Source organism: Kogia breviceps, chromosome 6 (assembly GCF_026419965.1).
Source record: "Kogia breviceps isolate mKogBre1 chromosome 6, mKogBre1 haplotype 1, whole genome shotgun sequence".
In the NCBI taxonomy this organism is placed as follows: Eukaryota; Metazoa; Chordata; class Mammalia; order Artiodactyla; family Physeteridae; genus Kogia; species Kogia breviceps.
Genome location: NC_081315.1, coordinates 31479456 through 31551544, shown reverse-complemented (window position 1 = coordinate 31551544; position 72089 = coordinate 31479456). Strand labels below are relative to the sequence as shown.

Below are 72089 nucleotides of genomic sequence, written 5' to 3'. Positions count from 1 at the left end.
TCAGATACCAGATCTGCTGGCACCTTGATCCTTGGACATCCCAGCTTCTAGAACTGTGAGGAATAAACGTTTGTTATTTATAAACCAATCCATTTATGGCATTCTGTTACAGCGGTCTGAATGGACTAAGACAATGTCTTTTGACAGGTCTCCCTGACACCGCTCCTACCCCTCTTTTGGTCCACTCCCGACAATAGCTACTCAAGTCATCTTTTAACAGTGCAGTTTGTCCATGGCCTTTCACATGTCCCCTGTAATGCCTGTCAATGGTCCCCCATCATCTTAAGAATAAAATCCCAAGTCCTCTGTGTGGTTTCATGGTTCTGCTTATTCCTCCAGCTTTAGCCCTTTAGCACTCCACATCCACACTCGGCTGGAGTCATTCTGAAAATTCGCTCTCACACCTCCTTGCCTTTGAACATTGAGGTCCTTTGCCCTTCTGGGTGCCTCGCCTTCCATCTCCTTGGCCACCTGCCACTCATCTTCTCCCAAACAGCACAAGGCTCATCGTGAAAGTACTCCCTGATCACCTGGGACTTAGTGAGGGGCTCTTCTCCTATCAGACTCTATTTGATCCTTCTCTTGTCCATTTCCCGTGCCAGATGGGGCATCGCTGAAGACAGGAGCTGCCTTGTTCATCTCTGTGGCACATAGTAGGTACTCAGTAAAGGTGTGTTGAGTGACTGGATGGAGTGATCAGGTGAAAGACAGAGGTGGCAGCAGGACTGTTGGATTCACATCAACGATGCAGGTGTGACCAACACAGCATCCAAAATAGGAAAATCCGTATTTCCACAGAAGATAAACCAGAGGGTTCTTTGATTTACAAAAAGGATTCACCACAGGGGGCCTCTAAATAGTGGGTGCTTTAGCCATTCTCTGTTAAGTGTTTGTTTACAGATCATTAATCATTTTACAAAAAAGGCCAAAAGCTAAAGTGCAGCCAATTGGAGCCTTTAGAACTGAATCATGGGGCTTTTGTAAGTTAACAGGAAGAAGGATTTGATGTTAAGCTATTCAATTAACAGGTAATTTTTCAGGAATGAGCCAGAGAGAGAAAGAACGGGAGAGAGGGAGGGAGGGAAGGAGGGGAAGAAAGGAGGGCCACAGGAACAGGAGCAACAGTCTACATTTCAACAAGGACATCTCCACTCTTTTGCAGAGTGGGGTCGGGGGATATTAGGGGGCGGTGGGGGGGGCGGATCCAAAACGATTAGAGACCTGCAAGTAGGCCGTCACGGTAGTTGGTAAAGACAGCTCTGAATTTATAGTGAAGACAAGGAGGTTGAGAGAGCTGGTCTTGGCCATCATTGTGCACACAACACGTTAAATGGATTTACTTTGGCACCACCACTAAAGGTCATTCATCGCTTCATGAAATATCCATTGAGCACCTGGGACACACCAGACCATGTGCTAGGTCTGGGCAATCCTTTGCTCTGATGGATCTTGCATTTTAGAGGGAGGAGTAAACAATCAACCAACCAACAAACAAGATAATTCCCTACAGTGAGATTGGGGAGCACAGCAGTAAGGGGGTCATGTGCTGACAGGAAGGAGGTGGACAGCAGGCGAGGCAAAGGAGGCCTCTCTGCTAGGGTCTCATCTGAGCTGAATCCAATGGAGAGGGAAGCAGCCATGGAAAGACCTGCAGGAAGTCACTGCTGGAGGAGGGACCATCAGAGTCCAAGGCCCTCAGATTATTATAAATGCACTGGGAGGCCACTGAAGGGATTTCATCAGGAGATGACAAGATAGATTCACTTATTAAAAAACTAATCATTCTGGAGACTAGAGAATAGGGTCTAGAGGAAAAAGAAATTCTAACTCTCATTAGGAAGCCACTGCACCCTCCAGGTGGGAGATGACGGTGGCTTGGACTGGGGTGGTGCTAGCTGATTTTAAATTCTTCAAAATTTCAGGGGATAAAGTGATTACAAATGAGATGCTGTGGTTTTCAAATCTCAGTGGACTTAAGAATCATACTGAGGACTTGTTTCAAATGCAGGTTCTCAGGCCCCAGATACCCAGGTCGTTTTTAGAAATTAATTTTTAAAAACTGAGAAATAATTCGCATGTTGTAAAATTCACCCTTTTAAGCTGTACAATTCAGTGTGGGGTTTTTTGTTTGTTTTGTTTTAATTTTTTTTTTAGTACTTTCACAAAATTGTACAATCAACACCACTATCTAATTCCAGGACATTTTTATCTCCCCCCAAAGAAATCTATATTCATTAGCAGTCACTCTCCATGTGCCCAGCCCTTGTCAATCACTAAACTACTTTCTGGTCTCTATGACTTTGCCTATTCTGAATATTTCCTATTAATAGAATCATACAATATGTAGTCTTTTGTGACTGGCTTCTTTCACTTAGCATAAGGTTCATCCATATTGTAGCATGTATCAGTACTTCGTTCCTTTTTATGGCTGAATAAAATTTCATTGTGTGAACATGCCACATTTCATTTATCCACTCGTCAGTTGATGGTCATTTGGATTGTTTCTACTTTTTGGCTATTATGAATAATGCTGATATGAACATTTGTGTACAGGTTTTTGTGTGGAAGTATGTTTCCAATTCTTATGGGTCTATGCCTAAGAAAGTGGAATTTCTAGATCATGAGGAACTGCCAAATTTGTTTTCTGCAGTGGCTGAATCACTTTACATTTCCACCAGCAACATTTGAGGGTTCCAATTTCTCCATATCCTCAGCAACACTTGTTATTGTCCTTCTTTTTTTAAGATAGCTATCCTAGTGGGTGTGAAGTGATACCTTTTTGTGGTTTTGATTTCCATTTCCCTAATGATTAGGGATATTGAGCATCTTTTCATGTGTTTATTGACCATTTGTAGATCTTTGGAGAAAAGTCTATTCCAGTGCTTTGCCTATTTTTTTAATTGGGCTATTTGGGTTTTGGGTTTTTTTTTTAATTTAAAGATCTAATTGGCTTTGCTTAATGGTTCATGAATTGGGCAGTATTCCATCTTAGCAGACAGAAGTGCCTAAGAGCTGTACAAATGGAAGATTTTGTAGGCAAAAGGATGTGGGGCAAGGAAATTATTCCAGCAAAGAATGAATTGTTTAGGCAAGGTCACCTTCCCTTGGGGGATGGCAGGGGTCTATCAGGCAGGTTATGTCACTAGTGCTGACTAGGTACTGTTTGGATATATTTGTTGTTGTTGTTGAGTTGTAGTAGTTATTGATGTAGTCTGGATATTAATTCCTTATCAGATATACGATTTGCAAATATTTTCTTCCATTCTGTGAGTTATCTGTTCATTCTTTTGATAGTCTTTTGATGCACAATAATTTTTAATTTTGATGAAATTGAATGTATCTGTTTTTAAAAACTTCTTGATCATTTGTGTCATATCGAAGAAACTACTGCCTAATCTAAGGTCATGAAAATTTATGCCTCTTTTCTTCTATGAGTTTTATAGTTTTAGCTCTTACAATTAGGTCATTGATCCATTTTGAATTAACTTTTGTGTATGACATGAGGTAAGAGTCCAACCTAATTCTTATGCATGTGGATATCCAGTTTTCCCAGAACCATTTGCTGAAAGGTCTATTTTTTCCCCGCATCGAATGGTCTTGATGCCCTTGAAGAAAATCAATTGCCCATAAATATAAAGGTTTATTTCTGGACTCTCAATTATATCCCATTGATCTACATGTCTATCCTAATGCCAATGCAACACACTCAGACGGCCGAAGAGCTACATTTGGAAAAAATTTTGTCCAAATTTCAGTTGCTGTAAATAAGAGTTAATCTAGAACAATGGTTCCCAAACAGACTGAACATGAGAATCCTTACAAGCGTTTCAAAAAGAAAAAATCCTGATCTCTAGGTCTCCCTTTCCCCCGTCCCCTTGGCCTCTCCAAAGGTTTTAATCCAGCAGATGGCTATACGGCTCAGGAACCTGTTTTTACAGAGCCACTCTCCCGATCACCCAGTATTGGCAATTCCTGGTCCAGGTGATCATTTAAAGTCATTGCCAACACAAGGGACCTATAATGTTAGGAAAAGAGAAAATATGAGATGGAAGTTTGACCCTGAAACATGTTAAATAATGATCTTATGTGTATTTGGCTGTCAGAAGGCATTTAACTGATGAAAAAAATCTGAAGCTGATTCTATGAAAAACAACTAAAGTTGAAGGACCAGTGTTGCTCTAGGATGTCTCAACTGGGAGGGGATAATCCACATTTCAGTGTTAGTGAAGATGCGGGACTGAGCCCAAGGCCAGGCACTGTGCCCTCCTTGGTGTCTGTCTCTCCCACTAACTCTGGGTCTTCTCAAGCAGAAACAGGATCTATTCCTCTTTGGATCTCCAATGCCCATCACTGTGCCTGCAAATTTCAGGTGTTCAATAAAATGTCGAATTGAACTGAACACTTTCTATGTTTAGTCAAATGCATAGATAAGGTCAAATAGCAGGCTTTACATAAAAATGCTGGGTATGTGTTGCTTTGAAAACAGAACTGGGAGGGAATTAAACAGTGGGATTTAAAAGATTATTTTTAAAAAAACACATGCAATTATTTTTGTACCATGTTTATCATCTCAGTCCCTACCCACCTGCCTACTGACTGTATTCCTCAGGGTCCCAGCAGGAAACAGATGGCTCGCCAGAGTCGAATGGAGAAACTATTTCCAGAGGAGTGGGTAGAATGAAGAGGACACCAAGGAATGAAGCCCTGGGACTAGCAGAAATGGGATGTCCTAGCCATCCCCTGTGCCCAAAGGGACCAGAGCACGGAGCACGGTGGCCAGAACCTAGCAAGAGCTGGAGCCTAGCAGGGGCTGCACAGCAGGGCCTGTAGCCACAGGATGCAACGGGCAGAAAAGGGCAGAACGTTCCTCCAAAGGCCAACTAGAACCAGCAGCACACCCACCCAAAGGAACAGGAAGACATGGACAGATTCCACAACAAGCCATGGCAAAAAAGAACCTGAGGGAGTTATGCTGCAGCAAATCAGTGAAGCTTCTTAGTCTGTGGCTTGTCTGACTTTTTTAGAAGGTTGAGCTTTCATTAGTTCATTCACCAAATACTTAAACCTTTTTATGTTGGAAGCCACTGGTTTTGGCTCTGGGGATACAAGGATACAGTGGGGAGTGGGGGACACAGGCAGGGAATAACAGCACAGTACAATAGCGCGATGGTGGGGGTATTCGTTTCCTAGGGCTGCATAGCAACGTACCACAAACTGGGTGCCTTAGACAGCAGAAATTTGTAGTCTCAAAGTTCTGGAGGCTAGTTCTGGTGTGAGATCCAGGGGTTGGAAGGGTTGATTCCTTCTGAGGCTAAGAGAGAGAATCTGCTCTAGGCCTTTCCTTTAGCTTCTGGTGGTTTGCTGGCCATCTGTGTCTTTCCTTGGCTTGTAGAAGGATCATCACAATCCCTGCCTTCATGTTCATCTAGCATCCTCCCTGTGTGTGTGTGTGTGTCCAGATTTCCCCTTTTTATAAGACACTAGTTATGTTGGATTAGTATGCCTTTACCTTAACGAATTATATTTGTAATGATCTAAATAAGATCCCATTCCGAGGTACTGGGGGATAGGACTTCAGTTGTCAATTTGGGGGACAGAATTCAACCCATGGCACTAGGGACAGGCTCAGGGTATCATGGGAACACACACAAGGTGGTCGTGGAGGATGAGTGAAGGGAGAGCAAAGTATCTGGTCTTAAAGGATGAGTAAGCGTCACCCAAGTGAAGAGATGAGTGGCAGTGAGGAGGAAGATGGGACAGGAGGGGAAAGCAAGAGACAGCTCTGGAGACTTGGAGCCGCAGGAGAGCAAAAGCTCAAGGTGCAGGGAAGGATCAGCAGCTCTGGCCGCAGAGGGCCTTGTACAACCTGCAGAGAGTCCAGACGAGAGAAACGATGGGAGGGTTTAAAGCAGGGACTTGACAAGTCCAATTTTGCCTTTCAGAGGGCTCACTCCGGCAGCTAGGTGGGTGCTGGTAAGGGCTGTTAGCAAACATCCAGGAAGCTGTTGTACTGGGTTGGGAGAGAAGTGGTGAGAGGGATAGAGGGGAGAGAAGGGTGAGTCTGAGAGACACTTGGGAGGACTTGGTGGCGATGGGAGCACACGCGCGTGGAGAGGGGGAAGGAGTGGAGTAATAGCATCCCTACCCCTGCAGGGGGGCCACGGTGCCTCCAGCTAGGTGGGCAAGAGGTGGCTTAACAGGAGAAGTGTCCCCGATTGCTGTTCTGGAAATGCTGGATTAGTGGTGCCTATGGGAGAAGCTAGGGGTAAAGATCTGGGTTAGAGAGAGGGACTTGGGAGTTATCTGCATATCCCCCGAGAGATGATGTGCTTCGCCAGGGAGTGTGTGTGGAGAGCAAGATAGCGGTGAGTCAGAGCGCAATCCCGGAGAACAGCCACGTGCCTGGGACAGGGAGCCGGAGAGGAGCCCCTTTCAGAGGGAGGGTGGAGAGTGGCTGTAAGGGATCAGGAAGCTTCAGAGAAGGATAATCCGTATCCTCAAATGCCTCAGAAAATTCTAGTAAGGGAAGGAATGCGCCTAGTCCATTCAATTTGTTATCTACCAAAGTCGTTGGTCACCTTGGTGACATTGGTTTCGGTAGTGGGGTGGGGACAGAAGCAGAGTACAAAGAGCTGGGAATGAATGGATGTGTAGACAGCAAGTCATCTGGAGGGGAAGGGGAGAGGGAAGCTGAGAAGTAACTAGAGGAAGACATGGGCCACGAGACTCGAGTACTGAGAATGAAAATGTTTGAAATATTTCAAGAATTGCCAACACGTGACCCAGAGAGAGGAAGTGAGCCAATGCTGTTGGAAAAATGGTGCCCATAGACTTGCTGGATGGAGGGTTGTCACAGACCTTCAGTGTGTAAAGACGCAATTATCTGCAAAGTGAAGCGCAATAAAATGAGGTCTGTTTGCCTGTTCATTTAGAGGCTTCAAGGGAGGTGGAAGAGATTTGATAAAAATGAAACAGAGGGGCTTCCCTGGTGGCGCAGTGGTTGAGAATCCGCCTGCCGATGCAAGGGACACGGGTTCGTGCCCCGGTCCGGGAAGATTCCACGTGCCGCGGAGCGGCTGGGCCCGTTAGCCATGGCCGCTAGGCCTGCGCGTCCGGAGCCTGTGCTCCGCAACGGGAGAGGCCACAACAGTGAGAGGCCCGCATACCGAAAAAAAAAAAAAAAGAAACAGAGGGGATAACTATCAAAGTCTGTCGGTAGTCATCAAGAGAGAGAATAAAGGCACAGAAAGAGGACCCCGCCTTGGCGAATGAAGGTGAGGATAAGTGTGCAGGTGGAGGTGTTTGTAGAAGGGGGGTGGGAAGTTGAAGGAGAATGAGGCTGGTGACCTTGAAGTTGGAATCAAGGTTATCTGCTGAGTGTAAGAGACTAAAGATTGAGCCGGAGGAGCCTTGGTGAGAGAGTGAGGAGCTCGGAGTGGTCACCTGGGGCACAGAGGAAGGAGCTCTCCAAGGACAGCTAAAGGCGACATGGGCTGCACTGAGGACACAGTGGAGGTTGGGGGCTATGAACTTGGGGTGGCCCAGCCTATCTGGGAATGTCCATTTCCCCAGGGGTGCTCAGTCTCAGAGCTAGAACAAAGGCAAAGGCTGTGAGGGCTTCTGTGCACCCAGGTTAGGATCTTGCTTGGTGAGAGCTGAGGGATGCTGAGGCATCTGGCCCAGGAAGGAGGGTGAAGGCTAAGGGGGCAGGAGGAGCCTGATGAATGGGGAGAAGACGGAGGCGTCAGCAGAATAAGGACGTAAAAGAGCTGGAAGTCTACACAGATGGAATCGAGGAAGGGATGCACTTAGGCTGCTTATGATTTTACTGAGTGGGATACAAGTGAACAGCGACCTTTGCACTGAGTCCATGTTCCTCTTGCAAATTACTTACACAAAAGCACTGGAGCTGGATTAAAGGGGAAAAATATATAAGATGCATCTCAGCTGTGCTCTTTACAGTGGGTCTCACAACGATGTCACTAATTATTATTATTATTATTATTATTATTATTTTTTTTTTTTTTTTTGCGGTAGGCATGTCTCTCACTGTTGTGGCCTCTCCCGTTGCGGAGCACAGGCTCCGGACGCGCAGGCTCAGCGGCCATGGCTCACGGGCCCAGCCGCTCCGCAGCATGTGGGATCCTCCCGGACCGGGGCACGAACCCGCGTCCCCTGCATCAGCAGGCAAACTCTCAACCACTGTGCCACCAGGGACGCCCGATGTCACTAATTATTATTGGGGGGTGTGATTGTTGAGAAAATAGAGAAATCTATTTTCTAAGATCGATCATTTTTCTTATCTTTATCAGAGTCTGGTGAAGTGTTTCAGCTCTTTTCCAAGACAGTATCTCGGAACAGCTCACTGTGTCTTTCGGTGAGTAATGGAGCCCCTGGGTACAGAGAGGCTCTGAGGGTGGAGGCCAGGAAGCAGAGGCCTCTCACGGACCTTCCGGCTGCATCTCCCAAGCTCGGCCAGCTTCTGATCCTCGGCAGGGAACATCTCAGCCGTGCAGATGCAGCCATCCCACACTGGCTGCACAGAGCCCCGAGTTCTGATGTGCCAAGAGAGCTTGGGACTCCTGTCAAATCACCAAACAGGAAGTTGGCCGTGCTGCAAACAGGCCTGCAAGCTGTTGACAGCCGGATATCGGGCAGTGGAACCAGGCCCCGCCACTTGACAGGCAAGGCCCCCAAGACTCGAGGGCAATCTGTATTCCAACTCACGCCCCTGGCCACGCTGTGAGCCCTCCAGCCCGACGCCGAGCACTGCCCGGGCTCTGGACCCACAGATGCTGTGGCGGCAGCTCACACAGGCCCCTTTGTTCAGAGACTCTGTACACATCAGCCAAGGCAGTTTTCCCCTGGCCATTTGCTCAGGGCCTGGGAAAGAAAGGTCTCGCGGTCAAGCTGCCTGACCGGCCAGCTTTGGAGATGGAAGGGGCTGCTCGCTGAAAGCTAGTTGGCTGTACCACGTCCACAAGCGGAGCTTGAAGGACTCGGCCAGAATTATGGCAACGCCTCACTCGGGTGCCATCCGGGCCTGCTTGAGGCTGGCGGGGGGCCCTCGGCAGCCCCTGCTTGTTAACCGGATTGAGAAAGTGACTCCGACAGAGAAGCCTCAGTCAACACTGGCGCTGTGGGCCATCTCTGCAAATGACAAAGGGCCTCTTGCTTTGTGTGTGAAGAAGAGCAGGCGAGATTCAACACGGAGCACAGGACCTGTCGAGTAAGTACGATTTTCTTCTTCTGGGGCTGCTCCATTTGCCCTGAAGTGGTCTTCTATCAGCTGAAGGGCACTTAGCCATCCAGTTCATGGCCATTGTCTCTCCACCTCAAACCGCACCACCCAAAAGAGGCAGCCAGTGGAGAAGGCGGGTCCTCAGACCATTCTTCCCTGACCCTGGAAACATCTAGACCAGCATCTGCCATCTCCCTTGATCATCAAGGAGCACCGACAAACGTGCTCCATTCTGAGGGGAGACCTACTTTCTGTCCACAATAGAAAACCAGTTCTCTTTAAAATATATATATTTTTGATCCTAAAGGAATAATCATTCCTTATTTGTCAGCTCCAGAAACAATTTGGTGCAGAAAGCTTTTGAGTGATTCCCATAGTTTGGCCAACATCCTGTTTGGTGATTTGCAAATTTCCCAGCAAGGTGGAGGGTTCCAGGGAAGCCAAGGGTGACGCAAGCGCAGTGGAGAGAGAGATGGCGGCGTCAGGCTTGCCGGGTGCACGGGCTGTGTTCCTGCCCCTCCGGGACCTGGGCTGTTACTCCCTCCCCACTGGGTTTTCCCCCGTGGAAAAGAAGTTATGTTCCCCCTGCTTGAGACCAGGGTGCGATTCATTTTATGTCATTCCAGCACCCAGCACAACACACAGCAGGGGCTTCGGAGCTATTTAATGGACGGACGGATGTTTAGCTGGTTTCTGGGGACTGGGAAGAAACGTTTCTTTGTATTTGGCTCTGTCTGCTTTGTTTGAGGGTGAGACCAGGGTGTGCATCTCTTGCAAGGCTCCCAAATCTGGAAATCTGGGTATTCTTCTTATACCACTGCTCTGGCAGCTCAGCAGGGCCCCCCAGGGAGAGGCCGCAGCTGAATTAAGCCTAGACAAAAGAATTCCCACCCCATCCCATCCCTGAAGCTGGCCCCAGGCCAGGAGAGCTAGGAGCTGCGGTATGAGCCAAAGGAATTAGGAGGGCACCCCCCCAGTTAATTCGGTGCCTTTAGTTGCTCTCCTTGACTTCTAAGAAAATATAAACCTCTCCAGGGACACTCAGGATCATGTACATGGGGCTACATAGGTGGGGACAGCTCACGGTAAAGAAATGTCAGACCTTACTTTTGTGTTTGAGATATTTGGTTTAGCTGTATCATCATATGCCGTGTAATTTACATTTACAACTTAACAATGTGTTTTCTGAAACATTATCTCCTTTAATCCTCACAGCAATCCTGAGATCAGGGATTTGATCTCTGCTTTACAAATGAAGACACTGAGGTACCAACTAAGTGGCTGTTCAAAGAGGCTTTGAAGTCAAGGTGTCAGGGTAGCCCTGGCGCTGCCTACTCCCTGGGCTTCATCCTGGTAAAGGGGGTGGGAGGAGAATTTTAAAGCCTGAGCGGAGCCCTCCACCCCACTTTCTTTCTTCGGCCTCAGCTGCCTGTCTTTCTTTTTCAGTTTCCAAACTATAAAAAAGAAATTAAAATAGCATGAGAATGTTCTGTTTCTTCCTTAATGAACCCACCTGCTGGCTATGGCCAGAAGTCTCTTTAAAGAAGCACAAATCCCTTCATTCTGCAAGTAGAAATAAAAAGCTTAAGATGCAAATGCCTGGAAGCCTTAACACAGAGTTATACATAAGTTCCACTCAAGATCAAATGATAATAGAATATTCTATCCTGCTTGTTCTGAGCTAGAAAGCAGAAATAAAAATCAACAGTCTTATACAGACTTTACAGTTCTAAAGCAGGTTTACTAAAATCTCCTCAATTTTATGCATATATATATAATATTATATATATGTGTGTATATATATATATATAAGAAATACATATAATATATATATAAAAGTTTTTGAGCATCTACTAGGTGTCAGGCACTGTGTTGGGTGCTAAGGACCGTGGGAAGTAAAACAGATATAGTGCCTTCTCCCGTGGAGCTGAGTACAAAATTCGAAAAATGAATAACACAAAGCTTGAGGAGAGCTATGCAAGGGAATGGTGTGAGGAAGGGCTTCTGGGGCGAGGGAACAGCATATTCAAAGGCTCCAAGGCAAGCGTGGAGCATGTGGAAAGCTGAAAGGACACGGGAGTGGTGGGTGGGACGGGCGGGTTAGCAGGGGGCAAGGAACAGACTGAGAAAGGAAGGCCCGAGAAACTTTGGTTAAGGACCTTGGGACTGGAACACGAACTTGCAGGTGCTGAAAGGGAACTTAAAGGGCAATGGGGAGACATTTGAGGGCTTTACAGCAGGAGGGATAATAATATGATTTGTATTTGTATTTATTTTGATAATAATATGATTTCTATTCTGTTAATTTTGCTGTGGGGTCAGGAATGGGTATGAATATTGCAAGAAGGATGCCATCATGACCCTCCAGGTGAGGGGTGACGGGGGCTGGAAAAGTGGGGACGGGAGGGTGGATAATTCCAGAGACTTTAAAACCTTAGAAAATAAAATCGATGTGATTTGGTGATGAGACATAGGGGTAAAGCAGAGGGGAGTCAGGGAGGACCCAAGCTCCTGGCACTCTGTTGAGATGGGGTGGGTGACAGTGCCGTGGGCTGAGAGAAGGGCCACCAGGAGAGGAAAGGTGACGGGCTCAGTTTGGGGGACGCTGAGGTTTAGGTCTGCAACAGCGTGGAGGTGCCTAGAGGCCGTGTGACATTTCTGCCTTTTAGTGGCTGAAATTGCCTTCCCTGGCCCATGGGGCTGAACCAAGCCGACGCCCTGCCTATGCAGTACGGTCTCACCCGCATCCACAAAACACAACGCCTAGAGACACTGAAACAGAAACATCATCCGTCATACATCCAGAGTTCTTCCTCTGCGTGGTCTTCATCTCCTGGCAGAAGAGTAGAGGGAGAAGCCAGTTTCTGCAGTTTGTACTTGGAGATGTCCCTCTTGACCAGCTACTATAGCCCCAGAGCTAGCAGACCTGCCTCCTCGGTCTACCTCTGTGAGCTCCGCCCCTCAGCCCATCTTTCAAAAGGAAATAAAAGTAAACTTCTCTGAGAGAAGAAATGCAGATAAGAAGCCCATCTCCAGACTCCTTATGCCCTCTGCAGTTCATGTCTTTCTAAATCTTTGCTTTGATTCTATTGTCTTGAGAAAGTGAGAGAACAGAAATCCTCACAGAGGCTGAACTGTGCCTGCTCCGATTTCTTCTTTCTGAGCAAGTTTTTAGTCAGTGAACAGAAGAGAGCCTTTTCTAAGCTCCTCCCAGCCTGGAAAAGCCACACTGTTCTCCCTGATTCCCACCCCACCAAGGTTTCTGTGCTGCAGACCTGCTGGTCTCTAAAAAGCTTGGCACTTCGTACACAGAAGAATAGCCGATTTCCCCTCGGCATAAAAGAGGGTCTGCAGTGGGCTTTTAGGAGCAAGGGAGGGACCTCGCCTCAGAGCTCTCATCCTCCTCACGTCCCTTCTTTAATGAACAATAAATACAGAGGCCGCAATTTGAGGCGTCTCGAAACCCTCTGAGGAGAAGTAAACGAGCGCCTTAACTCAAGCAAAATAAAAGGTGTGTCTTGGTCCTCGTCTCTAGAGAAGCAAAGATTGGGGTATAAAAGTGAGAGGTGCAAGCGGGGTGGTGAAGGTCAAAGGGAGGTGAGGTAGGTCAAGGTGAGACGAGAGTGCCCAAGATGTGCTTCCACTCTGGCCAGGGCTGGCCGGGCGCAGACAGGGTCCTCCTGACCCGGGGCCTCTCTGGAGAGACTGCAAGGGCAAACACACCTCGGGCCTCAGAAGGGTGCATAAGAGGGAGAGAGCCTAGGGATTTGTCCACAGGGCTCCCTCCCATCCCTCACCTCCCATCTGTCAAGTTCCACCCCAGGGAGAGTCACCCCTGCACCCCATCCCCTGACGTCCAGGTTATATCGCTCACACCCTTGTCTCAGAAACCAAATCCCACACCTTGTACAGTGGTGTTTCCTTCGACTCCAAAGTGGAATAGGTGGGAAGGAGAGAGAGAGAGAGAGAGAAGGAGGAGAAGAAAGGGGGAAGGAGGGGGGGAGGAAGGGAAGCGGGGAGAGAAGGAGGGGAGGGAGCCCCTTCAGCTAAGGACGTAAGAGAAGGAACACAGTTTACCTGCCAGTACAATAGGTTCAGCGTACACCACCTTTTCTTTTCCTGGGACAGGTTTCAGCAGAAGAGGAAGGAAAACCTCCAAGGGGGGTGGGGTGGGGGAATAACCAAGGTCTAAGGGGCATCCTGAGGGTTCCCAGAAGGAAAGTATAACCGATCAGGACCCTATGGGGCCTTCCTGGGACAGACCCCTTTTCTATAGCCTCTGCCGTAGCTCCTCTCTGAAGTACCCAGATAACACTTCCTGAGTTGTTTTACAGATGCAAAAACCCCCATGTAACCCCCAGGCCCACTGGAGCCTAAGGATTGAATGTTAACTCCTGTGATACGGCCCTGACACCTCATCAACAACCACAGAGAATTGGGCACGAGCTGATCACAGACCTTGTGACCCCCCTCCTTCACTTGGCCTTTAAAACTGCTTTCCTGAAACCCATATGGGAGTTCAGACATTTTGAGCACTAGCTGCCCTGGACTCCTTGCTGGGCGCCCTGCAATAAACGCTGCACTTTCCTTCACCACAACCTGGTGTTAGTGGGTTGGCTTTCCTGCATGCAGACAAGAGGACCCAAGTTTCGTTCGGTACCCAAAGGACTGAAGGGGTCAGGCTGGTTACGCCTGTGTATTTTGTGCATCAGGAACCTGGAGCAGAGAGCAGTGAGGGAGGCTGAGGAGGGAACCAGCGGGCCAGAATCTCCATCATGGGGAATGAAGTACCCAGAGAGGCACACAGACGCTTGCTCACAGAAAACAGTGCGTATAAGAGCAGTCACAGAGATTCGTCATGAGAAATGCTGGTCTACACCCCAACCTACCTGCCAAAAAAGGCCCAAGGAGATCTAGACGTGGCACGTGATGCTGCACTGTCTGTCCAGCTAGTCCTAAGGATAGACCACTGTGCATCCTTCGTGAGCAGGTTGGAAGATGTCAAGACGGGTCCCCCTATTTCCTGGGGCAAGGGCAGGACCAGGCCCCTCCTTGGCAGAGAGGAAACCAGGGTCCCCTTCAAAGATGTTCCCCGGTCCATTCCATTTGCCCAGACAGAAGAAAAACAACACACACATCAATTTCTCTTCAGGCCTCATCCCTGCATGAGACTTGCCGACAAAGCATTCATTTAGGGGACAGAGTTTTGGGGGTCCCTCTGTTGGTGTCTTGGGAGTAAGTTCATTGGCTTTTCCCTGGCAGAGTCCCGTGAAAGCTGCTGATGGCATTTGAGAACTCCTGGACCATGTGCCGGACGGACCCCCATGAAGTCAGTTCCAAGGGAGCCACAGCAGCTGGCAAGATCGCAGGGTATCTATAGAAAATGGCCCGTGGCTTGGGCCTCTCAAGACTAAACCTGGCTTGTGATAAATACACATTATTCACAGTGCACTCCAGAGAGTGCAAAGTGCCTTCGCCTCACTATCTATTGTTTTAATAGCAAGACTGAAGTTGATGATGAGCAATCTAGATGAAAGAGGTTGTTAAGAGGAGTTCCCAAGGTCACACAGCTGATAGACTTGAGCTCAGATCTTTTATTCCTCAATTTGGCTCCAATTCTGGCTTGGCAACCTAAAGAGGAGCCCGAGGGATGAGACTTTTACATTTAATCCGATTATTCTAATTTAGAGATGTGGTTCACAATTCTTGCATCTACGTTACCAAGTAAGAGCCTTTCAGGCCTTGGTCTTTGGACAGCACCTACCCCGCACTATCGCGGGCACCAGCCATGAAATCCTCTGTATCATGCATTTTCATTCCTGGGTTATCACCCCTCCCACCTGGACTAGTTCGAGAAGGGAATCTATAAGCAGTTCCCAGGCTGCTTCCTCTCTCTCTCTCTCTCTCTCTCTCTCTCTCTCTCTCTCTCTCTCTCTCTCTCCACTTCCCCAACTCCGACACAACAGGGAGTGCTGATAGGGAGACTCCCTGGGAATTTTAATAGCATCAATCAGCCTCACAGCTGGGGGCAGAGATAAGCCTTTGGCAGCTCCTCCCCCAAAAGCCCTTTCCCTGTTTTTGTGGGTGTAGCTCTCACTTCTTCAGTTTGGGAGCTCTTCACACAAAGACAAACAGGAACAATTACAATTATCTAGGGTTTACAGGGGACACAGGGAAACCCTGTTTGAGGATCTGGGTCGTTTCTAGACTTAAGACTGTATTGGGCCCTGGAACAGTGAACAGGGCCTGCTTCCCAATCTTCTTCTTCCCTAGAAACATCAGAGGTGTGCCATCTTCCCAAAGACACTTGTGTTGTCCCTTCTTGTCCCTTCTTTATGCAATAGGCCTTCCTGGACTTTCTTCCTTCACCTCCCAAATTTTACATGGCTTGAGGGAGAAGACACTGGCTTATTCATGATTTTATCATTTTTAATGGGCTAAGTGGCCCCATGATGTAATGTAAAGAGATGATCGGAGGACCCAAACCGAAATACTAATTTTTGCCCCTGCTGGCGCACGTTCTGGGGCCCATTACTTAATTCATTTCCACCTCAGTTTCTCCATCTATAACATGGGAACAATTCCTGTCAGGAAGGGTCGCTGTAAGGACTGAGTGAGATGCATGGGAAGCCGCTGACCCTGTGAAAGACTCAGTGAAGCTTAGACCCTCCCTGACACAAGGTCTTCCTGAGCAGAGCCTTGGTGCTTTTGTACTGAATTGAAAACCTCACCCTTTCCCTTTGGAAATCCCTTTGTCCATCTGCTTCTGTATTTCTCCTCCTACAAACACATTGTCATCTACATGGAAGATGGTACATTTATTCTCTCACTGTTGTCCATCTCATTTCACTTCAACTCCAGGTATACAAAGTTCACCTCATTTCTACCCCAAGTCACCAAGGCAACCCTACTTTTGCTATCTTTCCCCGTCTTCCCAAGCCCCCCAGCCCTATACACACCTGCACATACAATCAGGGGAGAAAGAAGTCAAGGGATTCTCCACTTATGTATTCATGTGTTTGAATCCACCTTACCCTCAATAGGATTTCAAGTAATTCAAAATGTACCACTACAGTGAGATATAAATTTAAATTAAATTAAGGGTAAGCAGGTGAGGACACTGGGAGATGAGTTGTTGGCGGGCTAACAGGAAGCCAGCAGTGGAATCGGCACACAAAACCGTGTCAGTTATGTGAGCAGATCTGAGAAGAACCGGACAGTGGATAAAAATCACCAACGTGCACTCCCTGCCCCAACTGGCATTTGGGGGGAAAGATTAGAAGAGAGAGCCACTGAAAATGACAATCTTGGCAACATCCTCATACGTTTCTTCCATGGGCAGAAAAGCTCTGGGGCCACTGAAGTCTCCATGTGGACTCAGGAGGAGGTGGAACCATGGGTGCTTTCTGGATCATCGCCCGTCGAAGGTGGGTCAAGTGTTTCGCATCCAGGGAGTAAGTACTCCTGGTTTAAATTAACAAATTGAAATTGCTTGGAAAACGCAATTTTGAAACAGGAGGGAAGGGGACAGGGCACAACCTTTAAAAGAATGACATAGCCTGAGGACACGACATAAACTGGTTAGAACCAACTAGGTCCAAGATGGCAGACCATTGACTTCCACTAGACCTTGAGCACACGAAATGACACACCCACAGGTGCCATGACAGATCAAAGACGGACACCCCTACTCTCTCCCCCCAGCCCTCTTTCGCACGCGCGCTTTCTCGTCCACTGTGTAGGCTTACCTGGAGACCATGGACTCAAAGAGCTGGAGGGAAACTCTGAGAGCATCCTTTACAGTGAGGAAAATGTTTCTTGACTCTTAGGGTCCAAGGCTGGGTCTGAAAATGAAACCGACAGACCAGATTAACAGGAGAAAAACATACACATTTTATTGAATTTGTACATGTACATGAGAGGCTTCACAAGAAAATGAACTCCCGAAAATGTGACCAGAGCAGGAAGCTTTTATACCTTTTAGACCAAGAAACAGTACATTTGCGAGCAATTGACAAGACAAAGGGGTTTGGGCTGGGGGTGGACCAGCTAAGGCTAGGAAGTCCTTATCTTACTTAACTAAGAAGATAAGGGTTAGTTTATCAAGGTCTGTCTGCAGATTCCTCTGGTGACTTCCCTGGACTGATAAGAGTCTGTCTCCAAGAGGAGAATTTATTTCCTGCCTTTAAGCAGAAAAGGGGATGCTTTTTCTGCATTTACTGCTTTTTTGAATTGCCTGCAGCTTAAAATAATTTTTATGTCCAAGAGACATATTTTGGGGTGACATATTCTGCTTTCCTTCTCAAACAGATGAAGATCCCAAGGTTACCGGCTTGAGCCATCAGTGGCTGGTGGCGGCATGGAGGTTGGCAAAGCTCCTGATGCACATTCCAATATGTGTGTCTCTCCCACTGAAACAGGAGGGAAGGGGGCAGGGCACAACCTCTGAAAGAATGACATAGCCCTTGAGGATATGACATAAACTGGATAGAACCAACTAGGTCCAAGATGGTGGAAGATTTGACTTCCAGTAGACCTTGAGACTCATTATATGCTCATTATAATACATTAGCATATGCTAAATGACACACCCACAGGCACCATGACAGTTCCGAGGCCGACCATAAAAGGCCCCAAAGTGGGCCAACTCCTGGAAATCTCCACCCCTTCTCCAAAATAGTTGGAATAATCCTCCCATTTGTTAGCCTTTGAAATTACCCAACCCATAAAAACTAACCACCCCATAGTTCAAGGCCTATTGCCTTCTGAGATGGCCCACACTGTCTGTGGAGTGTGCTTCTCTCGCCTTTTGAGACAGACCACATTCTGTCTATGGAATGTGTATCGCTCTAAATAAATCCACTTCTTACCTATCACTTTGTCCCTCACTGAATTCTTCCTACGATGAGACCTCAAGAACCTGAGCTTCATTAAGTCCTGAGACCAGGTGTGTGATCTCAATTCAAAGACACTGGGTTCAGGAAAAAAAAAAAAAAAAAAAAAGGACACTGGGTTCAAGTCCCAATCTGGGTTTTGGCCAGATTTGAGTCTCAGCCGGGGGGTTCGAGTCCCATCTGAGTCGTGTGGTTTCACCACATCTCTCCACTGTATTTCTCTCCCCAGGCCTTTGGCTCTGGCCATCCCACTCTCAATCCACATTCTCATCTCTCCATCTACCCTCACTTTCCCAACTCTGCAGCAAAGCCGCTGCTGGTCTTCTGACTGTTCACGTGTGGGCACGCCTCTGTGGGGCTCCTCAGAAGCTGCAGCACCGGGTGTTTGATTCTCTCCTGTTTCTTAGGTGATATTTGGGTTATTTGCAATACAGGTGTTTACACCACACATCCAGCATCCACGTTGCTTCCTTTCTGTGAAACTATTGATTCCTCCTCTTGGCAGCTGAAGGGAGGCTTTGATGTGGGGATGTGTTGTGGTTTCTGAGGAAGAGAGTTGTTTGGAGGAGGATTTACAGCTGTTTGAAGAATTCCTCCACCCTGGCAATTGTTCTGGAGGCAGGAGCCACTGGTGCATTTTCCGGACTGGGGGCGGCTTTCCTGAACCCTGTTTCTCTCTGAGAAGGAGAGAAAGGAAACTGAAGTGCTTCCAAATAAAGATCTGAGCAATGAGATTTGATCTGAAGGGATTTGGTAGTAAACTCCAAGAATTTCCAGACGCCATCCAGAGTACCGGCAGATTTTGTTCCTTCCAGGCAGGCAAAGGGGCGGTTCTGCGGGGGGCAGGGGCGGAGGGGAGGTGTTTATTGATCCCTTCTCCACGCCTTTTCCCCTTTAAATTTTTCTGCCCCAAGAGACTTCCTCGGTTCTGTTGTTGCAGCAGCTCTCAGCAAGTGAATAGTGCTTTCTGGGGACCTCACCTTTGTTCAGTAGGTCCGTAGTGATACAGTAGAGATTTGAATGCACAATGCTGAGTTTTAATAGACTATTAAGCTACAGCATTACACATTAGCTAGCTATGCCACAATTGCAGAAATATCGAAAATGTGCTCTCGGGAAAGCACTATTTACTTTAATGGGGAGATGCTGCAATAGACTGAAAAATCTCTGCAAAGGGAACTGAGGGAGGATGGGAAGGATCCAGGGACTGTGACCTGGACTGAAGCAAACCCTTTTCTCCTTCCCAGTCCCTGAGCCTGGGACAGCAAGACCTGGCCGGCTGGCAACCATCCCCAGCCCTGGATGGCTTGTGGCTCCTTGTACCAGAAGATTTTGGCCAAGCTGTGAGTGTCATGGTCACCTAGCACTCCAGGCCCATTCTGTTTGGCCTCAAGGTCTAAGGGACTTTGAGGTCTCTGGTCATTTGTCTTAGTTTATCGGGGGGCTGGAACTTTCCTTTTTAGGGTTTGCTCTGCTCTCACTGGTGTGAACGACGGGAGCACAGGCAGATGATATTCTACTTTGGAAAAGTCATTTTGCTCCAGGACTTTCTCCTGCCAAGTGCCTCTACCCCAGCACACACTCCAAAGTATGCGCACACGCACACCAGCTTTTTGTAAGGAACTCAGACTCCCAGAGTCTGTTCCCCTCTCATCATTTCAGAGGAGGCTGGGCCTGGTCTCCCCCCAGCAGAAAGCCAGCAGCTTTCAGATCAGCTGTGATGTCAGAGCTGAACTCAGTAGCTGAAGGACCCTACCCAGCCATTATGCAAAGTATGTAAAACTCTGAGCGGGTTGTGGCCCACTGTCTCAAACTCTGCAGCAGAAATAAACCTCGAGAACAGAGCCATCCAAGCCTTACCCAGATGAGAGCCGTGAACAGCATTTTCCCAAAAAATCTATCTTATCTCCCATGCCTTTTCCTACTGTGCCTTTCTGCTGTACTGCAACATTGAAAAACCAAACTGCAAATTCTAAAAAGAGGCCGGTGTCTTCCCAGGATATGTTCTCCCAAACACACTCTTTATGCAAACCCCGGGCCCACAGGAAGCCTGAAGGAAGAAGTGGAAAGACAAGAGAAATAGCCCCCAAATCAGTAGTACAACAAGGCTTCCCCATCTGCCTAACTAGTTTGCTCATTCAGCCTTGGAAATCATCACTTTCCTACTCACTTGGTGACATTTCATTCTAGGTGAGCAGACGAGAATGTTAATTTTGTTCATGCTCTCTCCCATGTATGATTACAGGGTAGGGTGAACGGCTCTCTTTTTCTTTTTTTAAAATGGAAGGCTTGTAAGGAGGGGAGACGAGCCTGCATCCAAGGGCAGGATTTGCTTCCTACAGCCCTTGTTTCATCCCTCTGTGGCTTGAAAGCACAAAAACAAGAAGGGAGTTTCACAGACTTCTTCTTTAAACCTTTCAAAAAATATATTATAAAAATAACACGCATATGGTTAAACATTTTTCCCCCCAAGAGCTCAGGAAGGTATAAAATACAAAGGGATTATCTTCTTCATCTACCTTACCCCTTATCTAACTCCTCCAGGGAACCACCATGAATGGCTTCAGTTTTTTGGTTTTTGTCAATAATTATTATGAGTTTAAATGATATATCTTCTTTGTTTCAACTTAAGAAGCTATCTAAGGACTGCCTGTGGCGGAAAGAGACAGAAATGTACTTCTCCACCTTGGTTGTCCCTCTACTTCTTACATTGGCTCAACATCTCTCAGTAACACTCAAAGTGAATTGCAATCTTAGCAACAATTAGTTAAGGGTGGGCTGGAAACACTTAGGCTAGGTGCTGGGAGGGCTGAACAGGAAAGGCTAGAGAGGAAGGAGGGAATTCCAAGAGGGGAGAGTTGTAGTGAATTTCTTTTTCTGCATGGCTTTGTCAGGTCATGTAGCTGCTTTTTCCGCCATTAGTTAAAGGGTTACGATAGCCAAGATACAGAAACAACCTACATGTGCATTGACAGAGGAATGGATAAAGAAGATATGGTACATACATATACACAATAGAATATTACTCAGCTATAAAAAAAGAATGAAATAATGCCATTTGTAGCAACATGGATGGACCCAGAGATTGTCATAATGAGTAAAGTAAGTCAGACAGAGAAAGAGAAATATTGTTATGATATCCCTTATATGCAGAATCTAAAAAGAAATGATACAAATGAACTTATTTACAAAGCCAAAACAGACTCACAGACTTAGAGAAGGAAATTATGGTTACCGGGGGAAAGAGTGGTGGGGGGAGGGATATTTAGGGAGTTTGGAACTGACATGTACACACAGCTATATTTAAGATGGGTAACCAACAAGGACCTACTGTATAGCACAGGGAACTCTGCTCAATGTTATGTGGCAGCCTGGATGGGAGGGGAGTTTGGGGGAGAATGGATACATGTATATGTATGGCTGAGTCACTTTGCTGTGCACCTGAAACTAACACAACATTGTTAATCGGCTACACTCCGATATAGACTAAAAAGTTAAGGGCTTCCCTTGTGGCGCAGTGGTTGCGAGTCCGCCTGCCGATGCAGGGGACACGGGTTCGTGCCCCGGTTCGGGAAGATCCCACATGCCGCGGAGCGGCTGGGCCCGTGAGCCATGGCCGCTGAGCCTGCGCGTCCGGAGCCTGTGCTCCGCAACGGGGGAGACCACAACAGTGAGAGGCCCGTGTACTGCAAAAAAAAAAAAAAAAGTTAAAAAAAAAAACGGGTTGTGAACATGGGAGAAGGAAAGTCTTGATGGGTAAGGTGAGGGCTTGCTTTAAGAACCTCAACTATCTCGCTATGAATGAAGATATGTCTTCATTCATTCAAAAACCATATATAGGGCTTCCCTGGTGGCGCAGTGGTTGAGAATCCGCCTGACGATGCAGGGGACACGGGCTCGTGCCCCGGTCCGGGAAGATCCCACATGCCGCAGAGCGGCTGGGCCCGTGAGCCATGGCCCCTGAGCCTGCGCGTCCGGAGCCTGCACTCCGCAATGGGAGAGGCCACAACAGTGAGAGGCTCGCGTACCACACACACACAAAAAACCCCATATATATTCATGCCAGCAGTAAATAGTTCATTGCATCTATGGTAGATTACATCAATGGCCCAATTCTTCACCCCTCCCTTCATCCATGCCCTTTGCCATGTAACTCTGAAGTCCCTTCCTGTTCTGTGGGCAGAGTGAAATTCCCATCCCTGGGCTTACGCCTTGCGTCTTTCTCCATTGACCAATGGGACATTGGCAGACGAGGCGCAGGCGTCCTCTTGTGCTTCTGCCATCACCATGAGAAGGACTGGCCCTTAGTCCCCAGAGGTGCATGAGAAACCATGGAGCAGAGGTGCCCCAGATGAGTGCAGAGGCACAAGCCAGCCCAGTGGAGATCAGCCAGGCCCAGCCCAGATCAGCTAGACCCCGCAGAACTGTGAAAAGCCAATGTTGATGGTGGTAAGCCATTGCCACTGTATAAGTTTTGTTACGACACAATTTTGTGGCAATACTAAATGATACACACCCCTACGATCTTCCAGGAACTGTTCAGAACACTGGGGAAAGCAGCAGGGAATAAAACTGAGTCACAACTCTCATGGAACCTCTGTTCTGATAGAGCACTTTACACGCATATATCAGCTACTTAATGCTCCTAAGCCCAGGTGGCAGTCCCATTTTGGGGATGAGGAAACTGAGACTCAAGAAGGCTAATTTGCTTGCTAATGATAACAACCTAGTACGTGCCAGAGGTGGAATCTGAACTCGTATCTTCTGACTTCACCGGCTCTGCTCTTTCCTGCTGCTCCACAGTAACCTCTACCTTCTGCTAGAGTCAGCACCTCTCACGGGAGCTACAGAGAGACCTGACTTGGGTGGGAAGACAGATGGGAGCTGCAAGTTGTACCCAAAGAGGACTGATCCGTTATCGACAAAATGAGAAACAACTCTCATTTTTATCCCCTGAAACTGTTCCTCCTTGCAATTAAACCAGTCTCTGTTTACAAGTATTTAGCATGATTCTAGAAATTACATTTTGAAATTATGTGAACAGAGAGAGAAGGCAGCCCACACAGTGAGCGATTTCTTGTGGGTAATTGGCTGCTGGTTCTGGCTCCGTGATGCCTTCTCTTTTAGAGCATAATTAGTGATTTCAAAGGAAACTGTTAGAAATGGCCCAGGTCTCTAAAGAAAGGCTTTTCTAGCTTTTAACATTAGGAGATCTGCTCAAATGCATGCTGACATATTTCCCTTTTTGTTTTTTCTCCTTTTTATAATGACCTCTCAAGCTATTTTCCAAAGATTAGAAAGGATGTGGATCTATAGAACTCTTCCAGATATGGAAGATATCCCAGGTTCTCATCAGAACACTTAGAATCCCTTTCCCTTTTTCTTTCTTTCTTTTCTTTCTTTCTTTCTTTCATTCTTTCTTTCTTTCTTCCTTTCTTTCTTTCCTTCTTTCTTTCTTCTTCCTGAGAAAGACATAGAGTATTTCGATTTTAACAAGGCATATTTCTTAGGATTAGATTAAAAAGTTTAAACAAAAAGTTATTTCCCCCTCCTATTAGAAAATCTTTAGGCAGTCATGGGCTGCTATGGTGGTTCCAAGTTCAGCAGAGACCACACTCCCTCTATCTTTCATCCTCAAGGTCACCTCACAACCCAAGATGGCTGCTGGAGATTCAGCCATTACATCCACACTCAAGCACCAGGAAGAAGGGCTAGCTCCTTCCAGCTGAGTCAATTACTTTTAAGGAGATTTGCCTGAAGTCCCACAAAACAATTCTACTTAAACTCATTGGCCAGAACAGAGGCCCATGGCCATATCTAGCTGCAAGAGAGGCTGGGATCAATGCAACTATATACAGTGTTCTGTTGCTAAGGAGGAAGAAAAGCATGGATATTGGGGCAAGAAACTAGTTTCTGCCACAAATGCAACAGTGGAGAAATGTGGGCATGTAAACTGAATGAACGAACAGTTCGGTTGGTTTGAAACTAACATTAAAACTGAAGAGATCAGGTCAGTTTGCAGCACCAGGCTAGGAGCTTGAGGTGTAAAAGGGCTTTATCTTTTGTCCCATTGTGTTCAGTAATGTTATCCATGATTCGGTGAAGACTTTGAGAGCCATCTGTCCATCTCTGCTGATGACACAGATCAGGAAGTTTAGCTGCCATGAATCAGGATCCAGAAGCTCTGGAAAGGCTAAGTTACTGGACAGGAAATAACAAGAGAAAATTTGACAGGAAAAAATATAAAATTCAATATTTAGATCTAAAAAACAAACTGCACAAGTGCAGGATGAAAGAGCCCTAGTTTAGCTGCAGATTTAATCTCCATGTGTTAAAAGTGAGAAGTGGCTCAGAAAAGACGTACTTGGATCTGGCCTTTGACAGGAAGGAAAAGGAAGCTAATATTTATGGAACATCTACAACATGCCACACCTTTTCATGGGCCCTTACAGTGATTTGAGAAGATAAGTGTTACTATTCCTTGAATCACAGAAAGCCCCAGTCACGGCCCAGTTTCACACAGCTTGTTCTTTTCTCTATGCACAGATATGGCCCCTCTAGGGTAGGAATGGAGGCACCAAGAGGCCCCATCATTTACTGCTGGCCTTGCCTGGAAATTCCCTTTGTAGGGACGGCTCCCCAGAGGAATGAATTCTAACTGGCTTGGAGAGCACTTTAGCCAGGTAGTGTTAACAGCCATTAGTTCATCTGATTAAGCAATTAGCACTCTTTGTCACTTAGCAGAGATCAGGGGCCCAGAGGAAACACAGCAGAACAGATAAGATAGGAAGGGGGAAAGATGAGAGGAAGACACCCCTGGGAGAAACAGAGAGTGGTGGAGAGAACCAGATGCTTGTGACAAGAGAAGTGACAGCAGAGGCGGAGCAACTCTGAAGACCAGCAGCACCTTGGCATGTCCTTCAGGACAGATGCAGAAACTGAGGCACCGGGTCAAACAAGAATTTCCCAATAACCGGTGGTTTCCAACTGGCCAGCTCAGTGGTTCTCAGCTCTGGCAGCACGTTAGAATCCCCTGGGGACTCTTACAAATTCTTACGCTGAGGCCCCACTCCAGACCAATTATATTAGGCTACGGGGTAAGGGGTCAGGCACTGGTATTTGTAAAATCTCCCAGGTAATTGCAGCAAGGGTTGGGTGGGCTTGCAGACCCAGGTGGTGGGATGCTCCGGCTAGAGGTGCAGGGGCTTCCCTTGGTGGTGGGGGAGGTGTTGGCATGGGAATTTCATCACTATCAACACAGCCTTCTGCCCAGTTTCATGGCTTTGGGGATGAAAACACTTCTTTATCAAAGACGGAAGGGCTTCCCTGGTGGCGCAGTGGTTGAGAGTCCGCCTACCAATGCAGGGGACACGGGTTCGTGCCCCGGTCCGGGAGGATGCCGCGTGCCGTGGAGCGGCTGGGCCTGTGAGCCTGTGCGTCTGGAGCCTGTGCTCCGCAGCGGGAGAGGCCACAGCGGTGAGAGGCCTGCGTACCGCAAAAAAAAAAAAAAAAAAAAAAAAAAAAAAAGACGGAAGACCCCAGGAGAGTGAAGCATTGCAAATCCCAGAGCCATTCAGTCTGGCCTCGTTATTACTCCCAGGAAAAGACCGAATACCCCTTTATTCTCAGCACACTTCTGAAGCCCTCTCTCCTTCCCTCCATGTCTGCCTAGAATGCCCACTCCTCCAGGAGCTGTCTTCATTCAGGCCGGTCTCGAAATGCCTACTCTTCCATGAATTGTCCCCCATTTTCAAGAAAGGAGGCTTTCTCTGCTTCTCTTAATTTTGCATGATTATGCAACATCCTCTATACATTTACTCTTTGCTGTTCTAAACTACCCCGGTTTTTACACCTGTGCCAAGCAAGTCACCCAAGGGTTTAGCTAGACATAAGAACTCTCAGGGCTTTTACCCCAAAGATTCAAAGATCCATGGTGGGCTCAGGAATCTGTACTACTAATAATACTGCCCACCCTAGCCAGGCTTGCCCCTTGGCTTATACAACAAGCTATAAAATGTTAAGGAAGAATTCTTCTTAAAGGACATTAGTTTTATGCAACTGTGTATGTTTGGAGGACGGCATGTTGAATTGTGCTACACAGGAATCACCAGGTGTTCATATTTCTGCCCCAAGAGGAAAAGAAGCTGAAAATTAATTCTGATTTTATACTTTAGGTAGAAAGTGACTTTTTCCACCAAAAGAAATGTAAAATTCCCCTTCCTTCTTGCACAGAGCAAGGGAAAGAGAGACACAGAGATGGAGAGAGAGAAGGGGTGGGGGAAGGGGAGAAGTATAAGTTGCAGGCAAACAGCATTTTGTAGGCATTTTAGGAAGACTAATCTTTGAGGAAATTAATTGATAGAGAATGTAAACTGAGATGAAAACTTCTTGCAAATGAAACAAGAAAAAAATACTCTACCTTAGGTCTCTACAGGGTAAGAGTATCATAGGAGTTACAAAAGGGAAACTGGCAAAATCTCCTCAAAGAGGACTCAAGTTCAGACAGGAACAGATGATTCTCTTTGACCTACTGAATACAGGTCTAAATGTGTTCCCTGAGGAACAGAAACTGGAAATTGCTATCGGATCTCCAAGGTATTGTATACAGAGCTGTATACAAATAAACACTGTAGTAAAACTTGTATTTCTAGAATGTTCTCATTCTAGAATGTGGGTCCAGTGATTGTCTTTTTGTCTTTGGGTAAAATCTCAAGATTAAAAAAAACCCACCTTAGGTATTGATTATGAATACGTAGATTCAAATTACTGATTACATTCAGACTCCTATGGTCAAGATTTAGTGCCCATGGGTTAAAGACCTAAATGTAAGGCCAGACACTATCGAACTCTTAGAGGAAAACATAGGCAGAGCACTCTATGACATAAATCACAGCAAGATCCTTTTTGACCCACCTCCTAGAGAAATGGAAATAAAAACAAAAATAAACAAATGGGACCTAATGAAACTTCAAAGCTTTTGCACAGCAAAGGAAACCATAAACAAGACCAAAAGACAACCCTCAGAATGGGAGAAAATATTTGCAAATGAAGCAACTGACAAAGGATTAATCTCCAAAATTTACAAGCAACTCATGCAGCTCAATAACAAAAAAACAAACAACCCAATCCAAAAATGGGCAGAAGACCTAAATAGACATTTCTCCAGAGAAGATATACAGATTGCCAACAAACACATGAAAGAATGCTCAACATCATTAATCATTAGAGAAATGCAAATCAAAACTACAATGAGATTTTATCTCACACCGGTCAGAATGGCCATCATCAAAAAATCGAGAAACAATAAATGCTGGAGAGGGTGTGGAGAAAAAGGAACACTCTTGCACTGTTGGTGGGAATGTAAATTGATACAGCCACTATGGAGAACAGTATGGAGGTTCCTTAAAAAACTACAAATAGAACTATCATACGACCCAGCAATCCCACTACTGGGCATATACCCTGAGAAAACCATAATTCAAAAAGAGTCATGTACCAAAATGTTCATTGCAGCTCTATTTACAATAGCCAGGAGATGGAAGCAACCTAAGTGTCCATCAACAGATGAATGGATAAAGAAGATGTGGCACATATATACAATGGAATATTACTCAGCCATAAAAAGAAATGAAATTGAGTTATTTGTAGTGAGGTGGATGGACCTAGAGTCTGTCATACAGAGTGAAGTAAGTCAGAAAGAGAAAAGCAAATACCGTATGCTAACACATATATATGGAATCTAAGAAAAAACAAATTTCATGAAGAGCCTAGGGGTAGGATGGGAATAAAACACAGACCTACTAGAGCATGGACTTGAGGATAAGGGGAGGGGGAAAGGTAAGCTGTGACAAAGTGAGAGAGTGGCATGGACATATATACACTACCAAATGTAAAATGGATAGCTAGTGGGAAGCTGCCGCATAGCACAGGGAGATCAGCTCAGTGCTTTGTGTCCACCTAGAGGGGTGGGTTAGGGAGGGTGGGAGGGAGGGAGGTGCAAGAGGGAAGAGATATGGGAACATATGTATATGTATAACTGATTCACTTTGTTGTAAAGCAGAAACTGGCACACCATTGTAAAGCAATTATACTCCAATAAAGATGTTAAAAAAAAAAGAATGTACAAAATGGTAGAATGTACAAGAAGGTAGACTTAACTCTAACTGTATTACTAAATATATTTCATTTAAATACATGTAATGCTCTTTTTTTAGGCATAGATAGTCAAACTGGTATCATATAATTAATTATATAGTTTTTTTAAGAGTTATGTGTGGAACAAAAGGATACAGGAAAAGTTAAAAGTAAAGGATAGTAAAAAGAAATGTCATCCAAATATTAATGGAAGGGAAATTGTTTTAGCTCTGTTCATAGCAGACAAAGATATTATTTACGGAAGAAAGCATTATCAGAAGTAGAAGCCTTATAATAATAATTTAAGAGCGTTATTTATAAAGAAAACTGTTCAGAAACAAAAAGTTCAGATCTTGAAATGTTTCAGATATTTAAAAGGATATTATTAGCAGTTTTATGCCAATACATACAGAAAAGAAAAAAACTTTAAAACATCATAAAAATAAAGTTTCTTGGCTTTACAAGAAGAATTAGAAGGAAAAAAAAAAAAGATTTAGTGCCCAGGAAAATAGGAAAGTCTTTCCAGACCACATCCCCAACAGGGCTGATTCGTGTGCCAGCTGCTTCATGGTAGACTGGGGCATGAGCAAAGCTTCATCTCAAAGTGCATTGAATGGCACTTAGCCAGTGTTTTGCTCATGTGGTTCTGTCAGTAGAGACTTCTTAAAGTGGAAGTTCCTGGAGGGCAGGAAGTAGGCTCAGCTCAGGTTTTTCTCTGGTACAACACGTCATCTGGATGGTGATCTGGATTAGAAAAATGCCCTCTCACCAGCCACCGCCTGTTGATGTCTGGAACCCAAGCAGCCCTTCTCCACTTCGTCCAGATCTCCTTCGTGGGTAGTAATCTTCCTTCTCTTCACTTGAGATGCTTTATGAGAAATGGAAGCCCATTGGGAGAAATAAAGCCTATGGCTGAAATTGGATTGACCTGCATTTCTTTGGGTTGGGTAATTTATTCTCCACGTTTCTCTAAGAGTTGAATCTTGGCTGATTATTTCTCTGGGAGGATTATGATCAAGAGTAGTTAGGTTTGGAGGCACAAACAGCCAACCAAGCATTTTATTCATTGCATAGAGATACCCAAAGGAAAGCCGAGGTAGAGAAGGGAAGCCTAGGAGAAACAGATCAGCAGAGAGCTGGGGCCAGTTTCCGATGGGATGTGAATTCCCACTGCAGGCAGGTATTTTAGGGAAAATGATTTCCCTAAATTCAAGAGCTGGTCTTTATGCTCCGAGCTGACCCTTTTGCCACCAAAGTCCCGTGGAAAGCAATCAGAACCACTTAAAGCTGACATTTCTCAAGCTGAGAGCAGCTCCTTCATGCTCCTGTGAATGTACTGATTAGATTTGCCCAGGAAGTTTTCTATCAGAGGGAGAGACAACTGCAGAGGATGTTTACATCTATTTTGAAGTTCCTGGATGTGCAAGGACTTGAGGTCCCCGTAATGGATCTCCTTTATTCCCTGGCACTTGGGGAGGCCCAGCATTCTGGAGAGGTCCTTGAAACTTGTCCCTCAATGACAGTTTATTGGTTTTCCCAGAAGAGGCCTTGAACCTCCAAGTTCCTTGCATCTCCCCTGCAGATCCCTTGTAAGATCCTGCTGCTAAATTGATTGTCCTTCATTATGGTCTTTCTGAGGACAGAAGGATTTGAATCTTCTTGAGGAGTCTTTTTTTTTTTTTTTTAAACATCTTTATTGGAGTATAATTGCTTTACAATGGTGTGTTAGTTTCTGCTTTACAACAAAGTGAATCACTTATACATATACATATGTCCCCCTATCTCTTCCCTCTTGCGTCTCCCTCCCACCCACCCTCCCTATCCCACCCCTCTAGGTGGTCACAAAGCCCCGAGCTGATCTCCCTGTGCCACGCGGCTGCTTCCCACTAGCTATCCACCCTACGTTTGGTAGTGTATATATGTCCATGCCACTCTCCCACTTCGTCACAGCCTACCCTTCCCCTTCCTTCTTCCATGGGTCTAAACTCAGGTGTGAAGTCAGAGGGATCCAAGGGAACAAGTGGGTGCCGTGAGGAGGATGCTCTCCTGGGAAGGTGCTGGGATACTGGTCCTGAGCTGGTGTGACACCCTTTTGGGGCCATGAGGATGTCATGAAGATCCAGGGTGGACAAAGGGGGGTTGCATAAAGAGCTTCCCAGGTAAAATTTCAGAGAGGGAGACAATCGGGACTATACATTTGATGGCAGAAATCATTTGAAATATTTTCCTAGATCAGATATTTATTTATTTATATATGTATTTATTTATTTACTTTAAAAATTGTATGCTTATTTATTTATTTTGGCCGTGCCACATGGCTTACTGGATCTTAGTTCCCCTATCAGGGATTGAACTGAGGCCCCAGCAGTGATAGCGCCGAGTCGTAACCACTGGACTGCCAGGGAATTCCCTAGATCAGATATTTGCAAGTGCAGTAGGGGAGGGCTCCTAATGTGAGGAGGAATAAACAGGGCTCTAAGATAGACTTTAGACAGTCTATAAAGCCTCTGAAATCATTGTCAAAATCATGTGTGGTGTCCATAGCTTTTATGAGAATCTCAAAGAGGTATTAATGGCACTTGGAAAGTTAAGAACCACTTGATCATTGACTTGTGTGTTTGGCATCCTTACCCAGCCCCTAGTAACCAGGAGTCTTCTGGGAAAGCAGAAAATAACTCCACTTCAGATAATATCGATGCTAGGAATATTGCCCAGCCCAGCTTAGTTCCCTTAAAAGTCTACCCCCAGTGGGAAAGGCTTCCTAAGCAAAACAGGAAGCCCTGAGCTCATAAAAGAAAATAGGGACAGGTTTTATGATGTAAAACAGAAAAGTTTTTATACAGAAAAAACACTATAAACAAAATTAAAAGCAAATGATAAACTCATAAAAATATTTATAATCTACATAATAAAAAGTTAATATTCTTTTTTTTTTTTTTTTTTTTTTTTTTGTGGTACGCGGGCCTCTCACTGTTGTGGCCTCTCCCGTTGCGGAGCGCAGGCTCCGGACGCGCAGGCTCAGCAGCCATGGCTCACGGGCCCAGCCGCTCCGCGGCATGTGGGATCTTCCCGGACCGGGGCACGAACCCGCGTCCCCTGCATCGGCAGGCGGACTCTCAACCACTGCGCCACCAGGGAAGCCCAAAAAAGTTAATATTCTTAAAAACAATGTTTAAAGACTGGGAAAAGATCTGTAGAGTTTATTCATAGATGAGGGTATTCAAACAGGAATAAATATTTAAGAAGACCCACAAACCTCCCTAGTGATCAGATACATACAAACTAAGACAGAGATATGTTTCTCACCAAATAGATTAGAGAAATGAAGATTAATCATGTCTAATGTCTAGTCATAAACTGTTGTGGGAATATAAACTGGTGTAATACTTTCAGAGAGAAATTCTACAGCACCTAATTAAATTTAAAATGCATATCATTTTTGATCCAGAAATTTCACTTATGGGAATTTATTCCCCAGAAAAGTCTTGCAAGTTTGAGCAAGCCAATTAATTTCATACCCACAACCACCTCCTTTATGGCGCTCTCACGCTCCAGACCACTCTTCACCTGCCCTAGTCACCCCAGGGCCAGGTACCAGAAAACTAGGGATAGCCCCTATGCCCCAGAGCCTGGTGGAATTATTCGCACAAGCCAATCCTAAGTCTGCGTTTCATGCCTCACATGTCCCTTCCCGTGGAAACCACAAAAACGGCTCTGGCCCACAGTTTCGCTTTCTCTCTCTGCTGTGACCCACCCTGGTGCTTCCCCCAGTGGTCCTGGATGGTGTACTGTGTTCTTCCCAGGGAACTCTGAGTATAACAGTCTGTGAAACTCTTTCTAGCTTCTCTCTCTTGATCTGCATCTGGTCCCACCATATCTTACCCAAGTTAATATGGTTGAAATACTAGTAAAACATGTTTGGCCATGTTTTCAAGGAACACCCTATGGATAGATGATCAGTGCTCGTAGAGTGAACTCCAGAACTGCCTCCATTTTATCTGCCTTTGCCTGGCATCTCTCCTGGGCTTCCACACTGCTGACCTTTACGCACGGTCTGGCGCCTCTCCCCCGAGGGCTGGCACCTGATGCACTTTGGCTCCACTTCCTGGCTCTGACGTTGCCTCTCTCATCTGGTCCAGCATCTCAGTAGAGCCGTCATTGGCTAATGACCTGCTGTCTGTCCCATCAAACACGGCCCAGCTTCATAGGCCATCCTCTAACAAACTTGACCAGTGAAGCACAGAGACAGAGAAAAACTCTGAGGCTGGAGAAACTGCCATGGGACGTCCTGATACTTGGTTGGGCATGACCTCTATCCTCTTCCTCTCTCCTCACGTTGCAGTTCTGGCCTCCACAGAACCTCAACTTCCACGTGCCTCCCCCATCATCCCCCTACCCCACGTACATACCAACTTTCCCCTCACCCCTCTTTGGGGCTGCTAAGTTAAGAGCAACACACCCGCGTCCAAAATCTCAAGCCAAGATATGAACTCCCAAAGCGGCCTCTGCCATCCCCTCCTGTTCACCAATTCCTCAGAAATCTCAAACAATTTCCATTATTGGCAGACACGGTGTTTCCTCGTTGCGTGCTACTTTCCGACAACTGGAATTTATAGACAAGAAAAATACAGCTGTTACACAGCACTAACTGGGCTTTTATGTGGCTTCACGGGCAGGAGACTGGCTGTGGAATACCACACACCTCCGTATCACGGCTTGCGTGCCGGGACCTCTATTCATTTTATGCATTGTGTATCTCAGAATTTTCCAGGATGTGGTAGAGAGTCATGTTGCTTGCTCTCAGAATTATGCAAAAAGCTATTCTTTTGCTTGAGCAAGAAATCATAGGCACTCCAGAACCCCATTGACTCAGGCAGAGCTGTGGGGTGGGTTTTCCACAAAAAGCAGAAGGAATGAGTTGACACGGACTATGTTAAGGAGTCCTCCCCAAAGGACTGGGAACTCCCCGCTCCAAGCCAACTGTGAGAGTCATTCTGAGGCAGCGAGCCTTGAAAAACTCTGAGTGGACATCAGGTCCTTTAGCCTTGTGGTCCCATTATGTATTGGCTGAGAAAGCTGCCATCATTAGTTGCCTGTTTTTTCAATTAAAATAATTAAGCCGATGGAGTGTTTGGGAGAGGGCAATTGGGGAGAGCTGAGCCCTCTGTTTGTTGGCAGTGGGGTCCAGGAGGAAGTGAGCTGTGTAAGCATTTTGGGACCAGTATCTTGTGAACTGAAGGCGAGAGCAGATACTTCCCCAAGGACAGGAGGACGAGCAGAGGCCCTTGTCTTGGAGGTAGACCTTGGCCTGCTGCCAATGGGGGCCCTTGTCTTGGAGGTAGACCTTGGCCTGCTGCCAATGGGGGATGTGTCTTGATGGTCCAGCTGTTCAGGGAGCACCCAGGTGGCTTGCATTGCTCTGAGCTACTTTCAGGCCTCTGGTCCCTTATCAGTGGACGTTCACACTGATTTGCCTCCAGATTTATCAGGCAACCACTGTAGCTGCAAGTTCATCCTGTGGGTAAGTGATGCTGCCCATTTCTTCTCGGGAAGTATTCAGGAGGTGAGAAGGAAGGAAGAGGAGGAGGAGGAGAAATGAAACACACGAAGAGAGGACCTCCTGGGACGATGGCAAAGCTTGGCAATATCTGAAGGGAAGACTTAACAACTCCTGCTGGGGTAACTCCAGCTCCCACTACTCTGGGGGGATGCTTCTGCCCTGTGGGTGTCGAGCAGGTCCTACTCTCCCCATCCGCTGTTTGAATTGGCTTCATCAAAGTCACACCCTTTTGGATACTAAGGTTCAGAGGACATTTCTATCAAGACTTCAGGCCCTGTTCTCATACCTCTTCTGATACCCTGTTGGTGGCTCTGTGGGATCTTGTCCACAGAATGTCCCTAAATGAGACCCCAACATTCTTGGTGCAGAATATGCTCTCTGTTACTCAGCCCCTCCTCACACAGAATCCACAGTTTCATTAAAACACTGGCACATTACCTTCATTATTAGACAAGAAACACCATCTTAGACTTCCAAGTATCTGTTCTTACCCAAAGAGCCTTCAGGAATGAACTCTCTTTTGACCTGTTGCCTCTCTTTATATTGACATGATTATAAACATGGCCAGACTCTTCTTGAAAAAATTATCCAGGTTCCAACCATGCAAAAAGGTATAAAATGAGAAGGAAAATTCTCTTTCCTCCATCTTTCCATTCCACCCCCAGAGCAGATTTTCATTCTCGTTTTAGTCACCACCATAACTCTAAATGCTATGCTTATTTCTTTAACTGGATTCATCAAGGTCCAGCTGCATCTGTTGTTACTGGACTCAGGTTGGGCTGCTCACAGCTCAGAAGCCAATACTTGAGAGGCAAGTGTTGGTAGAAAGGAAAGTTGCTTTAATTAGAAAAGCCAGAAATCTGGGGAGAAGGAAGACTCGAGTCCTGAGATCAACTCTGAAGATTCTGCTCAGCCACAGACAGTTTTTAAAGGGGAAAAAGGGAAAGAATCTCAGTGAATCATCAAGGCAGGAGGTCAAGCTCTGCATCATTTTCCATTGAGTGCAGGCTGGCTGACTCCTCATGATTCTTCTTCAGATGTTTACTTGCCCTATCATGGTCTACCTGCAGGATTGCTAAGGGGGCCCTTAGGGGTAGAGAGCTAGTCATTCTTTTTTTAAAAAATATCTTTATTGGAGTATAATTGCTTTACAATGTTGTGTTAGCTTCTGTTTGTACACAAAGGCTAGTCATTCTTTAACTAATTAATTCTTCATTTACTGTTTTTAATCTAAGAAAAGAATCAACAGGTTTGACAAGGCATTGTCACTCAGGAGAGTATAAGTCAGGAGTTAGGTTAAATTACCTAGTGATCTCATTCCTATAATTAGGTTCTTTTTAAGGTCAGGGGGAATAGAGATGGTCAAACAAGAAAGGGGCAAAATACCTGCTTTTACTATTACTCCCAGCCTAGGGTAACACTTCTGCCACAAAAAACGTTGTGAAAAGTTAAAGATTTTGTTCCATCTGTACTTGGCAGGTAAATCTTTTTTCTACAGCCCCTCCCCACCTCCAAGTGCCACCTCTTTGATGCACTTGTCATTGGAGCCAGTTGGAGTTTATGAATGTGAGAGTTCACATTAGGATGAGCTGTGGTGATGACTAGTATCAGAGAGGAAGAAATTTTCCTCTACCCTTCTAGGTTCTTCTGGCTGATCTAAGAATTAAACTGACATGAGACAGATGAACAGGAAAAAAAAATCACACGAAAATTTAATAACATGTATACATGGGAGAGACCCAGGAAAACTGAGTAACTCACCAAAATGACCAAAACCCTCACCTTAAATACCATCTTCAGCTTAAGACAAAAAAGAATGTTGGGATAGTGGTTGGGGGTTTCAAAGGGAAGGAAGGCAGTTAACAGGCAGATGGAAAAGCAAATGTTTGGTAAATAAGTGTTTGCTGGTCCCTGCAAGAGACAGGGACTCGGAGAGGAGTTTAAACAGACTTTGCTATAGTTCATACTGTAGTGATCTATGGTGATAGCTCCTTTCCTAGGACAAGTTCTCTATCTACATTCTTTAGGCAGTTAGGGGGAAGGTCAAGTTTCTCCCAGTCTTTGGGGCCTTGATTGTTTACAGCCCGAAATAATCTGCATGCCAAAGAGACACATTGGGGTAGCAAACTTTGTTCCCCTACACTGGCGAGGGTGGAAAGGGAACCCACAGAATCTCCCCTCTGGTGTCCACCCAAGACATATGCTAAAGGAGAGGAGTAGACAGCAGAGGGAATCTAGCATTCCTACACAATCTTGCATTCTTCTGCTGTCTCATGCTTAGATAGCACAAGGCTTGCCAGAATCAAGGGTCCTAGGGCTGTGGGTAAAAAACAGATCAAACTGCACCTCTGCCCTCCCCATCCGGTCCCTGCTGCTTGGGTCACAGCTATGGGCTGCTGAGAGTGTTGGCTCCCTTCCCAGCCCCACCTGATCCCAGACCAGCCAAGGACAGTGATGGGTCACAGGCGCCTCGCAAGCATGAGGGGCCTGGAGAAATGAGGCAAAACCTGGTGCCAGATGGTGGGGAGACATGTCAGCCGGAGTCTCCCTGCTCACCCTCCCATCTGCTGCACCAACCTTCTGTTATCCCATAATCCACCACCCTCCTCCTTCCCTTGCCACCCTGCACAGCAGACTGTCACAACACGGGACAGAAAACCAAAGGTCTTCAACCATCTTCACCGAAGGCAAATGTTCACTGGCTGTTCTTTTCTAGGACTTCAACTTGAATTTGCTGAGACTTCTCCATCTAGACCTATGCCATCCAATAGGGTGATCACCAGCCACCTGTGTGGCTATTTAAATGTAAATGAATTAAAATTAAACAAAAGTAAAAGTGTTCAATGCTACTTGTGGCTCATGGCCACCATGCTGGACAGCAGAGAGATAAAAGAGTTCCATCACTGCAGACATTTCTGATCTAGACTTTCTATCCCGACTCTCATAGCTCCAGACTCTCCTCCCTCTGTAGTCCCATTCCTTTATAGTACACAAAAAAACCCACAATTTCTTTTCGTCTAGACCTCCTCCCTAGATGGGGCTTCACACATCTCTACATAACAAAAGCTCCTTCAAAGTTTTTCCCAACACCAAAGGGCCAGCTCTCTGCCTCTGATCAGAATTGTACCTCTCCACTGGGATGCCGGAGCATTGGAGTGATTTCTCTTTGGGGGAAGGAGAGCAAGCTAGCTCCCATGGGGGCCAGTGAGCCAATGTAGCCATCTACATTGAAAGTAGCCATCTACATCTACATAGAATCTAAGAGTTAGACTTGGGTGAGCAGTCTAGAAGATCTTGTAGTCAGACACTGATGATCTGAGCTGGGCTAATCGAACTGGGTGCTTGGGCAAAGTGTGAAAGACCATATCCAAAGATTTGCAGACTGAATGGAAGTGAACAGAGTGGTTGGTGAGTCCAGCTCTCTCTTTGGAAGAGAACTCTGAGCTGGTGAAACAACCTGCCCAGTTAATGAGGAAAGGCTTCAAATCTGTGTCATGCTTGAGTGTGGGCTGAGAGATTGACCCAGGAATGGGCTACAAGCAAATGGAAGAAAGAGGAAAAGAATTAAGGCTTCACCAATGAAATAAGCACACTTCAGGAAAAGTTTATTCTAGAATGGAATTATTTTAAATAAATCCCATTTTCCTTTTGACCTCCAGCATAAAATTGCAAAGTTACCCTTAGCAATGCAGCAAAAGTTAAAATATATGTGTGTGTCTGTGTCTGTATTTTAACTAGGAAAAAAAAATCCAATAACTTTTCTTTATTAAACACTAACATCAATACTCATGTTGAAAACAATATATTTTTCTACTCAGAATGAAAGCAGTAATGGGCACATGGTAAGCAATCAATACTACTTGCTGATTGATTGAAAGTAAATCACAAAATAAAAATACAAATTAGGAGCCCAGCCTCTGCTGACCATTCTGTCTCCAGACTAACGACTTGTTTACTTCACTGGTGATGGCTTCTCATTAGAGGTTGTTAGTACAAGATGGTGCTTGTTGAGGCTGGGCCTGTGCTAATCAGTTAGAGATTAGTTTGTATCTCAAGTGGCGGTAGCCACAGAGATAAAATGGCAGGCACAAAACTTCAGTTCTTTTCCTTTTACAGTGGGATGTGATTTAATTCATCAGTTCCTTGGACAAGGAATTCTATGATTGGCGTTTCAGTAAGTGGAGGAGAGCTGCTCACTTGGAGCAAGTCATGGGTTTGAGGGGCAAAGAAAGAGGCACTTCCTGGTTAGGAATTTCTAACCAGACTGTCTAGTCTGTAAGCAGGAGCTGTGAATACTTGTCCTGAATGTAGCTTGTGCTACATGATGATCATACTGCCAATAATAGCAGCAATTGTAATGGGCATGTGTTTGCTTCCAAGTGTTCATTTCTCCACCTTCTGATGAAACTGACCCTACAGATAGCTTGGAAGAGGGTGCTGTTTCCCTTTGCACCCCTGGTAATAAAGTGCAGGCTTTCATAGCCATAATAAAAAGACTCCAAAATGTAACATCTCAAACAAGATAGAAGGTTAGTTCTCTCTCATATAACAATCCAGAGCCAGTAGACAGGCTCTGCTCCACCGTCATCCAGGGAGCTAGGCCAGCGGGGCAGATCTGCCACCCTCAGTATGGTTTCCAAGGCTGCCCAGGTCTTTGCCATGTCCACCCAGCAGGAAGGAAAGGGAGCCTAGGGTAGTGTGGCCCTGTCAGTGGCCAAATATCACATGGAGTCATATTCCATTGGAGCGAACCTGGCTACACTTGGCTGCAAGGGAGGCTGGGACTTGTCGTTTCTAGCCAAGCCATGTGTTCCAGCCATTACTCTAACCAAAATGTGAGCACATAATCCAAGCTAGGTAAAGGACACTCTCCCTCAAGCGCTTTCCATAGAAATTTTAATCTTAAGCAGAATAACAAGAAGCGTGAAAATGGTTGGAGCCGATCCATCCCAGTGGCAGAGATCTTCCATGGATTTTGCAACCAAGAAGGACCCTATGGGGCCTTCCCAGGACAGACCCCTTCCCTATAACCTCTGCTGTTAGCCCCTCTCTGAAGTACCTAGATAGTATCTGATGCACACATCCTGAGTTGTTTTGCAGATGCTAAAACAATCACCAAATGGAAGAAATTAACTACTTGATGATCAGCAGGTGCCAGACCTACTGACACCTAAAGATTGATGACGTTAACCAGGTCTGATGTCCCAGACCCTGGCACCACCCCTGCCCCCTCACCTGGCCTTTAAAAATGCTTTGCTGAAACCCTTCAGGGAGTTCAGGGTTTTAGAGTACCAGCCACTCATTCTCCCAGTATTGGCGCCTTTACGATAAATGCTGCACTTTCCTTCACCACAACCCAGTGTCAGTAGATTGACTTTACTCTGCGTGTGAGAGCAGACCCAAGTTTGGATCGGTAACAATTTCTGCCACCTAGACTCCTGGAACTGCCCTAATTCCTGTCATTTTCCACCTTTCCATCTGGCATCACTGTAAGTACTGTCTCTGCTTAAGCTAACCAGAGATGGTGTTCATAATTTGCAAGGTAGATGCAACTGATACAACTACCTTTTGAAACCACGTATCGCTTAATAGCAAAGATTTCTTGTGCATCTACTGTGTGCCAGACAATGTTCTAGGCACTAGGATACATCAATGAGCAAAACAGATCACAACCCTGCCCTCATGAGCCTCCTCTTCTGATTTCCCGCAAGCAAAGCTCTCGACTGTCGGGACTCTCTCCTTTGTTTCTTGGGTGGGAGCCTGAAACTCCAGCCGGGACTCAGCAAGTTTCCCACAAGGGCAAGTGCACAGTGAGATTATAGTAAGTCCCCTACACATGAACAAGGTCTGTTCTGAGAGCACGTTCGTAAGTCCAATTTGTTCATAAGTCCAACAAAGTTAGCCTAGGAACCCAGCTAACACAATCAGCTATGTAGTACTGTACTGTAATAGGTTTATAATACTTTTCACACAAATAATACATAAAAAAACAAACTCCAAAAATAAAGAAAACATTTTAAATCTCGCAGTACAGTACCTTGAAAAGTACAGTAGTACAGTACAGCAGCTGGCATCCAGGGGCTGGCATTGAGTGAATAGGCAAGAAGAGTTACTGACTGGAGGAGAGAGAGGAGGTGGAAGATTCTAGAGCTGAAGGATTGTCAGCAATAGGAGACGGAGGGCAAGGTGCAATTTCAGTCACACCTGACGTTGTTGGCACAGGTTCTGGTTCCTTGCTGGATTCAATTCTATCCACCCTTTGGAAAAAACGATCCAGTGATGCCTGGGTAGTAACTTTATTTCTAGCCATCATAGCCCTTTTTTCTAGTCATAGATGACACAGTAGCACCGGAGTGCATTCTAAACGGCTGCTGCAACCCTCATGTACTATGCTACGTTTGAGTCCTATGCCTCAAAAACTAACAGTGCCTCCTCAAATAAAGAAAATCCCCTTGCCATTTCCTGCGTTATAAATCTCTTTGGTTCTTCAGTTACTTCTTCTTCCTCTTGTCTCTCTTCGTCCTTTCTCTGGGCCTCCAATTCCTGGAGTTTCTTAGCAGTACCATCTACATCACCGCTGCTTTTACGCTTGCTTCCGGACATCCTGGGCTTGAAATGAAGATACTGTACTACTATACTCTACACAGTACTGTACAGTAAAGTACACAAAAGCACAACCACTCGTAGAGGATGCACGCACATGACAACGTACTCCAGACACGTGACCTCACTTACGTGATTGGAAATGTGAACGCGCATTCGCATCTTTCAAAGTTTGCAACTCGGAGGTTCGTATGGAGAGGGCTCACCGTATCAATACCCCTGGTACTTTCCTTGGACAGTCTCACTTTTATTTTGCCTTGTGTCTATGTTTGCAATATGAAAATTAATTGCAGTGCATCTTGCAAGTGAGATTTGCCCAGGCAGCGATTTGACTATTGCATTGCAGCCTCAACATCTCCACCAGCTATACAGGTGGAAGGTTGGTGACAAGTTAGAATTTGCATATTAGCAGGCATCAGTGTGCTGCTTTCCAGTGAATGCAAAGGAGAATTCCATCTCCCCTCAGGCTATTATCACAGGCATCCAATACAAAGGAGCACATTCCAAAACAGATGTCCTTATACCCTGGGAAAACCATAGTTCAAAAAGAGTCATGTACCAAAATGTTCCTTGCAGCTCTATTTACAATAGCCAGGACATGGAAGCAACCTAAGTGTCCATCGACAGATGAATGGATAAAGAAGATGTGGCACATATACACAATGGAATATTACTCTGCCATAAAAAGAAGCGAAATTGAGTTATTTGTAGTGAGGTGGATGGACCTAGAGTCTGTCATACAGAGTGAAGTAAGTCAGAAAGAGAAAAACAAATACCATATGCTAACACATATAAATGGAATCTAAAAAAAAAAAAAAAAGTGGTTCTGAAGAACCTAGGGGCAGGAGAAGAATAAAGACGCAGACATAGAGAATGGACTTGGGACACGGGGAGGGGGAAGGGTAAGCTGGGACGAAGTGAGAGAGTGGCATGGACATATGTACACTATCAAATGTAAAATAGATAGCTAGTGGGAAGCAGCCACATAGCACAGGGAGATCAGCTCGGTGCTTTGTGACCATTTAGAGGGGTGGGATAGGGAGGGTGGGAGGGGATATGGGGATATATATATATATATATATATATATATATATATATATATATATGTATAGCTGATTCACTTTGTTATAAAGCAGAAACTAACACACCATTGTAAAGCAATTATACTCCAATAAAGATGTTAAAAAAAAAAAAAACCCAGATGCCTTCATTAGGGTCTCCCCTTTACCTCACTGTCATGCAAATAGCCCGAATCAAGGAGTCTAAAAAGTGCTGGAGAGGTGACAGGAGAGCATCTTAAATACAACATTCAGGGAATTCCTTGATTAATTGGGAGTTATAAATAAATACCACAGGCTTCAGCCAATGGGAACTTGCTGACATCAAATTATCTTTGAATACTCTCCGGTAATGTGAGAAACTCCCTCTTGCTACTTCTGTCAAGTCTTTTCCCCACTTTTCCTTGAGGAGAGGAGGTGGGACATGAAAGAAGAGGAGGGGCTTGGAAGGAGTTGCCAACTGCAAACATTCAAGCTAATTAGCAGGAAGCTGGGGGCAGGCAGGTGGTGAGGATGTCTGGGCGGGTTGGGAGTGGGGTGGACCAGTGCACTTAATAATAGCAGCCTAACAGGTTTCAACCGTCAAGATACGCAGTGGAAAGATGGCATGAATAATTCAGTGAGCACAGGTCCCGAACCCACGTTTTCTCTCATAAAGAGGAAAGCCAGGAGCCTGAGGTACCAAGTTTGAAGCCTATCAGAGTTAAATCTCCCTCTTTCAGAGCTTCCTTACTAAGTGCTGTGTAGGTGTGAAAAGCCTTATTACCATGTAATTTTGTTGGGAGCAGACTTCCAAGTACCTGCTTTACTTTATATTCACACACACACAAAAGATCAAAATGCATTTTATTTCCTAACAATAGCCAATTTGGCTATAATTATTGTAAAACACTGAATTTGAAAGCCTAGTGCCCAAGTGACTCCTCACATATCTCCCCTCCATACATGAATATCTTCTTATTTATTGCCTTCCCCATAATGAACTTTGAGATAAACAACAGAAAAAGTAATTTGTTTTTTGACAATGCTGAACGTTTGAATAGAGAAAATCACACAGCTGAACACAGAGCGCAGTCCTGTGTGGTAAGTGGTATCCATGGCAACCAATAGATTTTATGCTAAGTCTGGCCTTTAAAAACATTTCACGTTTACCACTGAGAAAAAGATGGCCTTGATTTAAAAATGATACAACAAGTACCTCGAATGGGCATGCTTTCTGCTCTGGGCTGCAAACACAATTAAGAGGCATCTCCTCAGCACCAAATCACCTCAATAAGATCTCTGCCAACCGGGAGGAACATCGCAGTCTGCTTGAAAAAAAGAGAGGTTGGACGTGTTGTATTCTGCTGCAGGGCCTGCGTCGGTTTGGTTTTCACTGGTTCTCCTTGTATTTAACGCCAGGAGTAAAAAAAAACAGGGAGTAAAAATAGCACGTGTGCCTCTTGTCTTAGTCTGTGATCATGGTGACTGTGAAAATATTATGGCCTGCTTATCTTTGGAGCAGCTCCAATCACACCCGCTTCTTATAACTTGAAATCAGGGATGGAGAAATACCTACCATACCAGCCTCAGATGGAACACTTAAATTAGTTTCTGTTCACGTTTAGAACTTGGGTACCGAAAATGGAATGCAGTTGTGGCAAAGAGAGGATGTCACCCTAATGATATACTTGAAGAAAATCAGAAAGGGCAAGCAAGCCCCCTTATCTAAAAAGAGAAAAAAAGAGAGAGATTTGATCAACGATGCATCAAAGGAAGGAAACAATTCACGTCTTGGGGAGAAGTCTGTTTTGCTAAGCTGTTTGGAGGTTCTTTGATAGCTTCCTTCTATTTCCTTTGGCAAGGTGGGTTGTCGTTTATTCCTCAGAATGGGAGGATCTTGGCCCCATCGAGTTCAGGAAACCTCCGTGCACCTCCTCTGAAGGTATTTGCAGCTGGAGGGCTTTTGCAATTGACTTGTGTTATGGTCTGAGTTGTGGTGCCCCACAAAATTCACATGTTGAAGCCCTAACCCCCATACCTCAGAGCGTGGCTTCCTTCGGAGAAAGGGCCTTTAAAGAAGTGATTAAGTTAAAATGAGGCTGCTAGTGTGGGCTGTAACCCGATCTGACTGGTGTCCTTATAAGCAGAGGAAATTTGCACCCACAGAGAGACACCAGGAATGTGTGTGCACAGGAGGAAGACGGTGTGAATGCCCAGTCTGCAAGCCAAGGGAAGAGGCCTCGGAAGAAACCAAACCTGCAGACACCTTGATAATCACACTTCCAGCCTCTAGAACTGTGAGAAAATTCATCTCTGCTGTGTAAGCCGCCCAGTCTGTGGTATTTCATTACGGCAGCCCTGGAAAACTCATGCATCTGGCGTGGGAGTGGTCATCCTCTTACAGAAAGGACAGCGTCTCAGAAAACGTGTTATCAGCTCACTGGGGAAGGAGGTCAGGGTTGAAGAAAGCAGCGGTTGTTTTTTTTTTTTTTGGCTGTATCAATTTATTTATTTATTTATTTATTTTTATTTTTATTTTTTTTTTAACATCTTTATTGGAGTATAATTGTTTTACAATAGTGTGTTAGTTTTCCCTCTACAACAAACTAAATCAGTTATACATACACACATGCTCCCACATCTCCTCCCTCTTGCATCACCCTCTCTCCCACCCTCCCTATCCCACCCCCCCCAGGCGGTCACACAGCACAGAGGTGATCTCCCTGTGCTATGCAGCAGCTTCCCACCAGCTATCTAATTTACATTTGATAGTGTATATATGTCCCTGCCACTCCCCCACTTCGTCACAGCCCACCCCTCCCCCTCCCCATATCCTCAAGTCCATGCTCGAGTGAGTCTGTGTTTTATTCCCGTCCTACCCCTAACCTCTTCATGACATTTTTTTCCCTTAGAGTCCATATATATGTGTGAGCATACGGTATTTGTTTTTCTCCTTCGGACTGACTTCACTCTGTATGACAGACTCCAGGTCCATCAAGCAGCGGTTGTTTTACCTCTCCTGAAGTGTGGGGTGTTGCGGGGAGGGAGAGGTGTCTACTTCACAAATACCCCTTCTACCTCTTCTGACTCAGCCATCCATATTTGTCAGCGGCAAATAGGACGGCTTTGTAACGCCTCGCCACTGGTCTCCATGAATCAAGGATACTTTCTGAGTCGCCAACATTGTATAAAGACAAAAGCTTGTGCTTCCTTCATACTGCCAAATACCTGAGAAGTCACGTGGACTCAGGAGGGTGGCGATGCCAGAAAGGATGAGGGTCGGGGAGTGGACAGTGCTGCACTTTGTGCCCTACGTTCACAAGCTTTGCTTGATGCCGGGGCCTCAGGCCCAGCGCCACACATCAGCCACCTGCCCAAAGTCACAAGCCATTCATCCCTGCGAGATAAGTTTCTTCTCCCAGTCCACAGAGAGCTCTGGGCTATCTTTGGTCAGGGAAAGAATGTTGACGGTTTCACACACTGAAACATAAATCACTCTCTCTAGGCCTTGTTAACTCTTACTTATAAACTATTTTAATGTAGAACTGTCAGGAACCTGTGAAAATAATGGGTGGTGACAGGTTTAGGATTAAAATCTTCTCAGGTAGTTAGGATGGTGAGTTAGGTTATAAATTGCTTTTCAAGAGCTGAGGCAGGGACTATATGAGCTTCCCGTGCTAACTCCAAACGGACACCAATGAGGCAGCTGGGACAAGTAGAGGCTAGTAATTCATCTTAATTATTTGTCAGCAAAGGCATCATGATAAGAGATGTCTTTCGTTTTGAGGAAAATAACCTTTGGTAATCTCCCAAGGGTCTTGTCTGAAAAGCACCATTGAAAGGGAGAAGTTGAATCTTCTGGGGCTTGCGATTTTATGCTTCAAGCCAGGAGGCCTGAACTAGAAAAAATATACCAATAGATGTAAAGGTATATTGTCCAATACAGATGCACCCATAATTCTCTCAGATGACCTCATCTGCTTCAGTGCCAGGGCATAAGGGGGCTCTTATTTTGTCTCAGAACTTATTAGAGCTCAGGACTTACTGGAGAGGGATGGCTTTTTACATACAAGGAGGCAGGGCTTTCAGGAAAGACCAGGACCTGCCGTTACACTGCACAGTGGAGACGTGGATTATGGAATATCAAAGTCCAGTGAGTATAGGCAAAGCAAAGAGCACCATCTCCGGCTGTAGAGAAGCAAACTACTTTCTCCAGGAGCTGAAAATGGTATATGGACGTCCATCAGATGAATGCAACTCAACCGGGAATCTAGGCAAGAAAGGTTGAGTTCTGGGTGGGGAGAGAAGAGCAGACCCACACCCTTTAGAATTCAGGCTCAGGATCAATGAAACTGTCCCTCTGCTAAGATTCCTCAGTGCTTGGGGAACTCACAGGAGAACAATGGTCACACAGAGGCACCCCAAGAGGTCAGACTGTTAGAATCTTTTATTCCCTCATTCACTCAACAAACACTCATTATATGCCTACTGTGTGCCAACACTGTTCCAGGGCCTGGGCCACCTCTCTGAATAAAACCAACAAAAACCTGTCTCACCATGCAACGTACATTCTAGGCGGATTTGTCATTCCACCTTGAGCCTCATCCATCAGATGGGACCAAGACTACTTACGCGGTTTGTTCCTTGAGACAAGAGCTGCCTGGGCAGGACAGCCTTGGGTGGCTGGGAAAATACTTGTCAGGAAATGAGCTGGCAGTGTCGGTTGCTTCAGAGTCCCACATCTTCTTTGCCCAACACTTCAGGGTGGAGAAGCCTTTCCATGTCTTGGAGGAGCTCTATAATTCAATAACAGTTCACTAAGATATTTCTGACCCTTAAACCATGTAACTATCGCTACAGACAAACTGCATTACAGGGCTTCAGAGAACCATCTGCTAGACTTTAATTTGCTTCTTAGGACAGAGGATAAAAAATCATGCAGTAGCACATCTAGGAACATTCTTTCTTCTATACTCGCAGCTTACCAAAAAAGTATGTAGTAGCATCATCTTACTTTACCCTTCTTTTCTTGGTGAATTCCTCACCTAGGACCTCTCGTTGATGGATAGAAACAAAATGGCAGCTCACTAATTTGGTGCACAACTTTGCTACTAGGATATACTGTGTGCAAATATCTGAAACACTGTTCCATAGGCATTTTGAACAGTTTTTTCTCCATTAAGTTTATAGGAATATGTCATTTCGTTCCAAAGAGTCATTAGCAGACTCTCAGACTCACAGTTGAAGGATCTACGACACCAACATCTAAGACCCACGGGTAAAACCATGCAGGGAAGATTAAGACTTCCAGCCCACTATCCTCAGGGAATGCACTATGGTTGTATTTCTAATAATCAAATCCTCCATTTAGTGAACATTTGTTGAGCACCTGTATTGTGCCAAGCCCAGCCCCCTCCAGGAGCTCACAATTTAGTGGAGAAGAAACAAGAGGACACAGAATTCCATAAAATAGGCTATGCTATAAAGAAGTATATCTCAAGGCACCATGGCTGCACAAAGCTGGAAGGCCTTCACTCTGCTGGGCACATGCTTCCCAGAGGAAAGGACATTTGTACATTCCTTGAGGAATTCCCAGCAACTACAAACAGCACATGTAAAAGTCAGAGGGGAAAGAAAGAGCATGGAACATTCTGGCAACTGCAAGCCCATTATCAAGGCTGGAGCTATACAGGTTATATGAGAGAGCGATGAAAGATGAGACTGGAAATATTGACCAAGGCCAGGTCATGGTATATCTTGTCAGCTATCCTGAGGGATTTGGGCTTAATCTGAAAGATAATAAGCAGGCTTTGGAGGAAGTTTCCTTTCTTCTCACTCAGCCACCCTTGCTCACTCTATCATCTCTGAAATAATGGTATCCCAAGATGGCGCACTCTGGGCCCATGACAAGTTGGAAGCTAAGGTATCTGTCTGAGGATGAAGACTTGTCCTTGATTTTGGCTTCTTGGATCCATGCCTGTAGCATTTCCTTTGACTTGGAAAAATAATGTAGTAATCTAGGAAAGCAGGGGCATTATCAGGTAAAAGGAATCAGATGACACATTGGTCGTGAGTTAGAAGCTTGAAATACAAAGTCTTTTGCGGGGGATAGATGAGTATCTTTCTAACCTCAGAGACCTGAGATTCCTACATCAGAGGCCCACAGACCCAGACTGTATCTCTTAGGAAAGTCCGTAAACCACAGGTATGAAACTTGCAAGACAGAAACTAGGGGTAGGGGAGGGGGCTGACAGCCAACTAATACACTCTGTTTTTTTTTTTATATTTCCCTCTGCTTCTTGGCACTTTAAGAAAAAGTCCTATAAAGAATAATGTCGGGGGCTTCCCTGGTGGCGCAGTGGTTGAGAATCCGCCTGCCGACGCAGGGGACACGGGTTCGTGCCCCGGTCCGGGAAGATCCCACATGCCGTGGAGCGGCTGGGCCCATGAGCCATGGCCACTGAGCCTGCGCGTCCGGAGCCTGTGCTTCGCAACGGGAGAGGCCACAACAGTGAGAGGCCCGCATATCACAAAAAAAAAAAAAAAAAAAAAAAAAGAATAATGTCGGGCTTCCCTGTTGGCGCAGTGGTTGAGAGTCCGCCTGCCAATGCAGGGGACACGGGTTTGTGCCCTGGTCCGGGGAGATACCACATGCCGCGGAGCAGCTGGGCCCGTGAGCCATGGCTGCTGAGCCTGCACGTCCAGAGCCTGTGCTCCACAACAGGAGAGGCCACAACAGTGAGAGGCCCGCATATCGCAAAAAAATAAATAAATAAAAATAAATAAATAAAAGAATAATGTCTAGGAAATATTTTCTCTAGATCTTGCCCAAGCTACTTTCAGATGTGATGAGGTGGCATTCTGCCTTGTTTAACAAACCTGGAAATGAGGAGTAAATGAGTCTATACTATTGGAGAATTTCGAAACCCTTTCTTAAAATGGCACTCATTTGTTTTATAGTCTGGACGGGATGAAATTTAGCAAATCAAACTTGCCCTTTCATGTGGTGAAGATTGGAATCTGTCGACTGAACATTTCTACTTGGACTCTCTCTCATCGTTTTACCTCAAACATTCATCAGTTGCTCTGGGTGCTTTAAGTTTTCCTGTAACTGCCATTTGCTGACTTCCACCATGGAGGTATTTTAAACAGCTACCACTCCTGTGGAGAGGGAAGGCGTTGGTGGGTTGAAAAGAGCTTTGTCAATTCTCCCTATTCCATTCCGAGTTCTGACAGTGTCTTGATTTGTAGAGTGGGACAAAGCACTTAACCTTTGTGTCTCCAAAAGCAAATGATGAATTCTGTCCCGTTTACACTGTTTATTAACAGATGGGAGTTGCACATGATTAACTGCTCTGTTCCCTCATTTCTTTGACCTTAAGATGCCAGCCTCACGAGGGGTTGCTATGCAGAGACATATAGCCTGCAGAGCCTCAGAGGAAGTAAGCCGCAAATACTCAACGGATGATAATGATGATGGCGAAACTTACTTGACTTCCCAGCAAATGCCAAACTCTCTGCAGAATAACACACTGGGAAGGTTACTATCCACTTTGGAGTATGGGAGGAAACTGTGTAAAGTGGGAAAGGAAAGTAAGGGTTTGCCAGAGCTGAACCTACCCTACTTCACCATAGCAAAGCCACTGATAATAACTAAGTTGGTTCAAAATCAAACGGCACGTCAGCTCTTTGATGAATTACTAGAGATTAAATCAGCTAAGTGCTGTTGACACTTGGCCATTAAGCTCAATGGGAATTCTTTGACTCAGCAAAAATTCTCCTCATCAGTATCTTGGCAGTTGAGGAGAGAAACAATGAAGGCAGGAGACTCTGGCCCTCTACTTTCCATTCACTTTACGAAACTGTTTGCCAGGTTGCTTCCAAAGTCTTCCATGTGGCAGCAAAGGATATTTCTTTATCCCCAGTGCCTGATAAGATGAACTACAGTTCTTGCCTCTATTTGAATGTATTATCTGAATCCTATGAAGTCACAGGGAAAGGTTTAGGGCTGTCTCTAAACCAGCATTTTCTAAAATATGTCCCATGGACTACTAGTTTCCAAGATGCTCTTCAAATTAGAATTCCTTGATCAAGTAAGTTTGGAAAATGCTTTCAAAATTTATTTCTGAAGTGCTGGGGATACAGTGATGAACAAGTCATGCAGTGTCTGAACTCTCCTGGTCCTGGCATGAGGTAAGGTCACAGAAAAAGCAGAGGTGGATCATGGACTTTGGCTTTTATGATTAGAACAGGCAGTCATTGGAAGGTTTTAAGAAGTTTTGATCCAGGACATAGTGGAATATTAAGGTTTCTGGAAACTTCTATGAGGAAGAAATCTGTAAAGCTTTGTTTAATTCAGTTATTCCAAATTATTTGACTTGTGCTACCTATTAACACTGGGAAACATAATTATGAACTTTGCCACATTTTGATGTGCTTGCCTACCATGCCCCTTTAATATGAAGATGTTGCTCCTGGCCCAGGGCTTTCATTGCAAAATTGTTTCATTTTTGAACCTTAGCTACTTTCATGCTTTTCCCCACTCTTCTGTTCACCATGTTGAATTACTGTTATTTGTATACATTTATTTCTTCCCTTGTATTAGATAGGATAGATTAATTGCTATAATTAATAGATCTAGAAAATGTATATTGGTTCAAATAACATAGAAATCAATTTCTAGTTGATATAACTATACAGGGCAGGTGAATACAGCAGGTATCTTTCCTCCACACAGTCATTCAGGGACCCAGGCTGATGGAAACTTTGCCATTTTCAATACGTGGTTTCTAAGGCTTCCCTGGGACTCATCTTCATTCTACCCAGACAGTAGAGGAAAAGAGCATGGAGAAGTAAATATATATATATATATATATATATATATATATATATATATATATATACGTGTGTGTGTGTGTGTGTGTGTGTGGAGGGGTGTTATGGGCCAGGGCTGGAAGACAACCAACACTTCTGCTCACACTTAGAACTAGAAATAGTCACATGAGTCCACCTAGGTACAAGGAAGTTAGGATTTGTGGTCCTTGGATGTGCAGCTACCTCCCAATGACATTCTACAATATGGAAGGGTTGCATGAAGTCTGTCGAACAGCTATCCATTTCTGCTACACACCTACTATACTGACAGCTCTTTGAAGGAAGGACTATAAGTTTTAATGCATTCATTTTTATTAGTTTCATAAATATATCATGGTGCTGGCATGAAAGAGATGTCCAGTAAATGTTGGTTGAAATAAGCAATAGTACATCAAAAACTTAAATATCTCAACCAGAAGGCTGGAAAGAGTTGAAGAGACCATCAGAAAAAAAGAATAAGGCAGCTGTCATGGTATTTCAGTTCCAAAGAGATAAAAATTTGCAGAGAAAGTGGTCAAAAATTGAAGTTTAATTTCTCCCACAACTTATTGAAAGGAGGCCTTAAGCAAAGCAGAGGGTAATTTAGAGACAGAAATGAGATTTTCAGAGGCTAATCTGTAAGTGAGGAAAGTACCTTCTACATTTCTTCATTGTGTTTTTGGCCTGGAACCTCACAAATCTGCCTGAATCCCATCAGACATCTTCTGGGTCATAAATCACACAGAGGCATGGTGAGCACTAAAATCAATAGAGTTTCTAATTTCTGAAAAAGTGGAAAGGTGCTTATGTAACTCTGTTGGGAAAGGGAAGGCCATTGGCAACTTGCCTTGCTTATCCTGAAACAGATTCACACTCAGAGGCCTCTCCACTCCCTGGAAGTCCTTTTGCTCAGATGGCACTGGGAGAGATGCTAAAATCTGCAGTCCTTGGACATCCAATTTCCCCATAATATCTTGTTCTCACCATCATTTATTCTGCAATTGGAACTAACTGCAGAAAGGTGTTTACAGGGCCGCACAGTATAGCGTGGCTAACATTTCCCCTTCCTTGGCAGTAAGAAGACGTGAGAGCTAGAAAAGAAGGAACATTTATCACCTGGGACAGCTTCCCTCCCAAATGTGATTGTCATATCTTTTCAGAGAAATAAAGTATTTGGAGTGCTTAGTTTGTACAATCCAGAAGTTTTCAATTCCTAACCCCTCACCACCACCCCCCCACCCAACGATGTGATCGTAAAGAACGTCTGAGCAGAAACACAGCCTGCTCTTCTGTCCCCTAAGCTTCTCTGTCTCCACCATTTATTATCTACATCCCAAAACAGCTGAATGTTTTGGGCTTTCTTTATTGGAAAAGTGGGGTGAAAACATGTTTTGCTCTTCAGTAGAACCAAGCTGGGGAGAGGCACCAGTCGTTTTGTACTCCACGTACATGGTCCGTTGAACCAGTCCAGCAAATTTTGACAAGGCTAGATATCAAAACTGCCCTTCACGGACCAGGGAGAGTTAAGTGGGAGAGAGATAAAAAGACATGACATAAATGACCCAAGCAATAAAACTCACTGCTCAATTAGTCACTGGGAGAGGCAAGAGGTGGAGGGGACTGGTGGTTGAGGAAAAGTGTGTATCTGCTCTGCAGGGACCCTATTCATTTCACAGTGTCACCCCAACCTGCTTGGCTCAGCTGCAGAATTCAGGCTGTTGTTAATTTTATAGGAGGTGCACCTATCTCACCACCTCCACTTCTGTTACTTTAAAATATTAGCCAGTTAAACCAAGGATATCCATCATCCTATGCAAATCATGCCTCTCTGTTTCAATGGTAGTGGGAGAAACCAGCGTTGCGCCTAGCCCAGCTATTGCTGGTAATTTGGGTGTCTTTCATTTTCCCAAGCTACTATTATAGGAGACACGGAAAGCAAAAATCCTTCAAGGTTTTTCTGGCAACTCCTAGAAACCTATATAAATGTATGTTTTTATAGACTTAACAAGCTATAAGCAAGTCCTGATATTAGGCATTTCTGACAGCCACTCCTGGACTGACCCCTGAGGGTGTTCTAGGAAATCCAGAACTAGGGCAAAATTAACTGTGCCCCAGAAAATCTGGTCTGTCATCGAGAAAGAACAATTTATATTTGGAGGAACTGGTATATGCTAATACCAACTTTTGAATTTTTCCAATCTGATCTAAATTAGCCCTAGTACTTGCCAAGGTCTAGCTACCTAACGAGAACAATTATTTCTGGATTTCAATTAAATTGAATTGAAGAAGTATTTTATTTGTTTTGATTTGCAATTTTTTCATTATGAAAATAACATAGCCACATTACAGAGAATATGAAAAATATATTGGAAAAAAAAGACTCCCATAATCCTCTGCCCTAACAAGACCACTGTATCAATCTTGGTGTAACTGAATAATATTTAAGGAGCATCTACAACAGCAGCTGCAGTGTGGTGCAACAAACAACTACAGCAACAAAAGCATAAAGTCAGAGTTTTTCAGGCTAGGTGGGAAGACCCTACATGTGCATATAACTCAAGAAATAGAATGGGTAGAATGGGATGGTGCATGGCATGGTTCATATTTGGTATAGCACTTTAGAGAGAAGAAATAAGCAAGGGTTAGCAGTCATGGGGAACTCCACAAAGGCCACCGGGGATGAGCATTACTTTAAAGGATGGACAAATATGGCAGATCAGTGGTGGGGGGCAGGGGAGGGAGTGGTAGAGCCTGTTTAGAACTAGAAATGAATCCAGCATGTTTGTAAAATATCTTAAAATTTGGCTGAAAGATTTAAATGGGAGAAAAGTCAAATATAAGATCTGATAGCAAGCATGAGCCCTTGTGAGAAGGGACAGTGTTATCTTGATCATCAGTACAGTATGTGTCACATAGTAAGCACTTAATAAATCATTGCTGTTCTATTATTCACTAACATATGTCTAATGACCCATATAGTGCTTGGACTAAAGGAGATGCTTGTCAGTTTTTTTGACTAAATAAATCAATGAAAGGGTGGGCTCAGATTATAGAAGTTCTTGCAATTCTTCTTCAAGACTTGCAAGAATCTTCAAATTCAAAGATATGAGAGACTCACTATTGTGCATTTTGAGTTAGGTATCTCGGAGGGGCAGAAAGACACTAGCCTCCTGGAAAGCTAAATGTGGTAACAGAGTGTGTGAAGAATTCCCGGGGGGTGGGGGGAGCTGGGAGGGAGGGAGAGTTGATAGGAAATTATTACAATAAGTGAGGAGAGATGAGATGAGGAGTTGGAGGAAGATAGTGCCAGAGGAAATGGAAAGGATGGAGAGAAATGAAGGAGGAAGAAGCCTGTAGAATAAGTGGGTACTGGGGGGAATAGTCTTGATAAAGGCAAAGTTAAAACTCTCTTAAAAGCCTTGAACTTGGAAACTGGAAGCATCAGTGAGGAAAAATGGGCCATCAAAAGTGAGTCCTCTTAGTGGGAAAATGTGTATTTCATCTTGAACTTACTGGGTTCAGAGTGGCTTTAGGATATTGATACCAAACTGCTGGGCCATGGAACTGCAACTAGGTTGGTTCTAGTGGCACCCTCTAGACCAATGGTCTTCAAATATTTTTCATCATACACCCTCGCCAGCCCCCAAATTTTTGCCATTATTTATTATTTATTAAATTATGTAACATATAATACTATACTACATATTAGATACTTTATAAACTATAGACAAAAATTGAAATTAAAAAGATACATGAAAACAATTATACTCCAATAAAGATGTTAAAAAAAAAAAAAAAAAAAAAAAAAAGATACATGCATCCCCGTGTTTATAGCAGCACTATTTAAATAGCCAAGACGTGGAAACAACTTAAATGTCCATTGACAGATGAATGGATAAAGAAGATATGGTACATATACACAATGGAATATTACTCAGCCATAAAAAGGAACAAAAGTGGGTCATTTGTAGAGACACGGATGGACCTAGAGACTGTCATACAGAGTGAAATAAGTCAGAAAGAGAAAGACAAATACCATATGATATCACTCATATGTGGAACCTAAACTATGACACAAATGAACTTATTTATGAAACAGAAACAGACTCACAGACACAGAAAACAGACTTGTGGTTGCCAAGGGGGAGTGGGGGTAGAGGAGGGATGGAGTGGGAGTTTGGGATTAGCAGATGTAAACTATTATATATAGGTTGGATAAACAACAAGGTCCTACTGTATAGCACAGGGAACTATATTCAGTATTCTTGATAAACCATAACGGAAAAGAATATGAAAAAGAATGGTTGTGTGCATGCATATATATGTGTATGTGTGTGTGTGTGTGTGTGTGTGTAAGTGAATCACTTTTCTGTATAGCAGAAATTAACACAATGTTGTAAATCAACTATACTTCAATAAATAATCAAATAAAAATAAATAAACAAATAAAATGGAAGATAAAGATGAAAAAGACAGTATTTTAATATATTTTGCTAACATGATGACTTCATTTGATTAGCTAATGCTAATAGTCCAAAAAGTCGTAAGAGCTGATGAGCCTTCTCCATCACACTTTACCCCACTTGGTGTCCCAGGAGGCCACAAATTCCAGATAGCATTGCTTCAGAAGGGAGGAGGGCAGTCAGAGCTTACCGGGCTTTGTGGAATGAGACATCCATCCACACTGTGTTGAGCCACTGAAATTTAGGTTGTTGTCTGATACAATGGCTAATGTCAATTATTCTGACTAAGGAGAGGAAGAGATAAGACAGGGAAAGGGTAAGTCTGGGAGCAGCATCTGCATGATTTAGGAAAGAATGGGGTTTTGAAAGGAGAACAACTCTTCCCTTGGAAGGGCAAGAAAGGCTGAGAGGACAGGGGCCAGAGCTGAGGGTCTCCTTAAGACAATCCAATCTCCTTGGCAAGAGAGGGTGAAAGGTCAACCTCCCAGCTCTCTGGGTAAGAGCAGGCTTGGGGCTGTAGGGGAGACTGCAGGGTCTGAAACAATTGCCACCCTTCTGTGTTAACTAGAGAATCAATGAGGGATCCGCTAAGGGATCGATTACCTAGAGCCCAGCTAAAGTTGGATTTCTCCTTGGGAAGCTAGGCAGAGCTGGGAAATGTCCAGAGGAAAAGAACTGAAATGATCAAGGAAATGTAGCTTTTGTAAGAAGAGAAGCTAAAATGATTGGAATTCTTCAGCTGGAAGCACAAAGGCTGAACAAGATGTGATCAAAGTGTCTATATCATGAAGGGAACAGAAGAAGAGAAGGAGAGAGTCCAGCTCAGGGAAACTCACAAAACCGTGTGATCCGGAACATCCTGAAACCTGAAAGAGGTGATTTGAAGATAAAGAACAAAAGTGCTACTTTCTATAGCAGGTTCATTATGGGCACAAGGTATGGCACAACTATAAATATAAATACAGCAGGAAACTGACTTTTAGACTCAATTTCCAAAAGTTCATCCAAACATTAAATATAAATAAACAAGGCTTTTGTATGCTCCAAGGCAGAGTAGAAAAAGAATCTGGTTTTGAAACAATAGAGACCTGGTTTTAAAACTTCCTACTGGCTGTGTTCCACTGTTCATTTGAGAAATATTTACCAAACACCTACTATGTGCCAGCACTGAGCTACACAATAGGTTCTAATAGCAAGTGAGACATATGTGGCCCCTGCCCTCAAAGAGTTTACACTGTAGCAGAGAAGGCAGATATTAAATAAAGGATTGCAGAAATAATTATTTAAATTACAATATTGGTAAGTGCCTCTGAGGACAGGCACAAGGTGTTGCCTCGAGGGCACGTGGAGGGACTAGACTAATCCAGGTGGGGAATCATCTCTGGGTAGCTGTACCAAGGAGGAGCACTGAGTGGGGAGTCCGTGGTGCCCGCGTGGGGCATGCTGGGAGCACCCCCCTCTCATCTTCCCTCCTCCAGATATCTGAGTCCCTCATTTTGTGCAAGGATGGTAACCAAACTCTTTACAAAATACATTCACAACCATTGTTTGCTTTGGTTCTCAAAACAACCCGTTAAGGAGAAGGGAGTCGTCCAGACAAGGACACATGGAGTCAGAGAGTTGAAGCGATCGGCTCAAGTTCATCCATTAGTGTTGCCGGGACTCAGAACTGCGACCCTGGTCTCCAGGCTCTTTCACTCCGCACAGCCGTCCACTCACTGTTGACTGGGGCCCCAGGAAGACAGCGCAGAGCGAGATGCAGGATTTGCCTGACTTGATACGGCGTTTTTATGCTCTTGTGGATCTGCTTTCATAGTCTTTGCTAATTTGCCCTGGAGGGCAAACAGGTAGATCATGTGCTCGCACACACCACTCTTCAGGGCGTGGGTCTGTGTTTTCTTTTTTCAAACTAAATGATGTGTGCTGGTTTCCTTTCACCTATGAGATTTACCACCACCACCCCCACTTTTTCGAGTGCAGAAAGCAGAAAATCTTTTAGGATTCAGCTAGTGCATAAAGATCTAGAGGGGGGGAAGGTAAATGGAATGGTTTGGGTATCAGAGGAAATTAAGGAGGTCTTAAAGAACCATTGCTTCTCAGGTGAAAAGGGCAGGATGATTCCAGAAAATGAGTGCCCCCCATTCTCTTTCAGCTCTGAGCTTTGAATAAGAGGGGACAGAGTAAACTTGTGAGCGACCTGTCTGGTCCTGACATTCTATAGGCAGGATGAAGGATGCTTTGGCATTTGTGTGATAGCCTCTAAATTTTTTCTTTTCCTGCCACTATGTGCACAGAAACAGGACTTTCATTTCTTGAGAGTTAATTTCCTTCAGCAGCTTATTCACAATCTGAAGTCACAATCCTCTTTGGGGAAGCAATTGGTTATTGTGTGAAGGATTTTGAAGTTACATACTAAGGATTATGACTCTATCTGGTGAGTAAGAAGCAGTGTCAGGAGAACTCTTAAGCATCAAATACCCATTTTTGATGAAAATGTTCCTACTGGAGATGAATAAGAGAAGGAACAGTAAAACCTATGAAGTCATTTTAAGTGGGAGAATTGTAAATGGGAACTTTATCCATATGTGGCCTATCATTTTATCGATTGAGCATTGCAGTGTATTTCTGCCCTGTGTACTGGGGCATCCTGGTTCTAATTGAGCTTTGCTGACTTTATGAAACTCTCTGTTCTCATTGTTTTTTCTCACATCACTCTTACCATAAACACAATTCCTGCCCAGCCTGCCTCAGAGGTTACAGTGAAGAGCAAATGACAAAAGGAGTTTTGCCAGAAAACACTACACATCTGCAAGGAGGTCTTACCATCATAAGCAGCAACACACTCTCCCCACAAAACAGAAAGTCCACAGCATGAATCATTTCCACATTCCCGAATGCCACCATCTCACATGGTTCTACTCAAGCACTGTTTTATTTAAACATGTACCCAAACCTGACTGAAATAACACTCATTAAATATTAACATACAAAATTTAACCCAGGGTGCAAAGAGGTGGGAAAATTGCAAATTTCATAATGTTGATCATTCTGTATCTTTCAATTTAATTTTTCATGTAAGCTGTAGATTTGCAACCAGAACACGTTGGCCTGCGGTTCAGGAAGTTAACGTTAGCTGTGCACGACCGCTCAGAACCTGCACTGTGCCTTCAGAGAGCCGTGCTCCTCTATAGTCACGGGAGGGAGGTGCCTTCTCGCATTTGGCTCTCTGAGTTAATTCACTCTGCAAAGGAGTACGTGAGAGTCCCAGAACCCCCTTTCCTTAGGGCTCACCACGGAGCCAGCCAAAAGCCATTGTGATTATCCTCCTTGCCTTGGTTTGGAAATCAACTCTAAGGAAAAGAACTCCAACTCCACCCTGCAACTGTGTAACTTCGGCAAACCAGAATCATCTGCACAACTAATAACAGGCCAGACCCTGAAGCCCTGAAGTATATGTCATTCTTGTTCAGGCCCATTTGCTGTGGAAAGTAATGCTTTCACGAGGGGAACAGGTGCACTATTGTGCTCTTAGTAAAAAGGTTGATATTTCGTCTGCACTACGGTAGATTTTCAACCATTTTGAGCTCTTCTTAGTTCCCATGTATCATTTTTCAAAGTCAGTAGCAAGTGCCCACTTATCCAACTGCCCATGTACAATGCTCAAATGGCCATATTTTCCCCACACAGTGACAATTGATGCTTTTAGTGATGATTCCAAGTACCACGAGCTCCTGTGCTTTTGGAATCATCAAGGACTAAATCATGCTCACCATAGGCTGAGGGTCAAGTTTATATTTTGTTATAATTCACTGCAAAACTGTCAACTTTTGTCGATACGTAGGTCACTCAGGGTTAGCTAAAATATTTATCAACAATCCTGTATCCTCTTTGTCAAATCAGAAAAAAAATAACTGATATCTTTCAAAAATAGAAGCTAGGAGAGCCACTTTGCACACAAATCACCAAAGGATTCCGAAGTTTGCTTTTTAATAGATATAGTCATGATGAAATCACAGCCCCACCCACATTCCTAAAGCAACACAGACGTGTGCAAACACATGGGTTTTTCTGAGCACACAAGTCATGGTCACTGGAGGGCAGTGAACTTGCTATTTGTTTGTACGGAAAGACTCAAAAAATGGTTTAGATCAAACTCTGATCAAAACACGCCAAGGAGTCACAGTTTTATGAGGCTTTATCCTCAACCCAGTAACCCAAGTCCCTCCTCTTTACAGAAATACTCTTTTCTCCATTGGGCAGTTCTGCAGGGCAGTCTCTATGGGGTCATCACCACACTGGTCTGTGGGTAGGTACCAATACCAGTTGGGACCTTTGGGTCTAGGATGACTTGGTAGTACTTGGGGTCCTTGGCAGTTCAGCTGGTGTCAGGGTTGTCCTGAATAACAGAATACACCCATTGATTTTCAGTATCCATAGGATACTGGTCAAGTGTACTAAGTTAATATGTTAAGTGTATTAAGTGTAATACTTTGGCATCAGCTAGACCAAATTTAAATTCTCTTTTTGCCATTTACCACCTATTAAGTTACCACTGTCAAATTGCATAACTGCTCTAAACCTCCATTTTCTTTTCATTTTTTTTTCTTTTTTTTCCAGTAATCCTCCACTGTAACAGCTCCTTTACTTTGCAGTGAAAATTGATTTATATATTTTTTGCCTCTGAGTCCTTGTGGGATTTTTTTTTTATTCAAACAGAAAGTCACAAAAATTATAATCATCCTCATCAGTTCACTCAGTCCCATGTAATTAATTTTTTTTTCATCTTGATCTTTTGTTAGCACTTTTATGAATTCATCAGTTTTCCATTAGAGTTCTGAAAATGCTTATTCATTCAGTTCAGCAGTACGGTTAGTTACCAGAAACCTGTACTTGTCAGAGTCTTTTCTATGAATTCCTTGAAGATAAAACCCCTTTTATAGGAACATTTTTGCAAAAGCATCAGAGTACACCCAGAACTGTCTGTAAATGACAAAAGACTTAAAAATGACCATGGTTAAAGATTTGATGAAAGTTCATAATAATGAAATTGATAAGGAAATTTAGTTATTTATGAGATATACATTTTAAAGTAATAACTAGAATTATGACTTATAACATTATACCAGAACATATAAGATTTTTAGAAATTTCATGTAATGTCTGAAACATTTATATTAACATATTTCCATACAAATAACCCAAAGAAAGTTTAGTATTAGTTTTTTGTTTGTTTTTTTATACTGCAGGTTCTTATTAGTCATCCATTTTACACCCATCAGTGTATACATGTCAATCCCAATCGCCTAATTCAGCACACCACCATCCCCACCCCACCACTGTTTTCCCCCCGTGGTGTCCATACGTTTGTTCTCTACATCTGTGTCTCAACTTCTGCCCTGCAAACTGGTTCATCTGTACCATTTTTCTATAAACCTCCACTTTCTCATTAACATCACAAGGATAATCATGCTACCAAGAATATCTACTTATAGAGCCGCTGTGAATTAAAGGAGATAATGTATGTTATTCCTTGGGCACAGTGCCTGGTACATAGTAAGTCTTTAATCAAGAGTGACTATTCTTGACATACAGATGGCCAAAAAGCACAAGAAAATATACTCAATATTGCTAATTATTAGAGAAATGCAAATCGAAAGTACAATGAGGTATCACCTCACAATGGTCAGAATGGCCATCATTTAAAAGTCTACAAATAATAAATGTTAGAGAGGGTGTGGAGAAAAGGGAACCCTGCTACACTGTTGGTGGGAATGTAAATTGGTGCAGCCGCTATGGATAACAGTATGGAGGTTCCTTAAAAAACTAAAAATAGAGCTACCATATCATCCTGCAATCTCACTCCTCGGCATATATCCAGAGAACACTCTAATTCAAAAAGATACATGCACCCCAATGTACAATAGCCAAGACACAGCAGCAACCTAAATGGCCATCAACAGATGAATGAATAAAGATGTGGTATGTATGTATATGTGTGTGTGCATACATATATATATATATATATATATATATATATATATATATATATATAATGGAATATTACTCAGCCATAAAAAAGAAAGAAAGAATGCCATTTGCAGCAACATGGGTGGACCTAGAGACTATCATATTAAGTGAAGTAAGTCAGACAAAGACAAATATCATGATATCACTTATATGTGGAATCTAAAGAAAATGATATAAATGAACTAATCTACAAAACAGAAATAAACTCACAGATATAGAAAACAAACTAATGGTTACTGAAGGGAAAAGGGGTAGGGAGAGGAATAAATCAAGAATATGGGATTAACAGATAAAAATTACTATATATAACACAGGTAAACAACAAGAACCAGGGAAGTATACTCAATATCTTTTAAAAACCTATAATGGAAAAGAATCTGAAAAAGAATATATATAGATATATGTCTAACTGAATCACTTTGCTGTTCACTTGAAACTAGCACAACATTGTAAATTAATTATACTTCAATTTTTTAAAAAAGAGTGACTATTCATTTTATCTGGCAACCTTCCACAATCATCTATATGTACACATGCAGGCTTCTGTTATCCTTATTGATTTAATAACCTAAAATCCTTTTCTCACTGATTATTATAATAGCAATAATTATTGCAATTACTGTTTGTTCATGACACCTCACATTATTATAATTACTATTTTATCCTGCTCTCACAAATGTCATCAATAACTACGAGCCATTAGTTGTCATTAATAATTACCAACTCTGTGACATCCCACTCCGATGTTCAGGATAAATGAGGGTTTGTTTTATGAGTACTAAGGGCCAGCCGTAAGTGAAGGATTTGTCTCCATTAAACAAAACATTCCCTCAGAATGTTTAAGGTGAGTTTGTTTTCTGCTCTGAACTAAATGTAATAACTGACTAAATTCACCATCTGACATAATACATCTGAAAAGACCATGTTCTGAAGGAGAACACTTGAAGGCTATGAGGTGTGTGTGAAATCATGTGCGCAGGGTAGGAATATGCCATTCACTGCTCCGTGAGGCAATATTTCAGAAGAAATAACTGAGTTAAGTGGTTAGTTAGTTAGTTAACTAGTTTGCTTGTTTTAAAGCTACATGAACTATCAGTTCACTTTAGTAAATTCTCCATAGTGAAAACATGAGTATATGGATATACGTAAGCTAAATCTCATTAACGTCCAGATTTTCCCAAATGTTTTTGTTTGCTGGGATTTTGCTAAAGTTAAATACAGTATACGGAATAGAAGCCAGATCATGGGGCTACAGCCTCCATGGAAATAAACTGCGGTGAGATGTGGCCTCACATGAGCCGTGAAATTATGGCGCTTTAATAGTGACGTGGGAGAGGCGGAAAGGAGCAGCATCCCATCTTGGGTTCTAAACTTTTGATTTCTTTCCTCTGCGTGTCACTTGCTACTTTCTTTCACTGGCAGAGGAAGAGACTGCAAATCAGAAGGTCCCAAAGAAGACGCAGGGTGGCCCTCCTCACTCCCCCTCTGTAGTGGGCGTGCTAGGTCAGCGTGGCCATTCCCAGGTGCACAAAGGCAGCTGGATCCACCCCAGAAATGATTTCAGCTCAGACGATTTATAGACTCTTGATTTGTTCCTTTAAGTGTAAGACTGCAGGCTTCTCAAGGTCAAGGAAAAAGTTATTCTCAGGTTGGTGTCTCCAGCTCTTTGCCCAGGACCTGGTGCACAGATGGTGCCCTATAAAGATTCTTGAATAAAAAGGGCATGTGCAAATGTGTCCAAAAGTGGAGGGAAGGGTATGAAGCGAGCAGGACTGCGGGTGAGAAACAGCAGCGATCTGGGCTCTTTCCATCCAAAAAAACGGACTCAAGTCACTTTGGACCATCCCTACCTGTTCCTACTTTGATTTCTGTGTGGTAGAGAGGTCTTAGTTAAACCGTATGAAATTTCATCTTTGTCGGTCAAAAATTCCCAACAACTGAAGTTTCAGCCGAGGATTAGGCAGAGGGGTTAAGGGCACTTACTTGAGAGTCAGAGATGGGAGTTTGAATTCCGACCTCTGCTTAGAACCTGTGTGATATTAGACAAGTTACATAACACTCCCAAGCTTCAGTTTCTTTGTAGAACTGGGGATGACAAAACCTGTTATAGTTGTGAAGATTGAAATAAGGTTGTACGTGTTGACCACGTTCTCCAAGGTTCGGATACTCAGATCCTTTCTAGCTGCCTCTTTGTCCTCAGCGTAGGCTGCTTTTCCTCCCCCCGCCCCTCCCCCCCCACACACTCTGCAGTGTACTTTCAACATCATGAAAGTTATTATACTGTGTGCCATTTTCAAACACGATTGAAATAGAGGCTTAAAAACAAGGCATTCAGTTGTGCTTTTTTCCTATTAAAATCAGAGATTTCAATGCATGCAGAAAGCATTTTTTAAATTTAATTATTCAAACTAATAGGTTTTATTGTAATGAGGTTTTTAAAAACCATTATGATGGTTTTTAAGGGCTGAGGCTTAAAATATTTTCATTTACAGATATGTTGTGCTTTAATGAAAACCAATGTGTAAAAATCTAAACTTAGGTAAATTGGAAGCTTTGTCTACAGTTATATTGTTTACATTACAAAACAGGTATTCTGCCTTACAAAGCATGTATTTCAGTGTTCCTTTCAATAGTGAAATCCCTGTGGTGCGTTGAGAACGCAACTTGAATTATTACTGTGTTATTTACACACAGGTGTCGGGTGTAAAGCAAGGTTCACCCGGAGAGAGTGGTGGGCTGCAGTAGGAATGGCTCTGAATTTCATAATCAAAGAAGAGGAATAGAGAGAAGAGATTTGGAGTGACATCCTCAGCAGAAGGGAAGAGAAGGGCTCCATGTTAGACTTTCAGGGCTCCTATCTAATCCTGATGGGAAGGCATCTGTCAAATGCACCATTATATCCTGTTAGCTTAAACTGAGTGGTGTTTAGCGATTAAAGTAATGGAACATGTGTCCTCTGTTTCTGTCTCTCCTAGCTTCAGAGTAGATACACTTGATGTGTTCATGCTCAGGCCAGTTCCCATTTACAAAGCCATTCTTTCCATCCCAGGGGATGCGGTAAAACCTTGTCCATGGTTTTAATAGCCTGTGGACTCTACAGACTGAAGATCTGGCCTCGCTGCCCTCCCCACACTTGTGAACCATTTGCCGAAGACCCTCTTTCTTCACCACTTGTCTTGACCTTCAACAATAAAATAAGTGGTTATAAAAGCCAAATCATCAGTTATGCCATTAAGAAACAAAAAATATGTCATCCAAACCATACATAAAAACTTCTTGAACCGTGTAATTAAATAAAGCTTTAAAATCTGTTAAATGTATGCAACCTGTTAATAAAGCTATTGTATGAGCTCTTTTGTTCAAAAGAATTGGTTAGATCCACCTCAGCAAATCAAGGCCAGTTTTTGTAGTTGCTGGCAAGACAGAAATAGCCTTATTATATAGAAGTGGGCAAAATACTGAATTTATCTCACAATCTACATAGTGAGAGTTTGAAAAGTAGCTTTTTGATATTTTAGACCTATGATCTTTGAAAGGAAATCCCCGTTCTAGAGTTATAGGAGAATCAGATCCTTGGATACAATCATTGAAAATATAATTGAGTTACTTCTCTGTTAAAGGAAAGCAAACTATCTTTAAAAAGAAAAAACAAGAAAGGATGTGGTAGATGTGTATTCAAAGGAAAAGAGAAGAAACCAACGTGATGGATTACAGCTAAGGCTTAAGTATCTAAGTTCTCTCTCTTCCTTTTGTTACCAAGAGTAGAATTCAGTCATTTATTCCTACTTTCTAAATGCAGTAGGAAACCAGTCTCACCAGGATCTAGAACAGTGCCTAGCACAGAGTAGCCAATTAATAAACGAGTTAGTTGGCATCTACAGAAGCATCCTATGTCTTTAAGCACAGGATGGCTGTGGTCCGTTATGAAGGCAGGATCTGGAAGCAGAGACCAGACCTTTTCTGGAGATGCAGTCACACTTTTGGTTAGCACCAGATGCCAGGCACTGTACCCCAACTGGGGACAGCCACCTATGGGCTACAGGATACCTGGGTGGGATATTGGTTAAAGTAGGATTTCAAGCCCCAGAGAGAATGAACAGAGAGGTACAGGAGTAGAGAGGGGGGCACAAGGTCACAGCCAGACTGGAAGGCAGCAAGCCTGATGTCAAGCCCTGAGGCTTGAGGTCAGGATCTGCCGTGGGGACTCACATCAGATTGAACCTGAAGATGGGAGACCACTGTTCCTAGCTGTGGGGCGAGAGGTTACAAATACACTAAGGCTGAGAAATAAGTGATGCCATGGACTTAGCCTGTTTATAGTTTCCTACGTGGTGAAAGAAACAAGAAAGGCTTCAAAATCTATGATCTACTAGCATCTCATAAAGGGCTAGTGATTTACACATCAGAAAAGGAACAATTACAAACAAGGATGATTTGAATTAAGGCTTCCTGGAAGCATTCCATTAATACTGGTCCCAGAAATCATCTAGAATAGACGTCTTGTTTTTTCCTTTAATTAAGTCCTTTCCCCCTCTGTATCAGGAAGGCATGAAACAGATGGCACCCTGAAGCTAGGTAATTCAAAGAGAGTTTTACAAGGGAACTGTTTACAAAGATGTGGGCTAGATTTAGGAAACCAACAAGAATAGTGCAGTCAATAGTAGGGAGCCAATCCGCCCTCAGGCAGGCAGGGCAGTGTCTGGAGAAGCTTCTCCACTGGTCTTTGTAGACAGATGCAGCAGCCGGGGAGCTGGGAAAATAAACACCCCAACCCTACCGTCCCCTCACCCATTCATGTCCTGCCACACCATCGCTCACTGGCTGAACCCAACCGAAAGCCAGAGGGCACACAGGCCAGCCTCCAGGGCAGAGTAGGATGGAGAAGGGTAGACAGCAGCCCAGGAGGGTGCAAATATCAATAGAAACACATCTTCATTGGAAAATTAATTCATATTAAGAAAATCACCTCAAAGACATTGCAAAACAAATTAAAATATTCATTAGGAGAAATTGATGAAATCAGCTCCATTTGACTCTTTAGCGTATTTATAATAACTTTGGTGGTACATTTCATAAAAACACAAGAATCTTTGGTTAGACTGAGCTTCCTGGGGGTTTTATTCTTTGTTCTTTACCCTTCACAGCTAGCACTGTTCCTGGCACATAATACATGTTCAGTAACTGTTTGTCAAATGATTGACTACATGAATAAGTTAATGAAAGAAGTATGTTCTGGTTTATATAATTTTCTTGTCAAAGGAAGCATAATCCAAAAAGAAAAGCAGTCCCAGAAAACCTCTTTGATCTTCTACCCGCATGACTGAAAACCCTTCCTACAGCATAACTTTGGCGGTTCCCACCACTCTAAAAGGATTCTGCTAAGCATGAAGGAATATGTCTTTGATGATTGAGAATCTAGCAGCACTGAAGCTGTCATTCTAAACTATAGGTGTGGGCAACGGGACTATCGAGTGACTTTCAAGACACTCAGAGTTTTTAAACACAAATAAATAAACACGTGGGAATTGCTATACCAGATCAGACTGGTGGTTTATCCTGCTGAGAATTCTCTGCTAGGGCTGAATGTCCTACATTTTTCCTTAAGTGTGAACTCTCTGGTTGACTTAGGGATGGTTTGTTAGGTCCCAGAGAGTAGAGATTTTACTTCATTAAAAAAAAATTTCTTTTCTGCCATTTGCATGTTTTAACTTCTCTTCTGGTGTTTTCCCAATTTTCCAAAATGATTTAACTCTTTTATTAAATTAAGTTTCCAGACTTTCTTTTTTTATTGCCCTTCAAAAGATTGTTTACTCTTTCATATCAACCAGGTAAGGGTTAGGTAATGTTATTTTATTTCTTTGTTCAAACATTTCTTTAGTTGGAATAATTGCAACTGCCTCTTAAACTTTGTGTATAATCCAAGTTCCCTGGGTAATATTTTCAGTTTGCTCTTCAACAGACTCCTCCAAACCTCTTCTTGTCTTGAAAATAATGGAGCCCTTGATCTGTCCACCTTTGGTGCTCTGGGAAAGTCTGATCCAGGGTCCGTCCCGGGTACAGACTGGTCAGAGAACACTAATTTATGCAATCAAGAAAGAGAATTGTAACTCACTTATGTGGATTTTCCCTGGATAATTCTATTTATCCCCAGGGTAATTTCCTGGCAATGCTCTCTGGTAATTTCCTGTGGTCCAGACCTCTTGTCCCATCAGAAACCTGCCTCTTTACACTGGTTCTGTTTTGTTTCCAAAGGAGCAAACCATCCCAGACACAAGCAAACTCCTACCTTACAGGACTCACAGTATCCTCTTCCATTACCCTATTCCAGTGTTCCCGAAAAGGAAACCCTTTCCCCATTCCTTGCACCAAACTTTGAAGTCACTTCTTTTCTGGGTCACTGCTTTGTGAGAGAGCCTTCATAGACCCAAAGATTGACTGAATCTCTCCTTGGCCTTCTTGGGAGAAGTGAGCACCACAGCTGTTGGTAACTTTCAGCTGGTCCCTTTCATCCTTCTCTCCCCTTCCTCCAAACCCCATTTCTCCTGCCCCATCACCCCAAAACAATCTTTGTGGCTTACCTCTGAACTCTCTACAGCCCTCTAATGCTCTCCTTAGTTTAGTCTTCACCTCTTAAAGTGGCAAATTATACTTTAATAAGAGGTTATAGTTTATTTTTAAAATAAAATTTAAATGGTGATATATATATATATATACATATATATATATATATATATACAAAGAGAAATATATATGGAGATAGAGATAAGCCAAAAAATTTAAAACATGAAATAGACAAGCAAAACAAATTTTTTAAGAGAAAAATCACCTCCAGTCCTATCGTTCAGAGACAACCACTGTTTACATTTAATGTCTACACTAACAGTCTTTGAGGAAAAAACATTGGCCATGTTTTTAATAAAATGGGGCAATGCTATTTAGAACTCTCTTTTTATCTCTGCTAAATAATACATTAGAGATATTTTTCCATGTCATTAATCTTTTACATCATTTGAAATGACTGCATAATATTCCACTCCATCAATGTTCATAATTTATGCAACCAATGTCTTCATTTCCAATTTTCCTCTCATTACTGACGCTCCAATAGCCACCTTTATATTTGCACAGTCAATATGAAGAAATAACTCTGAGTGGAATTACGAGATCAAAGAGCATGCAAAACATGGAAGATTTGGATACAACTCAGCCATAGGGCTGAGGTTTGGAATCTCACCCGTTGGAAAGATTGAGAATTTGAAGTAAGTGGAAAGATAAGGAGAAAATGAGGCTATTTGAGAAGAGTGTGAGGAATATCAATAGTGAGGGAAACTTTAAAACACTCAGGTAAAGAAATAAGAGATTAGAAGCTTAGCTTGTAAATAAAAATATCTAGAGGAAGGAGGTCCATAGGACACTTCAGAAATCGTGTTAGTCTCCTCCCCTGCTTAACTGGAAAACTAATGTTACAGACTGGACACCTCAGCACTTATCCATGTTGGCATGTTTCCTCAGTGAAATATTTCTTCGAACAAAACAGAGTTCAGGATCATGGTCTCAACAGTTAAAAAAAAAAAAAAGATTTCAAAAAAGGAAGTTCAAAAGTCAGCATTGTTGATTTCATGTAGCATTGCAAATTCCCCCCAACAAAGCAAAGCTGCAGTAGTATGTCCAACCATCGCCATCCTTACGACCTTTGAAATTAGAGATGTGAAATGAATGTAGTGATATGTCTGACTCCTTAGCGACAAGTCTGATAAGGGTGTTGTCCCAGTTGTCTTAATGTCTGATTGAAATAGAACCTTGGAATAAATATAGCTGCCTGAGATTCTCCTTTCAGAATAGTTCACAAATACAACAGGCTTACGGAAGGATCTTGAGAATGTGTCCAAGGAGGCCATTTCAACCATGACTTGAGGAAATTAATAATAATGATGATCATCCATTGTCTTGGGTGGCCATGGCATCTGCCCTCCATTCTGGATTTGCATATTGTTTCAAGCGAGGATGACCCCCAACCCAGAGCAATCATAAGGCACACCTGGAAGAGAAGGAAGGAGAGAACACAAGAAGGAGACAGAGTGGGAGGAGAGAAGATGAGAAAAGAAAGATGCAGATGGAGAGAAAGGAAAGAAACTGCTCTATTGCCATCGTGGCAGGAGCATAATGATTTGTTAACCCTGCTCTGAAGACTTCCTGTGCTTTTTGTTTTTTTAATGTCAGCTTGCATAGCATTGGCCCTTAATACACACACACACACACACACACACACACACGCAAACACACAACTTAAATACTCTCCCAGGAACAATACAAAAAGAGCAAATACCAGAGTCCTTGTTGGGCTGGTCTGTGAAGAGTCAAACATGGGAATTTCCTTCTAGGAAAACCCATCATGGCGCGCCTGGTGTAGCCTTCAAGGGCTTGGTTCCAGCACAACTGGAGTGCAGGATCTTTGATGCCTGTTCTTTTTGAGCGGGTTCAACCTCTCCAGAACGTAAGCCTCCACTTCTCAATACTGTCACCATGTTGGAGAGATGCTACAGCTGACAGCGGTGACTGGCGGGGGCCTGGGAAAGTGCAGTAGTATTCTAAGCTGCCTTTAGTCTCATTTTTATTTAGGCTAATTTGCATGGCTGGTTTATGCCAAATGCGGATATTTTCCCTTCTCCTTGGAATAGCTTCATGTTAAAATATCACTCTTTTCAAAGTGCCCAAATATTACTGGGATGAATAAGGAGACAGATGGAAAATAGGAAGGGTGGAGCAAGTTCAGAATGCTTTCTACTTGGTGGAATAAATGAGCTTTGCAGATTTCCAGCCTCCATCTACTTTACTCATTCGAGGTCACCTTTCCCTCCATCCTGTGGAGACGCAAGGACCAGAGAGTTTCCCAGACTCAGCTTCCACAGGAACCACATCAAACTCTCTGGTCCTCCTCCGTACAGCCTAGTCAAAGGGCATGTGGCAGCTGCATGGCCCAGCTGAGTGTGACGCATTCTAAGGAGTGAGCCTGCCCGGGGAAAGCTTCCAGGATGTGGGACTTTGCTATGTGCAGAACTCTGCCTGAAGCCTCCATCATTTTCCAGAAAGAGTCCCCCAAATCCAGTGCAGTGTGGATTTTCAGAAAATGGAAGGTTGCAAGGAGCTCTTTATCCTTTTCCAAGCAGACCAAAGCAGGAAGCAACCACCAGCTAAATATTTGACTGACACTGGTTCACAGCTTTGTGTTGCCAGTAACACGGGGTGGGTCAGAGCCCCATGATGGCAGTGGCCAGACTGATGGAAGCCAGTGTCGTCCCCCCAGCTGTAGTGTGTCTCTGAGTGTCCCTCCTCTACCCAGACCTAGCCCACCTCCAAGGCCCACGTGAAATGTCAGCAGCTCTTCCAGAAACCTCTCCCATGCAGATGCCTTCTTTCTGTACCAGTTCTCTCTCCACTAAACAATTTAGAGATTAATAATGAAGCAACAGGAGAGAGATTAAAAAGCCATCTGGTGAGCAGTCCCTGACACAGCTTAAAATATCCACAAAAACAAAAAGAGAAGCCAGCTCACAGTGAAAGCAAGGACTCGGGAGTCAGATCTGAATTCAATTTCTCGATCTGCTGCTTCCTAGCTCGGTAGTTTGGGGAGTGGTTATTTAACCTCTTCATGCTTGAGTTCTGGGAATAATAATAATACCTACCTTACAGGGGTTTTTTTTAGATGAGTTGATTATCATTATAAACAGTCTAAATAGCATAAATGTTAGTTATTACAGCTACTACCCTTGCAGCTGGCATGGACCACCTATTGCCATCATCCTGGGGGGAGGTCCACTAAATTCCTCACTGATGGAATCAGACTGAATATGCACTGGGGGGGGGCGTGGTCCCTTCACATCTGGCTGTTGCAATGAGCAGAAGCCTGTAAAAGGGGCAGGAAGACTCATGTCCTTGACCTTCAGTCTGTTCCTGGGCGCCAGGAGCTCACAGTGCGATAGTTCATTCATTCATTCATTCATTCATTCACTGACAGAATAAATATTTAGTGAGTGCCTGGTAAGTGCCTAATGAGGAGGTGGCTGTAGAGCCACGAACAAAGCTGCCCTCATGGAGCTTACATTCTAATAGAGAAAACAGACACGTACGTAAGGTATACGGTACTCTAGAGACACAGGGAGTGCAGAGCTGGAGCTGGCCCACAACGTGTCTCTGACGCTGGGGGAGAGGGCTGTCCACCCCTCTGCGGAGAGCCATGTGGTGACAATGAGGACTGAGAGTGCTGAGTGCCCTGCCGGAGGAGGACTGAGCTCTGCTCAGCCAGCACCTGCTGGGGGAGCCACGGAGCCTGCATGCCGCTGGGAGCCCTGCAGCTCCGAGGGGCTGGAGGGGCCCAGCCCAAGACCCAAGTTTGGGTGCCATGTTTCCTTCCTCCCCTTAACTTTCTTGTCCCCAGCAGTGGCCCAGCAAGCACCTGCTAAGGAAAATGCCTCATGTTGTTTTTACTGATTAGTTTTATCTGCAGTCAAAGGGGCCTGTAAGCATCGTGAGGGCAGAGACCAATTCTTTTGCAAAAAATTTTTTGAAGTATGGTTGATTTACAAAGTTGTGTTAGTTTCAGAGGCACAGCAAAGTGATTCAGATATATATATATATATATATATATATATATATATATATATATATATATATATATATATTCTTTTTCATATTCTTTTCCATTATAGGTTATTACAAGATATTGAATATAGTTCTCTGTGCTATACAGTAGGTCCTTGTTATTTATCTATTTTATATATAGCAGTGTGTATCTGCTAATCCCAAACTCCTAATTTATCCCTACCTTCCACCATTTTCCCTTTGGTAACCATTAGTTTGTTTTCTATGTTTGTGAGTCTATTTCTGTTTTGTAAATTAGTTCATTTGTATCATTTTTTTTAGATTCCACATCTAAGTGATATCATATGATATTTGTCTTTCTTTGACTCACTTTACTTAGTCTGATAATCTCTAGGTCCATCCATGTTGCTGCAAATGGCATTATTTCATTGTTTTTTTATGGCTGAGTAATATTCCATTATATATATGTACCACATCTTCTTTATCCATTCATCAGTTGATTGACATTTAGGTTGCTTCCATGTCTTGGCTTTGTAAATAGTGCTGGAGACCAATTCTTTTTTTTTTTTTTTTTTTTTTTTTTTTTTTGGTGGTACGTGGGCCTCTCACTGTTGTGGCCTTTCCCGTTGCGGAGCGAAGGCTCCGGACGCACAGGCCCAGCGGCCATGGCTCACG

At 44.0% G+C, this 72089-nt stretch overlaps 1 long non-coding RNA gene across 2 annotated transcripts; it reads right to left on the bottom strand.

The window, feature by feature from the left end:
* Nucleotides 1-14289: 14289 nt before the first annotated feature.
* LOC136794357 (uncharacterized) lies at nt 14290-69471 on the bottom strand. Of its 2 annotated transcripts, none has more exons than XR_010841004.1 (4): nt 69142-69471; nt 68680-68853; nt 16990-17085; nt 14290-16705 (listed from the first exon to the last, which is right to left on the bottom strand). It is a non-coding gene; the product is annotated as an uncharacterized lncRNA (long non-coding RNA). The 2 variants fall into 2 exon arrangements; XR_010841005.1 differs by lacking the exons at nt 14290-16705; nt 16990-17085 and adding exons at nt 45641-45763; nt 46105-46268.
* Nucleotides 69472-72089: the final 2618 nt, after the last annotated feature.